Here is a 72,089-nt window from a genome sequence, read left to right as displayed (position 1 = left end):
AATGACCAAGAAAACAGAGCATGAAGAATGAAAACCAAAAAAGAAAAGAAAAAACAATGAAGGCCACATTTCGTGTTTCTTTCAAGGGGCTTAGGTTGGCGGGAGGAGCATAAGCAAATTCAAACAAGCGAAGGCAACCAAAGTCCTCACATAACACACAGTAAATAGGAAAAAACAGACTTACAGTCCCAAACCAAGACTATGGAATTCCAAAGAAAGAAATCAACAATAACAATTATGTGAGCAATCTAATATTAATGCAAACAAATATATGGCCTCTGTCATTCAATCTCCAGACATCCAGATGAGATTCAAAATCTAGCAAAGATTCATACGTAACTAAAGGATAATGGGAATGGAAAAGGAGTCTACAACAAATGTACCTGGTAAAGCCCTTCTTCCAGCAGGAAAATCCCCACTCGTGTGTGGTCTCAAATCTCTTCCTTTGCTTTTCACGCTTCCTTCCTCCTCTTCTGAAAACCGTCCAAGAAGTATATATTTCCCAGCCTCCTTCCTCCCTGTTTCTGTCTTTTCCCACAAATCATTACCCACTCCCACTGTGCATCACTTAGCAAGTGTGTCATCTTCACCCACCACCATGGGCGAGCTACTGACGTCCGCCACACGTCCATGCATGGAGCCTCCCGAGAGATGTCCCCCACCCTCACCGAAAATGCTCCTCGACTCCTTAATGAAAGCAAGCAAAACAATAATAATAAAAAAACTAAAAACCTTTGGTTTGTAAAACAAAATGGGGTCTACAATTACCCTAAAAAGTAAGTGCATCCAAATCATGTTCTCATATTTAATAGATTGTTTGTGTCGATAGACCTACAATGGTTTTTTACACCTAAGAGTTTGTAAGCGGCTTTTCCAAACTACATCATGTCATTTGTGTGATTGGATTTATATTTGCATAGAATTAATCAACCTTAAATCATAATAGAACATATATGGGAAATAATAGAAAGAATCTCAAAATAGATTATAACTCTTGATTTAATTTTTGCTTTGACTACTTATTCACCTCCCCTTCTAAGTAGTTTTATAGATCAAGATAAGTTTTTTCAAGAAGAAGAATCTAAATTAATGATTAAATTTGCAACTTTATTATTTTTATAATACAAGTTAATAAATATGTATTTCTTTTTTTTTCCTTTTTTTTTTATTTCTCTTTTAACAATTTTTAGTTTATTAAAGCATAAAAGTATTCTCAATCTTAGAGTATAAAGTCTAGGGCTAACTAATATAATTATATTGATTTAATATGATAATATTTATCATAAGTTATTAAAAAGTATTCAAGTGCAATTATTAAATACATCCTAATAGAGCTATATCTTTTGCAACCAAAATTTTCCAATTTCATATACCGATAATTAAAAATATAGACATATTATTGGAGTTCCATTTTTTTTTTCCATTTTGTAAAACAATATTTTTTAAAATTTAAAACAAGAATTTAAAATTAGTATTTTAAAATTAACTATGTTGAAAACTAGGAGGAATTAAAACTAATAGAAGTCTTAAAACTTTAGCCTATGTTTGGTTCCAGAAAGTTTAAAGGAAAACGTAAAGAAAATAAAATAAAATGGAAAGGTAGAATAAAAGAAAAAGTGAAAATAAAAAATAAAAAATAGATTTAAAGTAAATAAATTATATTTATATATTATTCTAAACTTTTTTCACTGATTTAACTATTCTATATATAAATTAAATAATTTAAAAATATATAAATTTCTTAATAATTTTAATTATATTTAACTTGTTTTCACATTTTCTATTGTAAAACTAAATATGAGTAAATAGCTTTTCTTACCATTTTATTGCGGTACATAAACCAACAGAACACCCTTTAAGAGCCGGCGTGACCCCTTTAGGGGAATGAAGACAGCTATGTTTACTGGGAAAAAAAAATGAAGAAAATGTAGGGAAAACTAATAAAAAAATTAAAGTTAATAAATTATTTTTATATATTATTTAAATTTATTTTATATCTTTATATAAAGATTAAATAATTTAAATATATCTAAGATTCTAATAAATTTTAATTATATTTAATTTCTTTCATTTTTTTTCTAATAAAATTAAATATAAGATCTTTTCCAAGCATTTTTCCTATATATTTTACTCTCAAAACGAAAATTGTTTAAAAAATATTTAACAAACATGGCCAACCAAACATGAATGATTCTATTGCAATTTTCAAGAAAGAAGAATAGTCATAAGTTAAGTATTTACATGTATAAACCTTGAGCCCATACTTGAAGGCTTAAGTATATTGAATAAAGAATCATACCCATTTTTGATTGGTAGTGGAGAATAGTGGAGTCAATTTCTACATATTTCCTTTGCTTTAACTCTGGGGCAGGGTGTCGGTGGAATTAGGGTTACTTGTATGACCACTTCATCTTATGGCCTCCTTAGTCTCCACATTCCTAAACCTTCTAGTAAGGTTTGGTCACCTAACACTTATTTTGGGTCACATTTTTTTCTCTCTCCCCGCACTCCACTCAATTCCACAAACCCCCCATTCAAGAAATTTCTAGGTTATTTCCTCCAAAAGAAGAGTAGCAAATTTCCATCTCTTTTTCCAAATTAATGAATTTATAAAATATGTTAATTAAAATTGAAAACAGAATCACGCCATGAATGATCGAATTGTCTGACTACACCATGTGGCTGATCCATTTGTACTGGGCTGGCCCAGAAGATGAGTCCAAGGCTCACCCATTTTCCAGCTGGACCTTTTGTTTAACTCTCCTTTATTCGTATTCGTCGTAGTCATCAATTCAGGGTTCTGGAAGTATTAGTATTTGGGAATTTGTTTGAGAAAATCTAAGATAAATTAGAATATTAGAAAATCCAAGCGCTTTAGCTGAATATATATATATATATATATATATATATATATATATGGTTTTGGGCCTATGAAAAGCCCAGCCCATGAGCTCATTGGAGTAAAAGACCTCATTTGGACACGGGGGGATTCAAACAAAAATCCAACAAATTTATAAATGAAGCTTTCTACTTAAGAAGGGCAAAATTCCAAATTTATTTTTAAGGAAAAAAAATCTAAATAAAGTGGTCTGGATCAAAAGTAAATAATGAAAAAAATATGTATATTTCAAAAATAAATATTATTTTTTTAGAATTAATTGGTTAAAAATGATGAAATAAATTTCTTATTTATAAATTTTTTTTTTTTTATGTTTTTGTTTTAAAAGTAAACCATTTTTTATATTAGCGCATTTTACCATTCAAGCATTTATACGTAGGTATTAAAAGAAATTGTTATTTTTATAGGAAAAGAATTGAAGATTTTTTGTTAAAATGGGGAGTTGAAAACAATTTTTACTTATTTTCTAAAAATTATATTCTATTTCATTTTGTTTTTAAAAATTATTTTCAAAGAATAATGATCAAACAGTGTAAAATTTTAAAATTCGATTTTCTATTTTTAAGAAAAAAACTGTTTTAAAATCACACGATTAAACAGACATTAAACAAATCATTTCTTTTTTTTTTTTCATTTTTAAAAATGGAGAATGGTATATAACTACAACATAAAACAAAAAATAAATAATAAATAGAAAATAGAGATTTCCTTTCAAGCATTAATATGTGATAAAAATTTATCACCAACCCGATATTATAAATGCATCTTCATTCAATGGTCTAGATTTACCTTCATTCAATGGTCTAGATTTTATTATACGCGTTTAATGATTCATATACGAGTTGAATGGGTGTCAATTTTATGCCTCACATTTTCTTTCATTATTTTATTATTTTAATCGAGAAATTAATTATATTTACCAACTAGAATAATTCTATAGTTTTTTTAAAATCAATGAAGTGCCTCCTTAACCACAACATTGACCCTTTCTGGGGTCCCCGTCCGCCCGTCCCTTTTACCTACAAATAAAATTATTTTTTTTAATATAAGCAAACGTACCTGCGCCGGCTGAAAAGACATAAAGAAAAAGCACAATTAAAAAAAAAAAAAAGAAATTTGCCAACCACCTCTAATTGTCTTTCGCAAACAAGAAACCCTAATTTCCTCATAATCATTAAAGATCAAGTTGACTCTACCCAGCAACTTTTAACATCGGACCACTCCGTTGACATTTGACGGATATTTTTTTGGATACATATCTTTTTTAAAGCTAAATTTAAAATTCTTAGTCTTCTTTCACCTTTTGCTTTTACAATTTGCTGGAATGAAATGGTAAGAAAGAATGAAAGAATGGCCCAAATTTGAAATTTAAAACTGCAAGTTGGGGATAAGGTTGTTGGCATTTAACGAACCGTTTGTTCTTGTTCTTCTTGGGGTCACGTGACTTTCTCCCAATGCCTCCACCACCAACCAACGCATCACTTTATGGGAGGGAAATTTTCAATTTTGGTATGATTTTTGGGCTGCTCTTCCCCTTTTTTTTTTTTTCAATGGGGGGCTCTTATTTAGCGACCCACATGCATTAAAGTCAATAAATAATATTCTAACTTTTTTTTAGGTCATGAGTCATGACACATTCTTCTGGGTTTCTGGGGCTTAGGCTCTTTTCTCTTTCGCATCAAATATCAATGCTTTACATTTTTTAATCTATCATAATTTATCAACTCTCTTTGTAACTTGTTTTTAAAAATGATATTCCATTAACTTAGAAAATACTTTTGCAAACTGTAATGAAAAATAAAATCATTTTTATAATTTGTTTTACAAATAAATTATTTTTCTTTTTAACAAATTTGAGGTGCTTTTAATTTTTCTTTTTATAGAATATCTTAAGTAACTATTGAAAAAAAAGAGTATATACTTTAAAATGTTTTAATTGTATATAAGAGTACATTTGTTAATAATTTTAAAAAATGTTTTGACTTAAAAAAATGTTTTTTTTTCTAAAAGGAATTAGAAGTATGTTTGACCGTGTAGTTGAAAAACAATTTTTTGTTTTTAAAAATAAAAAATTGTTTTTAAAATTTTTTTGTCATTGTTCTTTGAAAATAATTTTTAAATAAAATGAAATAGAGAATAATTTTTAGAAAATAGGTATAAGTTGTGTTTCACTTTCACCGGATTTTAAAAATAAAAGGAAAAAAATGGGTCATGTTTGATCATATTTTTCGAAACTTGTTTTAAAAAATTATTTTTAAGTTAAACGGTATGTGTTTGACAAAATATACTAAACACTTTTAAAAATTTTAAAAATCACTTGTAATATTTTTTTGAAGTGCGTTTGGGAGTCATTCTAAAAAGCATTTTTAACATTTACAACATTTGAATAATAAAAATTTTCAAATATTAGAAATATTAAAAAACGTTTCTTAAAATTACTATCAAAAGGTATAAAACACTTTTAAAAAAAATATTTTATTTTTTTAATAAAAAACACGGTGAAACCAACTTTAAATATATAATATTTATATAAATTATTAGTTAAGAAAACTATTTTTTATATTTGAATTTTTTTTATAAAAAAATAATAATAATTCTTAAACATATTGCAACATGCAAACAGCATTTACATGGAAGTGGTATCTCATTTAGGCGTGGTTTGAGTTGAATTTAATTTAAAATGGCACACTGAAAATAAAAAATTATGATGTCAGGGATGATAAATCTGTATATTATTAATTTGTATAATATTTCTAAAATCAGTGTTGAGTATATTATTTTGCTTTGTATTTTGATGATAGTGAAAAGATTGCCATCATACACGTTCTATGAGAGGGACTTGCCAGAAATATCATAGGATTTGGGGACTTTTGTGGGGGTGGGGGGGGAACCAAAGCCTTTTTTTGATTGCGAATGAGTCGAAATTCTAATTGGATCAGATTCTGGTTCATACCTAACATCCAAGGAAGACTTTAGACTAGAATTTAGATTTTTTGTAATAATAATAATAATAAACAATTTTTTTTACCATTAATATTTTAATCTTCCATGGAATAATATTTTCATCTAGTAGCTTCCTAATAACTAATTTTGAATCTCCTTCTATCTTGATAATTTCTTATCTTTTATATATATATATAAATTATCAAACCTTTTTTTAAGCCGTCTCCCATGAAATTCATTTAAAATAGGTTACAAAATTTCTTTAATATACCCTTAAGTTATGTTTGGGTTTTAAAAAATATTAAAAGAAATAAATTTCTCATATTTGATTTTATCATAGAAAAATATAAAAGAAAATCATATATAATTAAAATTAATATGAATTTTATATTTTTTAAAAAAATTATTTAACGTTCTATAATAAATTTAAATAAGTGAAATAAATTTAGAATAGTATATAAAAATAATTTATTAATTTTAAATATATTTTGTTTTTCCTTTTTTTTTTTCTACTTTTACTCTTTATTTTTTTTCCTCACATTTTTTATCAAACTTTTCAGACCAAACATATCTTTAATATTTGGATTATGGTACCTCTACCCAACTTGTAGATGCATATGTTGAATTTTTTTAGGGCATGTCTGCTTTTTATTGAAATTTATATATTTTAAAATTATTTAATTTTTATATGATAAATTTAAATAAGTAAAATAAATTTAAAGAAATACATAAAAATAATTTATTAACTTTAAATCTATTTTTTATTTTCATTATTTTTTTTTCTATTTTCACTTTTTTTTTTCTTATACTTGTCCTCAGACTTTCCAGAACCAAGCCTACGATTATGATACCTATACCAATTTTTCCCCGACCATATGCATATGTTGAAAAGTTTAGGTCATGTTTGCTTTTGTTTTCAATAAAGAATTTCAAATTAAATGAAAATACTAAGCAAATGAATAATAGATAAATAACTCTTTTGTATTCATCTAATATTCAACTAGCCAAAAAAAAAAAAACATAACAAGTTGAAAGTAAAATTTAAATAATAGACAAACAATATTTCTTCTTTTTTTTTCAAAACTATTAACAATTTACATAATCAAATATATTTTGACAATTTTTTATTTTGACAAAAATTGGAATAAATTTATCCTATCAAACAAGTTTTCAAACCAAAACTTTCAACAACTACTTTTTTTTTTTTTTGTCAAAAATTTATTTTTGCAGGAGACTCACATGGAGGCGGTCCAAAATTCAAGCAATTAATGATGCTTGGGTATGGCCTTTCCGCATGCAATCAAAATTTTAAGCTATGTTTGTTTTCGGAAAATTTTGAAGAAAACATGGAGAAAATAAAATAAAAAGATAAAAGTATAAAGAAAATAAAAAATAAATTTAAAATTAATAAATTATTTATATATAGATTTTAAAATTTATTTCATTTATTTTTCCTCTTCTAAGATGAAATCATTTTAAAAAATATAAAATTTTAGCTAATATTAATTATGTTTTATTTTCTTTCCAAAAAATAAAATCAAACATAAAAAATAAATTTTCTAGGAATTTTTTTCTATTCTTAATACTTTTCGAACCAAACATATCTTTATTATAACCTTTAATAATAATATCCTTTGACTAAATAATTAAAACTCATTCTAATTTTAGTATATGTTTTAAGTGTTGTAATATTCTTATTTATTATCGTGTTTAAATTATTTATTAGAAATTTGAGAATAAGAATACTTTTACTACAATTCTGATTTTATTTTTTAAATATTATGTTGAAATTTATTATATTTTTATTTTTATTTTTGTATACTAAAAACATCCTTTAGCACGTTTGGAAAATAGAATAGAAAATTTTTATGGATATTCCATTCTATTTTTTATTTACTAATGCATTTTATTATACTTAGAATTGAAAATAGGAATTAAAATTTCATTATCTGGAAAATCAAAACTCGCTTTTAATTAAAACGAATTTTGATTTATTTTTTTAACTTTAGTGCATAATATTATTTAATTTTCAAAAAATAAAAAACATACCAAAATCTTGAACATAGCCTTTTGTAATTTTTTGACAACAAGAGAAAAATGTGTTTCCATTCACTTATATGAAAAAAAAAAATCATAAAATAGGAACTCAAGTTTATAAAGTACAAATTTTAAGTCGTTATCTAAAAATAATTAATAATTTATGTATTTTTTAGTCAAAGGTAGTACATTTGACCTCCCATCATCTTGATGAGTGCATGAAATTTGAATTATTTTTAAAGATTCTTATTTAATAATTATTTTTATACGAGTATATGAAAACATTTTTTTTCTTATTTTTATTAAAGACTATTTTATAATAATGAAAAATAAAAATTATTTTTAAAAAATATGTAAAAACAAGAAAAAAAAATTCCCAATAAATTCTATTAAAAAAATTATTTTGAATAACAGTTTTTAAAAATATTCCCCAACGGTGGGTCTACTTTCACTTTCACTTGGATAGTTGAAACAAACACCTGGTTGGGTGGAGTTGAACCAGAACCACAGGTAGAAGTAGAAGGAAATTAACAATAAGTAGAAGACGACCTGACGAGGATCTGGAATCATGGAAAAAGACATCCTAAAAACACATTTTAAGTGGGGGGAAATGAGCGGCATCTCACATGGAACTCCTCTTTCAAACAGTGGAGTATGGCATCAAGGCATGTGATGTTTGGAAAATGGCAAACAGCCCCTTTGTTTTTTCATCCTTGGCATTTTACTTCCAAAATCAAAACCCTAATAAATTATTTGCTTTCTCAGTTGGGAACTTGGGATAGGAATCATTCCCATTTTCACTTGGAAGGGCCACCATCAAATCACAATTTCAGTATCATACATGAAAATTAGGTTTGATCATTTTCCATATCGACCCATTATTTGGAAGCCCCATACTTTTTTTTTTCTTTTTTTTTTCCTATGAATCACAAAAAAATACTTTGAATTATTTTCATAATTAAATTTAAATATAGCAGTTAATTAAAAAATTAACTGACACCTAATATTAGGCAAGTGCCAAAGAGCAATTAATTGTGGTTTTTGAAAATAAAATAAAATTAAAGGGCACCATGGGGATGCTATTTGCAAGTTTCTATTCCTCACATATAGAATTCAATAGTCCATCTTTTTAATTACAATGTTTTGAAAATCGGATTGGACCGACGGATTCAATCGATCAAACTATCAACTAATGGTCTTTCCAATCCGATTTCTCTTTTTGAACCATTCATCTATTTCCTCTTTTTGAAATAAACTATATTTATATAACCTATGTAGTTTATTTCAAAATGAGGAAGTAGATGACGGTTCAAAAAGGGGAATTAGACTAGAAAGGTCACTTATATATAACATAATATGTGTTTTTTTTTTTTCCTATTTTTAATATATTTTTATATTTAAATATTATATATATTTTGTTTAACAAAATTTAAAATATTTAATAAATTTATATAAAATTATTTTAAATTTTAATAAAATATAAATTATATATTTGTGATATTACATGTTTGACCATAATTTAACCACCCCAACCAATGAGCCATTAACCAATAACTTTTCGAATTCAACGTTCAATTCGATTATGAAAATATTACTTTATTATATATGATTTTAGTGGAATATATTAGTATGTTTAATTACCCAATACCAAATAATAATAATAATAATAATAAAAGATCATTGAAAACTTAGATTTAAAAATTTAACCTTTTATCCTATTTTTAGCATCATTTTGATAAAAATATCCTTATTTTTTTTCTTGTAAAATTAACACTTTCTTTTAAAAGTGCATATAAATATTTAAAATGAAAAATGACATTTATTTAACAAATATATATTACTTTTTAAGTAAAAATATGAAAAATATTAAATTAACCAATATAAGGAATATTTCATCTTTTTAACCCATTAATTCATAATTCAATGAATTTCCTTTTTTTTTTTTTTTAGTAAATAGTCTTTAGGTTATTTTCTCTCATGACCTTCAATTAATTTATTAAGCCCCCACCAAAATACCAAAAAAAGAAAAAAGAAAAAAAAAGTCAAGCATTTAAGTAACCCAAATGATGTTTTCAACTACTAATGTTAAGGGTTGATACATTCAACCATGAATGACTTCACTTATTGATGAATTTATAGGCTGCCTCAACCACTACTATTACTTTTTCTAGGAATTTTTGGTCAATACCCCTAATTATGAATTTTTGATACATTTTTCCCCATTTCCTATTGTTTTGAATCGTTTGTCCATCTCTTTCATTTATTCCAATTTGGAAAATTAGTTAACTTCAAAAAATTTCAACAACCACAGACACTTTTTCAACACTCTTGTACACATTTCGGGGGCTTTTCTCCTCTTTGGGCGATCCTGTCGATTGCTTGTACATGACCACTTCCACCTTCCATTCTAAGTTTGACCTTTCAAATATTTTGAAATAAAAAGTGCATCATTTTTTAAGAATATATATATTTTTTTTAAATAGAGCAGTAGAAAATTATTTCCAAATCAAATAGGAAAAAACAACTTTGGCCCACATATTAAGTTTTGAAATTATCTTTTATTAATTTTAAAATTTATATTAATTTTTATTGGTATTTTGAATTGACATAAATTTGAAAATATTTTTTTAACCACTATTAAATCTCAAATTATTTCTATGACTATCATTTGTTACAAATATTTTTTTTTAAATGATAAAAAAACAAATCATATGATATTTATTATTTTTCTTTTAATGGGTGTAAAAAGGAAAAAAAAAATTAAATTGGACTCTAAACCCATGACCCCATTTTATTTTAGAAGAGTGATCAATTCCAAGTTTTGAAGGATATTAAAAAATTTTGATAATATTTTAAATTTCCATTTACTTTCATTATCATTTGAAAATTACAAAAAAAAAAAAAAAAACACAAACAAAATTGAAATTCTCTTTTCAAAGACAACTAGTTCTTTGGGCTTCTCTAATTGGTCAAAGCACATGTTTGAGGACATCAATCTCCGGGTCTTGATCTCAAATTCATATTCAAATGGTTCATTCCCTGGAAATCAATACTGTTTTCCAATATTTAAAAACAACTACCAATTTTGTATTGTAATTAAGAGTGGGGCAGCCCTTCATTATTCAACATAAGTTGTTAGATAATTAATAATAATTTAATGGGAAAAGGAAATAAATGAAAGATGAAGCAGCCAAAGAAATTGATTCTGCCTTGGTTGGCTACCAAAAATCTTTCTTCTGCTTGACCCCATTTTCATAAATTTCAAAGTCCAAATCCCAAATTTAAATCTTTGTCATAAAAATTCCACATAATTTAAACCTTGGTTTCTAGTGGTATTTCAATACTTGAATATATCACAATCTTTTATTTTTTTAATCACATATTTTTTTATATTGTTCATATTATAAAAAATTATGATATATGGTGCATTGAAAAGCATGTTTTCTCCACAAATAGAAAGTCAATGGCTTAAATTATTATGATTTTATTTTTTTAAGGGGGCATGTGCCCCTCCTGGGCCCTGACCGACTCCCACATTTGAATCAAAGATGTAGATGAGTTGGATCAAGCAAGTTTATCCAAAAATAAATAAATAAATGGAAATATATCATGTAGTGGAATGCAGAGACCATAGCATTTTAATATGTTATATATTTTAAATTTTGGAAAGATTTGAGCATAGGTTCATTGGAAACATGTTTGTTTTTGTTTCTCTATTCAATGTACTCATTTTATTATTATAGAAAAAATAATAATGTATTCAATTAATTATGACAAATTTTACAATATTTATTTATCTTTAATTTGGCTTTCGATGATTTGAACACGTTTCTATGAAAATGAATATTAATACTTGTTATTGGATAAGCCTAAGAATCTTCTTTCTTTTTATCACGGCCTTTTTGGTAGTTTTTATGATCAAGATGATTAGAATCACCCACAAAACAATTTATATTTGGACTATATTTAATTAATTGAATATAGTATGAGATAAGATGAAAAATAAGATAATATATCTTATCCCATATTTGATTAGTAATAGAATAGGATAAGTTATCTTATAATTTTTCTTATCTTATATTCAATCAAATATGATATAGGATAAGTGTTATGATATATTGTTTGATCTCTTTTTTATATCTCTTCTATATGGAATATGTTAAATCCTAAGTTAACATACAGGACACACATATATATAAATTATTTTCATATATTAAATAACATAATATAACAAAATTTTAAATATTTTGATAATGAATATTGTTTATGACAAGAAAATTTTGATTTTTTAAATAGAAAATATTTGAATGAAATATAATTTTATTTAAAACATTGAGAAAGAATATATATTTCAGTTTCATTTTATTTTTTTATTTTACAAACTAAATATAAATATGATATAACATATCTCATTGAATATGCTACCTTAATATATCGAGTCCATCATATTTAATATCCAACAGTATCATATCATAGGACATACATATTCTATCCTATTTATACCACCAACCAAACGTAGCCTTAATGATTAAGTTAAAGAATGGAGGAGAATAAAGTAGAAAACAGAAGTGAGAAAGAGATTTGATAAAGCCTCTACTTAGTTTTACTATACCCGAGAGAATATGTCATGTTTACATTCACGGATAAGAAAGAATCATTTCACTATAACATAAAGAAAATTATAGAGGACATAAATTAAATACAACTAGTAGGTTCTTAAAATATCTCATGTTTCCTCTCTCCTTATATCTACACCCTGTATCATGAGCTCTCTCACTCCATCCGACTCTATTAAGCGTCTCTCATTCTTTCTCACATATTCGTCTTGTATAATTTTACAAAATCATCTCCATCTCATAACTTTTTTCCCTCTTGACATAGAATAGTTATAGAGATATTCCTAATATTTTTTTCTTATTCTATAAAGAAATTTAAAATTACAATGGCATATGAATATAGAAAATATTCTATGTTCTTTATAAACATGAATCTATACTAATTAGGATTTTGAAGAATTTTTCAATAAGTTTTTCATGTTTTTTCTCACTTGTGATCTCACCTACCAATGTATAAGTTGTTGAGAATCAAAGTTAAATAGTTATGGTTGGGGTTCTAATTGTTCTAACCATGATTTGGGAGTTATAATCATAATTAATAGATTAATGTACAAAATTATGTTCTTCTAATGCTTTATGTTTTGTTAGACTAGGGTTAAACTGATTTGTCTTACTAATATGGGTCAAGCTAAGGCAAGCATGATTTTGGGTCAAACACCTCTATTTCTTATTACAATATCTATCATTAATAAAAGATAACAAAAAAAAAATGATGTATAGAGAAGATTGTAGTTTAATTTGTTTTAATATACCTCATATTACACACAGAACATCAATCATACAAATTGTTTGTATCTATGGTTTGCAAAGTTTGAAATTTATTTCTTTTATTAATACTAACCTTAAGAAGCATTTAAACACTGATAGGATGTTTGAGTGTCCCTTAGGAGGACATTTGAATGTACCTATCAAGACGTTTACATACACTTATATTTTTCATCTTTCTTCAAATTTTTTTTCTAGATTTTCATTCCAATTATTTTTCTATTAGATTGAAAATAGGGAGTCTACTATTTGATCCTAGTTGCAGTGAAAACATGTGCCAACTTTTAATTTTTTTTACTTTCTATGGTGTTTTAGGACATACATTAGGTTTGAATGCTCCCAAATCCTTTTTCAAGTTGATAAAGAGTTCCTTGAAGACCAAGCATCTTCCACCCGATGACTCTTCCTTTATATCCTAGCATTATAAGAAGTGTGAGCTTCTCTTTCACCTTGAGATGATGGTTGCTAGGGGTTTTTTTAGGAGAATAGAAGATAAAAAGTTATCTAACTTTAAACCCTAATAAAATTTATATAGACCATCAAGATTCTTTTTCCAATCCTTGTGTTTCAAATCTACCTATATGATGATCAACTGGCATACTTTAAAAATCCCCTAAGGCCAACAAGGTAACACTTAGAGGGGGGGGGGGGGGGGGGGGGGGTGAATGGGTGTATTTTAAAAAATTATAATATAAGGATTAAAAATGATACCTAATTTTTATCCTGTGAGTAGTCAGGGTATATCAATTCTTTATTTTGTAGGAAATTCAAACAATATAATCAAAAGATATAAACAATGAGGCATAGATATTTTTATGTGGAAAACCCTCACACTAACTATAGAGATAAAAAATCACAAGGTGTAAAACTGCTAATCTAAATCCACTATATGAATCAAGTTACTAGATTTACTTGGTCGTTTTACCTTAAAGATTTACTCTCTAATATACTTACAATTTGATCCATGTCCACGACATAGTAACCTCTGATTGTTCAAGTGAATACACTTCAGCCTTACGAAGGGATGAAGGTTTTTAACCTAAGATTCAAAAATCAAATCCTTAAATGAGAGGTCGGAGATGGTGTGACACGTTAAGCTTTCTCTATAGGAGACATTTTTTGAAATCTCTCTAATATCTATATGATCTTTTTCCAATCTTTATACGATCTCTAACCCTTAAGGGGTTTTAATGAGGTATTTATAGGAACAAATCTCAAAGATGTTTGGTTTTATAAGACTTCTAAATCAGATTTGTGTGAAAAAATCTTAGCTAAAAATTCATGACCTCTTAAGCCCACTTAGGTGTCTTGAGCGCTTCAGGTGCTTGAACATTGTGGAGCGCTTTAGCAGTCCAACGCTTGAGTGCTACTCCCAGCTCGAGCATCCCCTGTTTTTCAAAAAACTTTATAAAAATTAGGTTTAACTTCAAAACAATTACCAAATCTCTTTGTACCTCATAAGATCCTAACTTGTCACAAGCCAAACCTTTTTAAATGTACCTGTGACTTTTCAGTTGAAAGAACAACAACTCTTGATCTTCAATGGAGAGCAAGTCACTAGCTAAAAAAACCTTTATGACCATACATTAAAATGAACAAAATTGCTAACACACAAATTAGACTCAATGTCCTAACAATCTCCTCCTTTGGCAATTTTGTGACAAAAATTTGTTACATAAACTCACCTGAACTCTTATAACAGAGTTTACATAAACGCTCAATTTAAAATAAACTAAGGGATTGTTTTTCACAAACTTGTAATACTAATACTCCAACCTTGTAACCTAAAAACATACAGAAAACTATACAAAAAGTAGAGCAATGAGTGGAATAAGATATAATCAAAACAACAAAATAGGATGATTAGAGATTTTGTTTGATGCGTTGTGAAAACATGAAAGAGGAATGGATCCCTATAGAGACACCAAGGTACAAAGCAAAACTTGAGAGGAATATATATGCATGCAAATCAACCAAATATCATAGAAGCTTGATAAGACACAATAGATTGATAACAATGCCTAGAGGTCTATCACCAAACATGACATATGTAGTGAAAATCATGGGAAAAAGCTTTTGTGACTTAGAATAGTTTTAAAGAGATAGACAATTCAAATAGAAATATCTTGTAGGAAACATCCATGTTAGGTATCTCTCTTAAACTTCTAAGTTACGTTTTCAAAAGTTGATTTGGTTTTCTCTAATGTCTCATATTTAATTTCCTCCAATATTTCAATTAATTTCCCTTTAGAATTAAATGAATAAAAAATGAATTAAATAATTCAAAAATAATATTAACTCCCATTTTTCAAGAAATTTTTCTTAATTATCTTTTCTCAAATAATTATTAGAAATATGTTTATGCTCCCCTTATGATTATGCTTCCCCTATTTAAGTGAATCAAATATGGTAAATGATCTTCCTCTTTTTGTCACAAAAATGGCAAAGCATATGAATAGGAAAGCACACAAGAGAGAAAAATAAAGTAACATCATGAGTGAGTGTATAACAAAAACATGATTCTGGATACATAAGATATACAATAAAAGAACAAATCCAGATCAAGAATACATAAAAATAACCAAACTAAGCATTTAAAGGAGTTGGAGAAGGGGCAAAGCTTGAGACACCTTGAGAGTGGATCCATGATATGATATAGTCGAGTTGACCCCGAATCTCACAATGCTAAAAATCATGTGAGTCCATCTGCTAATGAAGTTGGGCCATTCCAAAGTCTCTCGAGCAGTTGGTTCAATAAAAGAAGATGCCTCGTGTGTAACAGATGAGCTCACCCTCCTTTGCTACTGCCTTCTAAGTTGCCTACTGTACTGCATCTTGAGCGCCATGGTGAGCTAGGGATGCCATCAGTCCATAAATGTGGTTATAGTGCTTGGCCCAAGAGCTCCCATCCAATAGGTATGGGAGGATTGAATCCTCAATGTTGGGTCTATCTCAAAACTAACACCTTCCAGGATACATGAGATGATGAGGGTGAAAAAAATGCCACTTTCTTAATAAGAAGGATCGTAAAGAGGAGTCATCGCATCCATAATCACCTTACTAATATTGAACTGTTTTCTAGAGAGTGTAACATGAATAGATCGAGCAAACGATCAACTAATCTGGGTACAATGGTTGGAATGGTAGAAACGAATAGGTAAAAAAGGTAGCAAGCAACCATGTTGGCATAGAGAAGCCAACAATCAGAATATATGAAGGTAGAAGGCAAGAAGCGCCATACATGAAGGTAGAGATGGCATCAAACTCCCTTTTGGTGAAAGCCTACACCTTTGAAGAGAAAGAAAGAAGGCAAGACTCAAGTTGCGGCATGCCAAGAACACATCAAATGGAATGAGAGAAGAAAGGGATGAACTGGTTGTACCTAGTCACTTGAAAAATGACTCCGGTGATAACATAATGCATGTTTGTATAGCACATGCAAACAAGATAGGGGTAGTAAGTCCCTTGAAAAGAGAACAACATCTCCCACCCTCACTCTCTAATGATAGCAATGAGATGAGGGTCCTAGAAGGCTCGAAGATCAACCAGATGATTGATCTCAACACGTTTATCACAAAAGAAGGTGTAGTAGCGGTCTCGTGCCTCCTAACAATGGAAGATCTGTTGATCAAAAGGAACTACAATGTGATGCCCTGGATGGGCTTAGGTGATCTAGGAGGGATCACCTCTTGTTGACAACAATGACTCGCCATATTAAGCAATAGAATATTAAAGGACACAAAAAAGTGAGAAAAACGGATAAAACTATGAATGAAAACTAAACCACTAGGAATGCTAAAAACAAAGTGCAGAACAATACTATGCTAACTAAAATTGAAATACGAAATGAACTAACCTTAAATGAAAAAAAAGCGGAACCTAGAGTGCTTGAAATAACTTGAAAATGTGAAATTGTGCAAAGGACACATGGAATGACTTTAAATAGCCAAAATGAGTGCTCGATGCATATTAGTGCTTTAGTGTCATGAATATTGGAAGCGGTGCTGGATATGACTTAGAACGCTTGAGTAGTCTAATCGCTTGAAGCGACATTGGATATAACTTACAGTGCTTAAATGCTAGCAATGTTAGATGGAGTACTCGAGCCTTGATAACAATGCTTAAGAACTTAAAGTCTCGGATCAATATAATGAAAAAAATAAAATAAACCCAAGGGAACTAGGAAACTAAACAAACTTAATTAGAAACCAAATGATATAACAAAGTTTAAACATAAACACAAACCAAACACCTTAGGCGGATCATCATGTTCAAGAACTCTCAAGATTAGTTTAAATAATAATAAATCAAGTGAGTTTTCTAGTTATTATACATCAATCTATCAAGAATGGGGTTTCAAGTTCCAAGGTCAAAGTTAATCATAATTTTAGTTTTGAAACTCAATGCATAACCATCAATGTATAAAAAGGCCAACATAGAAACATGAGTTCAAGGGAATACAACTTACTATCTAGTTGTGCATTTTGAAATTGATCACTTAGAAAAGACAGTCATGTCTTTGTTCCAATTAAAGTACAAATCGAGTCAACTTGATCTAAGATCACCATTTTTTTTTTTTTTTTGATATCATTTTTTTTCTTTACTTTTTCTTTTCTTTTTCTTTTTCTCTTGGAAGTGGGGGCATTGGACACCATGATTTCTATTGATTTTTCATTTTATTTTCATTCATGGTTGCCTTTGTATCCATTTTTGGGGTGTTTCCAAATGTTTTAAGTGAGTAGCATACATTTAAAAGCAAGAATCTTGGAGAGAGTATGTGAGTTATGTCTAACCAATGATTCAAGAATTTGGCATGGACTCACTTTGGGAAACAATTATAATAATATTAGTCAAATAAGACAAGTGGATAATAAGATTTGAGCATGACAAGGGGTCCTTCCTAAGTGAACAAAGTCTACTTTATGATTTAAACTTAAGAACTGTCCCTTTTGGTTAAACACAAGATATCTAAGAATCAATCCACATCAAGTGGTTTAGATATGGTATATTTCTCTAGGTCACATCAATAGTGGATACTTTAGTGGTTTCCCAAGTGAGGGTGTGATTATGGCTTTAAAAAAAACCTAGCGAGTTGGGTGTCAAACCTCAGAGAAGGGATCTTGGAATGCAAGTGAGATAGAAAGATTAAGAAAATAAATGAAATTGGTAATACAAAATAACGCTTTCTTGAATTCTTGCTTTGGGCAAAGAAGTGGTTGGACAGTTATTAAGTGAAAAAAATAAGAAGTGGTTAATAACCTTAACTAACTTGTAACTAACAATTGAGGAAATGAAAATCCTTAGGCTCTCTTCCTTACCTTGGGATAATCCTTGTTATTAATATACTATCCTTGTAGTACTTAAGGCTTAATCAAGTCGTCCCAAGTCAAAATGCTTTTACCATTAAGTGTTTGGGATACCTTATTAAGATTTATAATCCCCAATTGTCAAATATTGAAATGAGGTGATTTATAATAAATGAATCAAGTTCTCTTTATGGGTTACTTTGAATTAAAAACAATTGTTAATGAAAGGATACATTCCAATAGAAGAACGGGAAGCCTTAGGGCATCATTTCCCCGACCTAAATACCTACTCAGTAGACATTGAATTGAAATTAACTTGAAAGAATAAAATAGAAATCAAGAAATTGAATATCAAACATTAAATCAAATCTAAAATTGCAATGATCAATGACAATAAAAATATTCAATTATACATTAAATAAAACCAATTCAAGACAAAGAAAATAAATGAAAGCAAGAACAATAAAATAAAGAAAATCTAACAACGAAAGTGTATCCAAGATCTCCTCTTCCCAAGTTTAACTCCAAGAACATGCAAGAACTCCCCATCAAGGGAAAAAATTCGAACCCCCTTCAACAATTGTTCATTTCTCTTTTTATATCCTTTCCAAGCAAGCCCTAAGTTCTATCATTTGAAAACTTTTCCCATGCAAAGACAAGGGCTCAAGAATGGACTAGAATTGGTCCCCCACTTTGGATAAACTCATTCCTCCTTTTTAAGACAATTAAAAAACCTCTCATGTGCTGCAATTGTATAAGTTTTAAGGCCAAAAGGGCGGCTTCAAGTGGTAAGACCCTTATAGGGACCTTGGTAGTACCTTCATGTGTTGAAAAAACATTCATGTTTCTCAAATTTATTCCTCAGGCAAACAACCTCCAAAAATTTTGAAAATTGGTCAAATTTAAGTTTAGAAAGTCAAAAATCAAGAAAAAATTATTTGAGTTTAATTAGGCATGCCTAGCCCTTTCAACTACCTCAAAATTTTACTGGTCGTATAGGATCAATACCTAAGAACTCATTGCAATTTTGATTTTCCAGCTAAATTCGCCCTTCATTCTCACATCTGGGATGTCCCATGAGGATATCAATATCTCATTATTCAAGAAATATAATTACAAACATAAAAAAACTCAAAGAAAACATAAAAAAAGTTGGGCATACACAAGATGACCTAAAATTACCTAGTTGAAGTGTATTTTTTATGATATACTCAAGCTTAAAATACGACACTTAGCTTTATTTTTATGCAAAATATGACATTAATTAGGAGTTAGGGCTCTCTCTTCTCTCTAGATGGTGGAAAACAAAAATGATAGAAACCTTGACCCCGATGGAGTATTTATAAGGATCATAACTAGGCTTAAGTGTCTTGAGCCCACATAGGCTTAGGTCACTTAATTTAGCCCAAATTGGGTCCTAATTGATTAATTAACCTCAAGGGATATCTAATTAATCAATTAGCTCAATCCATATATATCATTCACTAACCCATGTGCAATCTTATGTAATTACCAAAATGTCTTTATACACATAAGTGAACCAAAAGTCAATTCAACCCTTGTAAATTGTTCTAACATGGTATATGAGCTCAAACATGGACCACTAAGACCCATAAGATATTATTGACTTCCTCATAATCCAATTATGAAGTTTATTCAACATCTTATGACAGAGATTCAACATCTCATTACAGATAATCAATTGTACTCCAATATCTTATGTAAATGATAATGAGACACAATGTGTTTGGGTTCATGACCAACTATTCATTGAGTTCAATCTCCCTATGAACTAGTGTATGAAGTCTAACAAGGAGAAAACTATTAGTCTTTCAAGATTACCTCTACTATCATTGAGTTACAAATCCTCATATTATGTAGATCAACTAATATACTTAAGCTCACAAAGAGCTTATGTTGAGTTCCACTTAAGGAACTATTATGACCATAGTTTATATGAAAACACATTCTTAGGATTACCCAAGGGGACACTCTGTCTCAATCTTATAAGATATTGTAGTGTCTCTATTAAAAATACTTATTGCTATCGACTTCCATTAACAGTGACCCAACCCATAGAGAACATATTATCACTTTAGGATCTCACCCATAAGTCTAAGTTACTACTAAATTGGCACAACTCAATATTCTCTCAAGGTTGAAAGACAATATAAGGAAGTAGTTTAGTGAAGTCAAGACAACTTGATAGTCTTCTGTCATAACTCACTATAGGACTTGTCTAATGTGTAACCATACACACTAGTGCACTTGCCATGTGAAACCCATCCCGATGGACAAAACCAACCATCCTTTCAAGTAGGAGGTAGTGTACTACAATTTTTAATGGATCGCCTAAGTCCATAAATCGACTATGAACAAATCATCTATTTCCAAGGAACTCATGACTTAGATCTTCTATACAACTCCTAATGTACCCAAGTTATAAACAATGCAAGAGACACTAAACAAGAATACATAAAGCACAATGCATGGAATAAAGATAGATAAAAGTGAAACTAGAATATCATTAAATAAATAATGAATCCTAAATTTGTTACATTATGTCATGCTTTTAAGGGTTCTATACTAATAGGAATGAAGTAATACGAATTCCCTACAATTGGTTATCAGGTAGTTATGACTTCACTAAGTTGATATACTATATTATTTCTCAACCTTAAGAGAATTTTGAGCTTCTATAAAAATTTGCAATGGCTTTGACTTATAAGTGAATTCCTAAAGTGATCATATATTCCTAATGAATTGGGTTAATGATGATAAAAGTTGATAGTAATAAGTATTCTCAATGGAAGTGTTATGATATCTCGTGAGCTGTGAGATAGTGTAGCCTCTTAGGTAATCCAATGACATGCTATAATGAAACTTGTGGCCATAACAATTCATTAAGTGAAATTTGACATATGCTCTTATCAGTAATCTTGAGAGGCTAATATATTTCACCTTGTTAGATTAGAAAGACCAATTTGTAGGGAGACTATATACAATGGATAGAACACATACTCAAGTTCTATCTCATTGTAATAAACATAGGGTATTGGAGTACAATTGACTCGTAATAGTAGGATGTTTGAAAAAGCCAATGTTGTCCTAAGGGTGATCAATTGATTTTTCTGATTTGTAGAATCAAAACACAATTTATAACCTAATTCACTATGCTAGAGTAGTTTGTACCCGATTAAAAGTGGTTTTAGTACAAACTACTGTAGTATAGTGGTTTTTAGGTGTCGTCCACTAAAATGGATTGTTCTTGGTAATTAAGGCTTGAATGAGAGGAGAAAAAACGATTGTGATCAAGTGAAATTGATTTGAAAATTCATGGTGAAAAATCAATTTAACAATGGTCTCAAATTGAGAAGAACAATGAAATGTAAAATAGAAGAAAATTAATAGGAAATGAAATTCTCAGAGTTAGGATTTTCTAGAAAACAATTTCGATGGTGAATAGATGTTGAGATCTAATTTTCATCAAGTTATATTGAAAACCTAAATTCTCATCTAAACCAAATTTGGATGTAGTTTTAGGTTTAGATCTAATTTCTCTTCAAATTAAGTTATTTAATCCAAGAGATCAATTCAAATTATATATTCAATTCATCTTAAATTATCTTCCAATGATTCACACAATACAACTATTCAATTTAATCAAATTTAGCTTTAAGAATTTAATGACTCTACCTAGTTTGTATTGTGGTAATCATCCAAGATAATTTGAAGAGAAAAATCCCCAAAATTCAATTAATCAATCAATTAGATCAAATTAACTTTGTAATTAAAGTTCATTTCTTTAATTCACCATAGATCTTGCCTCTAGATCCTCCTTTCTCTGAGAAAAATGAGATTCAACCACTCATGCTTGGAGATTTGGTCTCACAAGGCATGTTTGGCTAGTGAGAAAATGAATGAAAATAGAGAATTCTATTGAGAGAGAAAATCTAAAATTTTCTACAATTAGAAGTGTCTAAAAAAAGTTTTTTTTTTATGAGAAAATCAAGTTTCTATTTATAGGCCAAGGTCAAGTGGACACTTGGCATCATCTAAGAGATTTTCCAAAAGCTTCTTCATCAAGCAATCTGGAGTTTAATAATAAAAGGGTCATTTTTCAAAAGCTCATGCAATTTCACATGATTGTGCGAAATCAAAAATGCAATAGTAGTAATTTACATATTCTTAGAGCAATTCGCATGACTGTGCGAAATTTTCCCATGATCATGCGAAATAGAAATATTAAATTTTTAAGCTTTCTTTTGTCATTTATTTCATTTCCTTCTTCTTTTTCTACTTCAACTACCTCCAAATCAACTCAAATCCCAGTTCAAACTTATTGCATTACTTCTTTCATTATGTATTTGGATCATTATCAACATTATTTGTTCTCTTCAATTTGATTCATCTCTTTTGTCACCAATTTATCAAATTTATACCTTGAAATTACTCCAAAACTTCATAAAACTTGTTAGTAACTCTTGCAAGGGCAACAACATGTTAATCAAGTGTTTTAGGCATAATTACTACTCAAAAGATGTGAAACTCGTGAGAATTATTATCTAAAATATGCTCTTTTTGAGTAGTAATCAATGGGTCCCAATGGTCCCCACTTGAACTCATATATCTTGATGGTACGGTTTATGAGGGTTGGATTGGTTCTTGATTCACTTATGTGAGTAAGAGTGTTTCGATAAATACTCAAGGTTACATAAGGGTTAATGAACAATATATCTAGATTAGGCTAATTAAGACTTTTTTTGGACTAGATTAAGTGACTTAAGCCCAAGATGAGTTCAAGTCACTTAAGCCCAATGGGAAACCTATAAATTCCCCTTGAGGGGTCAAAGTTTTAGACTTTTGCCTCTTCCATTATCTCCCACACTTTCAGAGAGAGAACTCTAACCTCCAACCTCTTGGGATTTCCACCATCTCAATGCCTAGATTCAAGGATGAGTCATCCAATGGAATCTTAGTGGGTTCATGAGACTTTCAATGACTACCACACATTTGAAAACATTATTTATCACAAAAAATCAATCTAGAAACATCTAGATCTTGGTAAGCACTTCTAATTTATAAATCTAGATTTTGTTTTTGTTTTAAATGTTATTTTACTTCAATTGCTAGGATTTAGATAACCCCAAGAAGTTTTTGCATGCACCTAACGAGATACATGGTTGGAGCAGAGTGATATGGAGTCCCTAAACTTCTTTCTTTCCTAAGAAGAAAAAAAAGATATTCATTCAAAAAATGAACAAAGTTTAAAGGCTTCATCAAATAGTTATCAATAGGAAAATGAAGATGATTATGAAGAAATCCTTCATCCTATCAGAAATTCAAAGTAATTTATGATTACCTTTAATAAATGTTCCATCAAAAGTAAGATTTGGCTCAAACTATAATGGCCTTTAAGAAAAGTTTTACCAAAAGTAAGATTCACTTCAACTTCTAAGACAAAAGTCAAGTCATCTCTACCTTTAAGTCAGAAGTTCTATAGATCTTCACTAAAAGAAATATTCATCTCAGTTTTTAAGACAAAAGTCAAAAGAGTTGCAGTAAAAAAAAAAAATTTACTATTCATTATTCATGTCACGAGAAAAATTGCAATTCAATTCACATGTTTCTTAAGATTTGTATTTAAAGATTTTTGCCCTCAATCTGAAGGTAAAGGTTTTTCTCGTCCATTTCTTCATTAACTTTTAATCCTTCTTTGTCTCTATCCTCCCTGAATATGAGAAAAAGAATTCTCTTTCTAAGTCATCTTATAAGTTATTTCTCCATGTAAGATATTTCTTTAAGATATGAAGATGTTTTCATATCAGGTTTTAATGTTCATGTTTTCCTATTTTATGTTTTTTTTTTTAATTTTGAATTTTAGCATAATTTACTTTTCATTATTTACTCACATTATCCCAAGTGGTTTCCTAGTGCTTTAAAAACTAAAGGATTCTTTAGGTTGCTCTAAAGAGCTCTAAATTTTCTTAAAGGACTGAAAACTTAATTTAGAGAGCTAGGTTGCTAGAGGCTATAGTTTTATGAATCTTGCAAAAACTCACGATTGAGGAAATCAAGGACTAAATTGTTTTCTCCTTAAATATAATCAATTTGAAAATAAAAATATATAAAATAGTTTTCTATCTAGCAAAAATATTCTTTAGAAACTATATTCTTAACATTTTTTGTAAAACTAATTTTGTTGATTTGCAATCAACATGTACTAAAAAAATTTTGGTTTAAAAGGTCATCTTGAAATTTTAAGTTACATAAAATAGTGCTTAAAATCTCTTTTTTGATACTACAATAATCAAGTTGGGCTTGGTTCCAAGTCCATAGGTGAACTTTACTAATCTTTCTTTGTCACCATTGTTTGCTTAAAAATCCATTCATTACATATTTTTGAAGTATCAATCTCAACAATATTAAAGGTTATAAAGCCAACTAAGTTAAGGCATGACAAGGTCTTAACTTTGGTTTTAATAAATTTAATAATTTTGGTATTATCCTCATTCTATGGAAGTGGATCCTTCTTAAGTCTTTGACTTAATGGTGCACAAATCTAACTTAAATCTTTGATAAAATTTGAAACATAATTGAGACTTCCTAAGAAAAGTTGTAATTGTTGCTTATCCTTAATCTCATTAGAAAACTTATCAACAAATTGAATTGATCTTTGAATAGGAGTTATAGTTCCTTTATAGATATGATGAGCCAAAAACTTAATCTTAGTTTGGAAAAGATTCATTTTAGAGGTCGATATATGTAAACTATTTTCCTTGACAGTTTGAATGAACTTATTGAGGTGCTTCAAATGTTCTTCTATGGATGAAGAGAAAAGTAAAACATCATCAATATAAATAAAGAGAAATTTTGTCTTATTCATTATATTTTGGAATTCTAAAGGTGCATGGTTAAGTCTAAATGGTATTACATTCCATTAAGAATTTCCAAAAGATATGTTGAAAGTTGTTTTATATATATCTTTTTCAACGCTTTGGATTTGCCAAATCCTAACTTTATATTAAACTTAGAGAAATTTTAGACTTAATCTTTGAAGATGGTCTTTCTTTATAATAGGATACCTAATCCATCTTTATACTTCATTAAGGGATCTGTAATTGATTACAAGTCTTAGGCTCCTTTTTCTAGTTTTGCATGTTTTTAAACATGAAAGGCAAAATAGTTCCGAGGGAATTTAGATTTTTTATTAATTTTTTATCAAGAAGTACTTGAATTTCTCGTTTAGAAAATGAACTTCTTATTCATTTGAATTGGTCCTGTCTTTGTGAGAATGTCCTTTTCTCTAAATTTTGGGTTATAGGATAATTCCACCTCATGCTTATTCCTATGCCAAAATGCAGTAGGGAATTTTGAATAGACTTCTTTAATCAATTTTTCTCTAAATCTTTGGATGGTTTCTTAAATCTTCTTAATATTTAATTGATCTTCAATTCTCTTATAACTAATTTATTTGATTAAAAATTTAATATGGTTATCCTTAACTTTAATTCTTTTGAAAATGATTGTAGATCTTAATTCATTCATATTTCTTTTATCTGAAGGATAAGCAAATTAAAAAAGGATCTCCTCATTTAGGAGTTATGTTCTTATAACTTGGGTGTCTACTCTAGTGGTTAGACACAAATTTTAAATTTTAGTCTCATTTTAACATAATTTTTGTTAAAACTATGTCTTTATATCATCTAAATTCAAGATTAAAACAAACTTAATAAAGGGTTGTTGGATGCATATCCATTTATTACAAATATGTGTTTTAGACAATTTGTAATTAATCTTAAAGCGCTAACAATTTGTAATTCTAAAATCAACTCTTGCTCTTTAGTGATAACATTTATGATTTAAAGTGATAGTCATAGAATACATTCTTCCTAATCATTAGAACTTTAACTTAATGGTAAAATATTTCATGACAAAATTTATCTTTCATAGTATGAGATTTATATTTAGTAATGAAATTTTAATCGTAGATAAAAAAAAAATATCACTAACTCTTACATTTGTTGTTGTGCGTATTAATGAAGAATTTGATGTTTAATGGTAGAAACAAAAGCATATATATCAAGTATAAATATATCACAAAAGATGTTGAAATTGAGTTCAAATTTGATAGGTGAGAACATTAAATTCTAGATATCTTATGAAACCACTCAAAGCTAATATATTCAAAAAATTGAAGATAATGCTTTTATAATCACTTTAAGTTTGGTTTAAGGGAGATTATTGAAAATATTAATTCATTATTAAATTACGAAAGTAATTAGGATTATAAGGAATCTTATCTATTTCAAGTTCTTTTAAAAATTTTATTTAGACTATGTTTGTTTCTTAAAAAAAATATGAAAGAAAATGTAAGGGAAAGAAAATAAATATAACATTTGAAAGAAAACAAAAAATAAAGGAAAATAAAAAATATATTCAAAATGAATTAATTTTTTATGTTTTTTAAAATTTGTTTCACTTATTTTCTTTTACTATATAAAAATTAAATAATTTAAAATATATATAACTTTTAAGAAATTTTCATTATATTTAATTTTCTTTTATATTTTTTTATAGGAAAATCAAAAAAGAGAAAATAATTTTTTTATCATTTTTTTTCATTTCTTGGTATTTTTGGAACCAAACATAGCACGATCCGTATTCATTATTAATATGATTATACAATGAATAAATAAAATTTTAACTTATAGGATATTATTATTTCCCAACAAGTAGATGTCGACAATGCAGAAGAATAGACTTTGATTTGTTTAAAAAATAGGATTGATAATTGTACACAAAGCATCAATAATAGAATCAAGGAGAACTCAATTTGCAGACGAAATGAGTTGTGCGTGTGACATCCACGTGTTAATTGAGGTGGGAGGAAGCTGCCATCTGTCGCCCCCTTCGACGCCATCACTTAATCATTGTACCTTGCTTTCAAATTGTAGTCATTAAGGTGTAATTTGAAAATTATTTTTTTTATCCTTCATAAGAGAAAATAGTTGTTTTTTAAAATAAATTTCAAATAAATTTTTTCTTATAAAATATTTTGAATAATCATTGAAACTATAGAAAAAAAATTATTTTTATTTTCTATATATAAATATATACTCCCGGGAATTCCTCATAGAAATCAATTTTTTAAAAATATTTTCCAAAAACATAACAAAAATATTTTTATTTTTATTATTTTAAAACTCTTTTCAAAATCATTCCCCGGGCCTCAATCATTTGATGGACTTCCAATCCATCTTTGGTCCTTCCTGGATGATGTATGTTAAAGGAATGCCTCTCGAGAGCATGCCAAATGCTCATTGAAAAACAGATTGAAATGTCATGTTTGTTTGTTATATTTTCTATATATATATTGAAAATGAAAAAAAAAAAAAAGGAAGGATATTTTATTTTCAATTTTGGCTTGTGAAAGAAATATTTTAAGATTTTTTTAAAATAATTTTATTTTCCAAAACCCTTTAAAACTGTACTACCAATTCAATTTTTTTTCTCCTAAAACACAAAACAACTCTCTTTTTATTTTATTTTATTATACAACACTTTCAAAACAAATTATAATTTTAAAAATAAAAACACTAAGGGTTGTTTGGGAAGTATTTTCAAAAATAGTTTTAAAAAATAATTTTTAAGAACAAGTTTTAAAAATTATCCCCTAATATTTTGTAGAATAAAAGTCCAATTTGAAACTTAAAATATTTTATCCCATAATTATATATTGATATAATTATTTTTTAAATAAAATTTAAAAAATAAGTAAAAATTATATAAAATAAAGGATTAATTGATTAAAAAGATCCCAACAAATTTGTAAAATTAACCTTCCTCATTGTTGAACTTGAAAGTAATTCATTTTTTACATAAATAAATTTCAACTTTTTTATTATTTACATGTTTGTTTAAAAAAAAATGTTACTTTTACAAGAAAAATATGAGAGATTTTTGTCAAAAATAGGTATTTTTTATATTAAAAAAATGAAATGGTTAGTTTTTTTAAAATGAGGAAAATTTTATCCCTTTTAATACGATATCCCTAAAATAAAACACATTATTTTTTGTTTTTAATGATAAAAAAAAAAGACTTTGATTGTTAAACGTGTTGTTGTAATTTTTTTTTTTGGAGAACCTGAAACTATTTTTGAAAAGCCAAACAGCCCTTAAAAACACAAATTTATATCGATTAATTCAAAAACACTAAATTTTTTTAATGTGCAAAATTTTAAACTTTTGAGTCTTTTGAATGAATTTAAAAATTTGAAATTGCAGTGAGGACAAAAATGTAAGTTGGAACTACACCTTTGATGAGGCAATTATTGTTTCAACAGTTCTCCTGCATCTTGCCAATGAGAATCTGCCACGTCAAAAAAGAAGGGTTGTTTGGTAATTGGACCACATTGCATCAGCTGACATGAAAGCACTACCCTCTTCCGTCTTCTCCATGACGTGGCTGCAGTTCCAATTATAGAGTATTACTCTGAATTTTGCATTTTATTTATAATCCTACTTTTTTTAATACGATTTTCATAAAAAAAATTAAATAAATAAAAAATTAAAATTTTTTTTATTAAAGATAAAATTAATATATTTCATTTCTATATATAATTTTTAAATTTTAATAAAAAAAGAAATGATTACAAAATGGACACGTGTATTTTAATATTCTAATATTAATTTTTTGGACATTTTTTAATTGCAGTTTATAATTAAATTTCAAAATATTTTCACAACCTCAAATACATACTCTATACTTTTTCAAGCATAAAAAATATTAAATATCCTTTCAATGAACCATAATTTTAACCATTAATAGAACAATAAAATATTAAAAATACAAAAGTGGGTCCACTTTTAAAAACAATACAAAAACCAAAAAAAAATAAATTAAATTTAATACTCACAAGTGGATCACAAACAGTCAGATTCAGATTTGTCTTACAGATTTGATGCACTCTAAGTTTAAATTTAAATTAAAAAAAAATTAGAAATAGAATATTAATAAGGATGATGGAGCGCCCTTAATAGAAAGTGGAGGCGCCCATATCAGAAATATGGCCTCTTTTTGAAATATAATCACCGTCAAAGGACTCAAAAATAAAAAAGAGTCAAAAGAATTTTACTTTTATTAAATAATATATTCCTTGCAATTAATAGTAAATACCTTGTCTCCGTCGTATGTATGAGTACGACAAAGCCGTCTTTACGGTGTTGAAAGTCAAGACACTCAACGAGACTTCCGGGCACACGTCTTTCGTTTTTTATTTCATGCCGTTCTACTTTTCTATATTTCTACTTTACTGCCTGTTGCTTACACGCTTTTCTAATTTCACCCCTGATTTTTGGTAGACCCTCATGAAAAATAATTATAATAAGTTACCCCTAGACATAAATTAAGAGTACGTTTGTTTTTTTAATTTTTTTATTGAAGTAATTTATTTTCATATTTTAAATTATTTATTTTTTATGATTTATTATAATTTTTGTATTAAATAAAAAAAGTCAAAATATTTAATTTTTTTAAATAAAAAAGTAATATGATTTTTTTAATACTTAATAAAAATAAAATATTATAAAAACAGAGAACTTAATACTTAATATTATTAAATATTAAGTTTTATTTAGTTAAGTAAAAAAAAACCACCTAATACACCAATAAATATATATGAGTAAATTAAATAAGATTTAAATAGTTGGATTTGAAATTAAGTGTCACATATTTTAAACATGTATTAATACACGTATTTGTTACATACAAGTAACCATTTTATTAAAAAATCTGACATGGTCTTGGATTTAATCATCGTTGTTTCTAAATTTTCAATTAAAAACATGATGAGAAATCACTAATTCGATTGAATTTTTAGATTTATTTATCATTGTGTTTCGAGTTTTAGACAATATTAGATCATTTAAGATTGCTTAATTATAACAATATATACCTTTTTCACAAGGGAAAAATTTATAGATTTTGTGATGAAGGATTAATGTAATTGAAATAATTAGGAATCATTAATGATTTTGAACAATTTAATGTGATTGTATTGGTATGGAATTTGTACTAGAAAATTGGTCAAGACTAAAGTGAGATTATATATTGGAAAATAATAAAAAAAAATGATTTTGAATTTTTATTTATTTATTTATTATTTTAATAAGTGCATGCCACGCATCAAGTCGAGCGGCCGGTCGTTCCTTTGGGTTGTTCGGTTCTGCGTGCTTTGAATTTGGTTACAAATTCTTTAAGAAAAAGAAAACTATGTGAAAAAAAAAAATGTATATATATATTTCATGGGCCGTTGAAGTTACCAAATATTTTTGGGATTGATCTATTATTTGGTTAGTGAGCCGGATATTATTTTTAAATTAATAAAAACTCATAAATGATAAAAGGAAAAGGTAAGAAAAAAAAATGGAAGAGAAAATATTAAAATATTATCTTTAAAAAAGTGGAAAAGTTTGATGGTTTTTATGAGTAAATGGTGGGTTCTTTCTTGGATTCAATTAGAACCCAAATTGAATTACAAAGTGATTAATTTTTGCTAGGGTTGTAACGGGTTGATTAGATTGATTGAGTTTCAGTTAATTAAAATTAAACTTAGATATATTTTTTTAAAAAGATATAATTATAATTTGTTCTTTTAAAAAAAATCTAAAAAAATAATAAACATTATAAAAATATTAAATCATATTCTAGATTAAAGTTGTTTGACCTTAACTCAAGATCAATTCAAATTAAATTTGAGTTGAGAAAACTTAAGTTAAGCTCAACTTGGATATTGAAATTGTTTGTTAGAACCCATTTAAATATTAGACCAGACACGAATTAAATCAAACTAACCTACCTAAGTTGTATCCTTAATTCCCATATATATTTTTTTTCATTTTATAAAATTAAATTGCCAAATTTCAAAAATCCCAAACTTTCACCAACTTTTTTCATATTTTATGTGATTGCCCAAACCTTTTTCAAGTGGATTCTTTTATTATTTTTTTAATATTTTTAAAAATCTTAATTAAATAAAAATATGCTTTATTTATCTCATTTGAGAAAAATAATATCCCATGTTAAAAACTTGACTCAAATATTTTTAAAAGCTGTATATTATTAAACATACGTCATGAATTAAATTACAAATACAATGAACTTCAACATTAAAAAATATTAAAAATTCCTTAAATTATTATTTAAAAATCTTAACATTCATGCACTTATCTTCCGTCCTTTAGGGTATAACCTAAGAAGACTAATGTTACATTTAAGAATTAATTTTTTTTTATTAATGTATATATTTTGGGAACATATTTGGATATGGTTTAGATATTTTTATATTTGTATATTTATATTCAACACATTATTATTAATGATATAGGAGCCATTGACTTTCCATAAAAATAAAAGTGGGGTATAACGTAATAATGAAAAGAAGAGGGGTAGGAGTGCAAAGTTTAGAAAGCCATTAACAAATATCCATTCTTACAGGGGTAGATCCATCATCCATGCGTATCGGGATGCTAAATCTACCGAAAATCTTTTCTTTGAAAAATATTAGCAATGTAAAAAAAAAAATTCAAAAAATTCAAAAAAAGAAAAAAACAAAGAAAAATTTAAAAAAATTGAAGACAGTGGGGTCCAGTTGAAAGCCTCTTTGCTTCTTCCTTCTTCTCCTGCCTCTATTCATTCATTCATTCATTTGCTTCAATCTGAGTAAATTGGGGTTGTGTACATGACTTCAGCTCAAATTCATTCCTTTCCACACCGACAGACTCTTTCCTCCATTCCTTGCTTTCTACACAGAGGAAATCAAAATCCCACCACTGGTTTTCTGCAGATGCTTCAGATTGGTTTGAGGGTCACCACCACCACCACCACCACCACCACCATAACCCTTGTTTCTTTGCTCGCTTCCTTAGTAAGTTATGCCTTATTTTATTTTATTTTATTTTTTGAAATAAATCCTTTCCATTTTTTTTTTTTTTTGGGGTTTTGCGTGTATGGTTTTGTTGATTTGCTTAGAGCTTGAAAAGGTATTTTTTTTTTCTTTTTTTTTTTTTTGTGTGTTTAAATCCTTGCAGTGTTTGCATTCAATCATTCCTTATTTTTCGGTCACTGGGCTTTATTCACTTTCCATTTATTTCTGGAGGTGATGATTTCCCAAGATTTTCTTTGAATTATTTTTTTTCCAATATTTCTGCCTTTAATTTCTTGGGAAGTTTGGGTTATTTTCATCGGTTGTATTTGCTTTTTGATTGAATTGTTGGATTTTTTTTTCTTGAAGAGAGACGGTATTCGAGACTATGAGTATTTTGTTGTTTGGTTTGCTGAGAAACTTTGAGAAAAGAGAAGTGATAAAAAAAGAAAAGTCTGAACCTTTATTCTTGGTCGGTTTTATCCGAAGAGAAGTCTCCATTCAACTTAGCATATTTGGGTCGAGGTTTCCACTCTTCAGGAATAAAAGTAGAAAAAAAAAAAACGTAATTATTTTCATTTTCTTTTCTTATTTTCACTTTTCTCTGCAACCAAACAGAGGTCTTTTGTTTTTGTTTGATTCATGTGTTTCTGTTCATATCTGTTCGTTTAGAAGATATGGGTCTTCGTTAAAATCTGATGTTTTATACTCTGGATGACAAGTGTTTGATTTAATACTTGGCTGCAGTCCGGATATATCTATCCCTTTTATCATATGATCTGTGTGCATTTTTCTTTGCAAAGTTTTAGACTCTTTTACTGAAAGGTCTAGGCTTTGGGGGCTTGTGTTTATACAGTGTGAGATTTCTTATTTATGAAATGGATGAAAGAAAGATTATTGTTTGCGGTTTTTTTGGTTCATCCTTTGAGTTATTGTATAATCAAAAAGGAGTATTTGCTTTCCCTACAAATTAATTCAGCATTTTGCTTGTTTTAGGATTTTTTTTCTATTTGTTCTGAGTTTTGGAAGTGTTTTATGTGTTAGTGTTTGATTAATTCTTACTAGGAAATGGATTTTTGATGAAATAAAGGATTATTGATCAGGTATCCTGGGATTCTCGATTCCTTTGAATTATAATATAGTAACAAGGAGAATTATGATCCTTTGAAATGTTTTGTTTTCGAGGATTTCTTGGCTTCAAGCGGATCTTGATGTGAAAAGGACTTCCAATAAAGTGAATGATTTTGGTTTGGTTTATATTTTAATTTCCTTTCTTCTCAAATAACCAGGCTATCACGGTCGGACCTCATTCAGAATAGACTATTTTGCGGGAGTTTTGTTGGTATCAGATGAGTAATATGTGTCATGTTTGTGATGCAAAGTTGACAAATTCGAGGGAGGACAAGGATAAACACAAGAATGAGAATTCACTAAAATTAAATGGAGATCCCATTAGTTCTTGTAAATTGTGTGGGCAGAAGCACCATCAAGAAGCATTAAAATGGGATGATTTGAGTTCTTATCCTTCACGGATATCAAGTCCACCAATTTCATTGACAAGCAGTGATAGTACCGTCTCAAGCTGCAGTAAATCCCTCCTCTTCTTGTTATTCTTTTATGTGTTTTGAATTTTTGGTTGAATAGAATCAATGGATTAGTCCTCTGCTATGCATATAACTATCATCATAATAACCTTCTTCTCCTTTCCACCTTTTCAGGTGAATTTTCAGTTGATATAAATTCATATGGAAGGTATTTTTGTTAGCCCCCACTTGTGGGAAAAAAGCTATTTTGAGTTATGTGCAATATTTTTCTTGTAAGTGCTAGCTTAACCCTTTTTTTTCCTTTTCTTTTGATTCTTGTTAGGGTTAATCAAGATGAAAGTACTGCAGAAAGCAGAACTGAGGATGCTAGTTCTAGTCTAAATGGACATTTGCAGAACTCAAACATGGCAACTCAAGCAGATGGAATTGATAGATCCAACACACTAATAGAAAACAGCCTTAAGAATAATGGACACATGGGAAGAGATGTGGAAATCAGCGGAACTAATGATGGTCAAGAAGGAAGAGATACTGGTGTTTTTAAAACTAATGGATTCTCCAAAGTAGGAACTGATATTTCTTATGATAATGAGAAGGATGCCATAATTTGGGAACCCCCGGAACCAGAGGATGACATGGAGTGTAGCATGGCTAATAGTGATGACGACGATGAGTTTGGTGATGGTACGAAATGGGGAGAGCCAAGTTCCTTGTGTAGCTTTGGAGAAGAAGGCAGCGGGAGCTACAAGTTTAGGGATGAAAAACAAAAGGCAATGGAAGAGGTTATAAATGGGAAGTTCAAGACTCTCGTGAATCAACTTCTTAAATCTGTGGGTGTTGCCTCTTCAGGGAAAGATGGTGAAAGCTGGGTGGATATAGTTACTTCTTTATCATGGGAAGCTGCTTCATTTGTGAAACCTGATGCCATTGAGGGTAAAGCAATGGATCCGGATGGCTATGTGAAGGTGAAATGCATTGCAGCTGGTTCTCGCAACCAAAGGTAATGTTCTCAAACTGATATTCTTGTTCCTCTTTCACCCTCACTCTAAAAAAGAAAATACCTTGTTTGCTTCCTGTCCGAAAATTGTTCTTGGACAACATAAAATGGAAAACAGTTCAATTACTAGTGGCATTTTTTTAAAACTCATGTTTGGAAAATACTGGGAAGGTTTCTTTCATGCTACAATAAGTCAATTAGTTTTCTTAGAATACAAGAGAACATGGAGAAAACACATAGAGGACAATAAGTTGATGTTTAGTATTTTGTTATAGAAAACCTATTTCGAGAAATTTTTTTCAGAGAATAGGACTAAACATGCTCAATTTTTCTTGGATTTAGGGCTATCTAATGTTAATAAGGAGGCAGGTGGTTTTCTTCAACATTAATGATGTTTATCACTAGAAGAATTTTGATTGTGCATTTTCATGAAGTCATTTTTCTTTAGAAAATTCATTGGTATAAAATGTGTTACCGGCATGTAAACTCTGTTTAAGGAGTAGAGAAGAAAGGAAATAAGTTGATGATAAAGGAGTTACTTAGAGGGTGTTTGATAAAATGGCAAATCAAATAATGAATATTTATGTGTTGAATTTTGTAGAAGTGGAAACCTATTGTTACCATTCAGAATTTAAGTGATGAACTCAATTAAAATAAGGTTTAGAAAAAAAAGAAAAGAAAACTGTTTACTCATAAATTTGTCCCCCCCCAACACCACCACCCCACCCAAATAAATAAATAAAGTGTTGGGTATATGATGTTGAGGAATATTACTTTCTTGGGTTATTGAAAATGTCATAAAAGAGTTAAACTGCTTTTTTAAAATTCAAAAATCAAGTTAAGAAATATGCATATGCAAAATATAAGTGAAATTTTGTTTAGATGCAGACTTTCCTTGTGGTTTATTAGTTTGAAAAAACATGATTGGAAAAAACTCTTTTTCACTAACCAAATGGGGAATCAACATTTTTATCTCTGGAGTTATAATCAGGAAAATTCATTTTCATAATACGTAGATGTATTTTTCACAACCAAAAAAAAAAAAAAAAGGTAGATAACAGAATTGCAGATTGGTTGCTAATAAACTTCATTGTAAAAGAAATCTGTTTTAGAGAAGAGGGTTAAAATGGAGTTTAAATGATAAAATTTTAAAACCATGTTTTGTTTTAAATGTTTGGTACAGTCTCTATGACACAATGGATAACTGGCTTTTAAGTGGACTTTATTTTATGTGGTATCTGGTTTCTGTTATTGAACAAGGTCAATTATTGAGATCCTCTTAATTCTTTTCATTTTTCACCAGATCATTTGGTTACCAAACAACACCTTAGATACCATCTTTTTTCTTCTGTAGGCTCTTTTAAGGAGGACAGAAGAACTAGGATGATATAGTGGGAATTACCATCTTGGTGCTTAGCCAAAATAGTGTGCATGTATCTTAATGTAGTGCTTAAATGGGGCCTTTATTTTCCTTTCTTTTCATGTGCTTTCTTCAATTTCAAACAAAAGATGGTTTTCAAGCCTTATTTTCTCTCATTTTTCTCCTTCTTATTTAAAGTAACACACTGTGAAAACTGTTAAACCCTGATATCTTATTTTTCACATTTTTTTTTATTTAGTGTAAAAAAAATATAACGGATCTTAAAATAAAAGCATCATGTAAATGTTAGCTGGGAAATGTGGGAAAACCTGAAATTGATGTTTGGTTTTGCAGTCAAGTAATTAAAGGACTGGTCTTTAAAAAGCATGCTGCTCATAAGCACATGCAGACAAGGTACAAGAACCCTCGACTATTGTTGATTCAGGGCATGCTTGGTCATTCTTCAAGTGGGTTATCATCATTTAATTCAATGGATCAGGTAAAATGGTTGGCATGTGTTTGTTATTGATCTCTGGGACATATGAAAATATATTTTCTGATCATTTGATAATGAACAGGAGAAGGGTAATCTGAATTCTGTTCGTGAGATGATAGATGTGTGTCGCCCGAATGTAGTTTTAGTGGAGAAAACTGTTTCTCGTGATGTGCAAGAGACTTTTCTTGAAAAAGGAGTGACACTAGTCTTTGATATGAAGCTCCATCGCTTGGAACGAGTTGCTCGCTGTACTGGTTCACCAATAATGTCCCCTGGAACTTTAATGAGCCAAAAGCTGAAACATTGTGATTCCTTTCATTTTGAAAAATTTGTGGAGGAACATGCTAGTGTGGGTGAAGGTGGAAAAAAGCCAAGTAAGACCTTGATGTTCATTGAGGGCTGTCCTACACGGCAAGGTTGTACGGTGAGTATCCTCTTTTCATGTTAGTCTTATTTCATGATATTCTAGAAGTTTTAATTTACAAGGTTCATTGTGGGCTGTCCTACACAGCAATGTTGCACTTGAATGCTGGATTTTGTGCTTGAACAGTTGTAAAACGTCATAAATTTCTCTTTCAAGGACATACTCCAAACAAAAGGCCTCTTCCTACAATGAATAGCTCCATTTGATGTTTTACTTATAATTTTTTTTTCCAGCATTTAGTGGTAACCTTTAATGATCTTTAATTGATGTATTATATTTCTACCAAGTCATATACATAGGTCTCGAAGTATGGGGTAAAAGCTTCCACTAGTGTCTTGCGGGTACTCTTTTCTCCTCCTCTTCTTCTTCCCATTCCCTTTTTCCTCCTTTAAATGTATAGTTGTTCTATTCTTGCCATATTAGGATTTCTTCCATCTCCATTGTGGAAAGCCTACCTCCATCAAAATGTTAAATTGTACCATAAGTATGATCAAAATGCTAAATTGTACGGTAAGAGTGCCTACTGCCAACAAAATATACCAAATTGGACTGTCCCTTTAAAATTGGTACATTCTGTGATAGATCACCTGGAAAATAAACAGTCACTTGCATAAGTACTTGCAAATTGGATAGCACATAGTAAAACCGGTTTGGAAAAACACTATTGGCTAATTTATGACAATTAATGTGAACATTATATACAAGAAAAAGGTAAGATGAGGAATCCTCCCCTTAAAAAGAGAAAAGAAGAAGAAAAGGAATAGAATGCAAAACTGAAAAAAAAAAGAAAAAAAGTTCAAATCATTTAAACCTGCAAAACTGTCAGATAGGGTTTCAAGAAAAATCTCACTAAACTGAGCTCCCTTCTTAGTATTTCAAGCGACTTGTCCTAATGAAAGGATATTATAGAATTCCTCTCAAGATTCTGGATTCTCATATTATCATGATCGAAGGTGCTTTAGGATTCCCCCATAGTCCCATTAGAAAGAGAAAAAAAGAATAATACTTGAAGAATCTCCTTTCACAAAAATATTAGAGATCCACAAGGAAGAAGGTGCCCCAGGCTCTTTGCCTTTATGGCAAGCCCAAAACACCAGGTTTAGAATAAGCTCATATGCCAACAGCCAATTGGCCTGGGTTCTCTAGAGAATGCTCATCAAAATTGAGCTTGAGAAACAGCACAGATGGAGAAGTTTATTTAGCACTAGTCTGCTCTTTACTCTTGTTTCTCTGGCAAGTAGCCTCCCAGTCCTTGACAATGTTGCTCAAATGATATTAGCTAATACCTTGGAAACCAGGAGCTACAAAATAGGAGAAGTATCATGTCTGGCTGTATGGGCACAGGCACAAAACCTGTTCATTTTCAAAGCCTGGGGGAAAGCTTTGTTCTAGGCCATGAGAGGCTGTCTCTATGATGCTTTAACTTAATTGTTGTAGAGGCACAGGGCTTCAATGGTGACCCTTCTGATGCAACGAAAAAAGGAATCAGTTTGTTCCTCATACTTTTTATTTTGTATGCTCCTGTGATGCAATTTCTCATTCACTTTGACCATGCCTTACTGTTCCTTTGCGTTTCCCTGGCCATTTAATCTATAACTTCCTGTTTTCCTTTTTGGCACTTTATGAGATGGTTTTCCTTTGGTCTTATGATATTTCAGATATCTGCATGACACAATCCTTCTTCTTTGTGTATATTGGGTCTGTAGGACCACACTGGTATTGGGTGGTATATAGAGTTTTCTTATATGTGTGTATTATAATTCTTTTATTTTTTATTTTTTGCCACAAGTTTTCATGGCAGCTGCTCCTTGTGAAGTGTTCCCTTTATTTATTTGATTAATAATTCATATAATCTTGATGTTGCAGATTTTACTGAAAGGAACTCACAGTGAGGAATTGAAGAGGGTTAAATGTGTTATGCAGTGTGCAGTTGTTATGGCATATCATTTAGTTTTAGAGACTTCTTTCCTTGTTGATCAAAAAGCAATGATCTCTACTATTCCTTTTGATGGGTTAGCAAATCTAGCGCCAACTAATACACGATTCCCTGTTGTTGGCTCTGGTAATTCAAGCGCCTCTTGTCTTGAGGAGCCTATTGCCAAAGATGATGCATTATGCTTGAGTGATGTTCCTGTTTCAAATGGATTCCTTGAAGGAGTGTCCACCCTAAATTTGGAATTAGAAGGTGATTCTTCATTATCTTATGAGCCATATAACCCAGTTGTTCTTTCGGGGTTATCGTCTCTTTCAGCCTCCATAAAGAAAGTTATAGGGGACAATTTCCCTATTGTATCCTCAACTCCTTATCACTCGCTATCTTCATACTTTGGCTTAAATGGAAAGGAACACCACAATAAGATCATGACGTCAGTTCCAGTTTTGAAATCTCCAGAGGCATTTGAAAATTGTGATATTGAAGCAAAAAGTGGTTCTGATGAAGAGAAGTCACATGATAGCGAAAGACCACTGTCACCCTTGGCTTGCTCTGATGTTCCTTTGAATGACGTAAAATCTGGTGGCAAAAATGAAGACCAAATGCAAAGTAAGGATGACATTAGCACAGTTTTGGACTCCCAGAGCATTTTGGTTCTGATGTCTAGTCGGAATGCATCAAAAGGGAGGATTTGTGAGCAAAGCCATTTTTCTCATATCAAGTTCTACAGGAACTTCGATGTTCCCCTTGGGAAATTTTTGCAAGATAATTTACTCAATCAGGTTTCTGAGTCTCCATTTATTAGGATGTTTTAAGTTATTATTATTCTGTCACTTGGGCCTGTCAAGATTACTGAAGGTTGCTTGAGTCATTTCATTTTTCTAGTTTCAGTGTGATGACTTAAATAACACTCAGCTCTATGACATGGCATGGTGTGATTTGTTTTCTAGTTTCTTTGCATTAACTTGAAGTTTGCACTGATAGAAACTGCTGCACTATGCAGAAGCATCAATGCCCCACATGTGGTGAACTGCCAGAAGCTCATTTTTACTACTATGCACATTGCAATAAGCAGCTTACCATACAAGTTAAACAACTTCCCACCAAGTCATGTTTGCCTGGGGAAGCAGAAGGAAAACTTTGGATGTGGAGTCGCTGCGGTAAATGTAAACCTGAAAATGGAATCACACAATGTACAAAAAGAGTGTTGATATCCACTGCTGCTCGTGGGTTGTCCTTCGGAAAGTTTTTGGAGCTCAGTTTTTCACAGCTGTCTTCACCCAGTAGGGTATCAAGCTGTGGGCATTTTTTTCACAGGGACTTCCTCTACTTTTTTGGGTATGATTTGTAGTGTAAATATGCTAGTTGTCATTTAGTATTACTCTTTTGCCCATTATGATGAAAGGGATATTAATTCCAGAATTGGGCTGGGTTTCCACGTTCTACAAGAGGAAATATTTTCTGGATTGGTTAAAAATCATGTTATTGGCATTGAAATGGATTAAAAACAAATCCAATCCGATTTTATTGAATTTTTTAAAAGAAAGGAAGAGGGGGAGACAGGGTCAAAAAGTGTTGGGCTTGGGGAAACATGTCCCAGGTTGAGTGCCATTTCACCCTTTTGAACCTGCTGCTTGAGTGCACCAAGTAATTCAACTTGAGAGAACTGTTGCAAACAAATGAACACTTTTGGCACTTGCTCTTCCTTCCTATTGTTATCGTAACCTGCAAACGACATCCTTAAGGTTTTGTACATCCTAATGATCCATGGTATCTTCATGCATTGTCCAGGTTAGGTCCCATGGTTGCAGTGCTCAGATATTCTCCTGTCTCAACTTATGCTGTAGCTGTACCTCCTCATAAGCTGGAATTCAGTAATTCAATTAGACAAGAATCTCTCAAGAAGGAAATGGAGAATGTATGTTGCCTTTTTAATTTGCCTGCACCACATGGTTATATACTTTTGTCCAATGTTGAATGTTAAATTCTTAGCTGCTCTTTTATTTCTTCATTTCAATTAGAAGTAATATTTTTCTCCTTTTATTAAGGTCTACATGAAAGCGATATCACTGTTCACAGAGGTTGCTAACGCTTTGAAGAAGATAGCATCTCGGTTTGCAGGCTCTACTCTGAATCTTGGTGGCTCATTGAAAGAATTTTCTGATGTTGAAGAGATGTTAAGCCAGGAGAGATATGAATTTGAGGTTAGTTTTTTTTTTCCTTGTAGTTGTTTTTGATATCTTATGACTTTTAGAATCATTGTGGCAGAGATCCATCACTCTTGTGAATGCAGTTGTCTCCTATAAATTTCTCTCTACCTAATTTTGTCTGTTTTCTGTGGAAAGATATTATTTGCCACATGGGTGGATGTTTTTCCATGTATTTAATTGTGCATGCATGCATGTTATTGTCATTACTGTTAAGATTGGTGTATGTAGCCATGGTTTGAAATTAATATATTATTAGCTATTTCTGCATTATCAAATTGGCACTCATTTTCTAATACGAGGGAAAAGTTAGGTTCTTATCATTATGTGATATGATATCATGTAAATTCTTGCACTACTCTGGGGGTTTAATGTCATGTCCTCAACTTTAAGCAAAAATATACTGTTGGCTCTGGAGTGTTAGGATTAAAACACCCTAATCCTATTTTAAAAAACAAGAATAAACTAATGCAAAAAATTAAAGCACAAGAACACATGGGATTTATAGTGGTTCACTCTCAATGTGAGGGTTACGTCCATTTGTAGCCGCTATAGATTTTAACTATGATCAAATGGAGATTGCAAAATAATCACAAAACGCCTCGCACCCTCTAGGTTTTCTCTCTACCTTTCTCTATCTCTCTTAATACATTGATCTAACCAGTCGACTACCCTAAAGATGACATAATTAGGGTAATCAAATTACATATGTAAAATCTCCAAAATATCCCAACTTAAAATACCCTTTACATACAGAATTCTGTCCTTGGGCAGTTGCCCTCTTCAACCCCCACGTTGACCTTACCGCAAAGGTTGATCCGTGTGCTGTCTTTGCCTAGGGTCAATCTATGCAAGGGCAATCACCGTTAGGATAATAATTAGGCTCCACACATCTTAACATGGAGCTCCCCTTCCATGTTTCATTTTTGCACTTTTGCTCATGCCCTCATCTTCTAACTTCAAGGAGACAAGGTTTGCCACGTACAATTCCATCAACCATGAGCTAAAGTTTGATTTCCTTTTGTTTTTTTCTTTTCTTTTTCTCTCTGATTGGTGGAATTTCAGGTCAACATTCAAAAAGCTATTGTTAGGAATGGGAAGCCAGAGCAGGCCATTTATAAACTTCTCAGCTTGAACAGATTACTCTGGGAGCTTCAACTTGAATCATGCTTATGGGATCGGCGTTTGCATACACTACTCTCGCCTGATTCTTCAGTGGTTGGCACTAGTGCCACTCATAAAGCAATTCAAGGGCTTCTGAAGAAGGATGGCATTGCTGGTAATGGAATCCTGCGGGCAGAAAATATTTTGGATACTGGCGATAAAGGTTTCTATAATAATGGCAATGTGAAAACAAAGTTGGAGACAAGAGATCAGGGAAATGAGTTGTCAATCAGGGAAATCCCTGTTGAGGGTCCTGTTGAAATGTCTAGAGAACAAGCTGATCCATTCAATTCATCAACTGTGGCTGTGGATACTGAGGGGTCAACTTTGGGGAATTTACACACATATGGATCAGTCTCAGAGAGACCTGTTTTCTCTGACCATGTTCATTCTGGTGATGAAAGTTGCAAAGGAGAGACACTTCCATCCTTGGATCATTTAGAAGCTGTTAGAATCATTCCTATTACCGGAGGACTTGGACACAATGATTCTTTTGGTGGTCTAGATGCATCTCAAAGGGGTTCATCTCATCCATTGGCATGCAACTTGGAGAAGGCAAAAGGATGGATCTGGTCTCCATTTCCAGAAATTAGGAGGGATTGCATGAAGGATCTCCAGGGAGGTTACTTGCCCAAATTTGAATCTATTAGTAGCTACACACCAGAATATTTACCCTCAGCTTATCAACTGATCATTGAGGAGGGCTCAAGGCTGCATATCCCTCTTGGTACTGATGATTATATTGTCTCAGACTATGAGGGTGAACTTTCAAGCATAATCTCTTGTGCCCTGGCCTTGTTGAAGGATGTACCTGTACCAGCAGAAGATTTTGATGAGGGTAGTAGGAGAGAGAGAGGATTGGCCTTTCGAGCATTGGAAAATTCACACAGCCTGAATCGAATTACGTCAATGCCTTCATCTCATTGGCATTCAAATGGTTCTGTGGATTCAGATGGAAGTGTTTCTTCCGAGGAGTCTCTCTTCTCCAGTTTTGATGGATTTAATTTGTTGGATTCTCTGGTTTCTTATGGTGCTATTCATCCTGAGGTCTCTCTTGGAGTTGCAAAATCACCTGGAAAGGGTAAATATTCAGTGGTTTGTTTATATGCCAACCAGTTCCGCAATCTTCGAGATCAGTGCTGTCCATCTGAGCTTGATTACATTGCCTCCCTCAGCCGATGTAGGAACTGGGATGCCAAAGGTGGGAAAAGTAAATCTTTCTTTGCTAAAACACTGGATGACAGGTTTATCATAAAGGAAATTAAGAAGACAGAATTCGAATCCTTTATGAAGTTTGCTCCTGATTATTTTGCTTACATGAATCACTCCTTCACATCGGGGAGCCAAACTTGCCTTGCCAAAATTCTTGGGATTTATCAGGTTTGTTGTTATACCTTTCTTACATTTAATGACTATACTTCCATTTTTCTTAGCATTTGAACTACTTTGCAGGTAATTATTAGACAGACAAAGAGTGGGAAAGAGATGAGACATGATCTGATGGTGATGGAGAATCTTACTTTCTGTAGAAGCATTACTCGCCAGTATGATCTCAAAGGTGCTTTACATGCTCGATACAATTCAGCTGCTGATGGTCCAGAAGATGTTCTCTTGGACCAGAACTTTGTTAATGACATGAACACCTCTCCTGTGTACGTTAATAGGAAAGCGAAGCGTGTCTTGCAGCGGGCAGTTTGGAATGACACAACTTTCCTCAATGTGAGTTTTCTGCTGACAGTTTCTATTAATAATTGTGGCAAGAGAAGTCCTAAAACATGCCTGAACTGTTAATTAAGTGCATATAGATTTTATCGCATATGGTTCAATCACCACAGTTTACTGTTAGATATCCCATGTGTTGAATTTTCTGAATTTTTAGAAGCAATAGTAGAGTGGCAGCTCACGTTTCCAGATTTACCCTGAACTCCAATCATCACCAATGGCTTATAATGTCCAAATCAATAATACGTCACTGGATTAGCTTCTGACAGTTCTGTGTTTTGATTAAACTTGCAGTCAATTAATGTCATGGATTATTCTCTACTGGTGGGAGTGGATACTCAGCGGCATGAGCTTGTTTGTGGCATTATTGATTATCTCAGGCAGTACACATGGGACAAGCAACTTGAGACATGGGTCAAGTCTTCCCTTGTTGTCCCTAAGAATGTTTTGCCAACCGTCATCTCTCCAAAAGAGTACAAAAAGAGATTCAGGAAGTTCATGTCTACATACTTTTTTAGTGTCCCAGATCACTGGTGCTCGCAAAGGTCTACCAATCCTTGTGAACTTTGTGGCATCAGAGAGGACGAGTCTTCTTCTCAATTGAAAGCCCAGAAGCAGGGGGAGCAAAATGGTTTTTCAGCTTGAGTCTTGTTCATTCAACTATTCAGTGTTTTTCTTTTGTCCTTTCCCAGCGTTTATTCATTTTTTTTCGAGTTAGTTTACAAATACTGTACATAGCTGGTCATCATAGTTTATATATAGCCCTGTTATTCTGCGGTTTTTAGCGAATTCCTGGGGATAGTTTCTTTTCAATAGGTCATATATCATGTCCAGGTTGAGTCATACATAATATAATTTTTGTAAAGCTTATCAAATGTAGAAAGCCCACAATGGTGAAGGACAGCTGTGATTATTTTGATCAATGAAATTTGCATTTATATGGTCATGTTCATCAATTCTGGGTTGGAATGTTGCCGGGATATTTGTTTTAACCTTAGGATTCGGTTTTGCTCGTTCTCTTGGTACTGAGATTGTCTGAAGGAATCATGCAACTTCAGGAAGACCATGGCTTGAAACATCTACTGAAGGGCTTGAACCTGACATTACAATATCACCTTCCTCAACTTCTATCATACTTGTTACGACATGTTTGATTTTCTGCTCTCTAAAATAAAAAACAGGTTTCTAATTAAAAAGATGCAGTTGATAAATTTTTTTAACTAAAAACAATGTTTTAAAAATTGTGTGAAATTGCTGTTTTTAAGTGGCTTTATAAAGTGTTTTGATAAATAATTGAAAACATGAAAAACATTTTTAGTAGTTTTGAATTGTACATAAAGTACAGGGATATGGTTTTTTATATTTCAGTTTCTTAAACAGTTGAAAATAATTGAAACCTGTTTTTAGCTCGAAAACTGTTTTCCAGAACATTGCCGAACATGCCTTTATCCCTATTATCCTTTGGGCACTTTGTTTGAATTGGAATTTAAACATTCTACCTTTTAACATGATGAGAGCTGTCTTGATTGCATGCCATGATCCTCCTGGAATGTGAACATAGGCAACCTCATTTCTGAAACCAAAAGCAAATGCAGGTGCAAGGAAAGTTTCCCTTTGGAATAGAAGGAAAAGGGGAAGAGCATTACTTGTTCCCTTCCTTTCAACAAAGAATCTCATGTTGCCTGCTCGTGATATAATATAAGCTATGATAACATTCCTCCTCCACCCCCATCGCTAGCTGGGGATGGATAACTCCCTCCAACAAGATCTGATAGAGAGTTATCTACCTGACAACGGCAGCTACTACTGCCTGGGAGACGATGGCACTGATGAATCCCATTTCATATACGTCCTCAATGCTATCCTCAGTGGCACTGCTAGGCTCAATGTCCTCTTGCCTACCGCCACCATCCTTGCCTTCACCATATTTGCTCCCCTCCTCACAAATGACGGCAAATGCCACACGCTCAACCGCTGGCTGATGGGTTTCTTCTTGGCCATCTCTGCAGCCTCTTGCATCTTCTTTTTGTTCACTGATAGCTTCAGAACTGCAAGGGGAAGGTTGTACTATGGCGTAGCCACACGCAATGGGATATGGACTTTCAATGGAGGCCGGAGGAAGCCTTGCGCGCCATCTGAGTATAGGTTGAGATGGATTGATCTCTTCCACGCATTGCTTTCATTGATTGCTTTTCTTACTTTTGCAGGCTCACACAATGATGTTTTGGAGTGTTATCATCTGGAAATGTCCAGAAAAGTGACCAACTCTGTTCCTTTGGTTGTTGGGTTTGTTATAAGTGTGTTGTTTGTGGTGTTTCCTTCTAAGAGAAGGGGAATTGGGTATCCCTTCTTGTTGCAGAAGGATGCTTTGTACACCAGAATTTGAGAGAGGTTTTGTGTTAAAGAAAACAGGAAGCCCTGCTAGTTTCCTCTGTACAATGTTCAGTTGAATAAGGTTTGCAAAGGAGAAAATATACCATATTATTACTACATTATGCTGAAACAAAAAACAATATGTCATGTTCTGATAAATAACCAGATAAATGAACCACTTATCAGCTACCATACTAGAAAAAAATGAAGACATGATTCAAGTACAAAGGCATCGAAGTGGAACTGATGCACCTGGTGGTTTTCTCTTCTCTCGAATAATAGCTTCCTTAATCATGGGCAGCTTCTGGTGAACCTTCTTCCATATGTGATTCACTGCACCATCAGGAGGGATAGGTCCAATACCAGCTGGGTGCCCATTATCATACTGGAAAATGGGCTGAACCCGTGCCATATTTTGACGAAATCTGTCCCTCTGCCCTTTAGAAAAGCTTCTAAGATGACTCACAAGCCAGTTTGGCAGCAAAGAGTCTCTAACTGCCACAAACACTGAAAATTCTGAATAATCCACCATCCCTTCAAATGGGAGTTCGATGTTATCACTGACAATGACAGGTATACAGAGGCTTTGGATCGCATCAAAAAGTCGGCAGGAAGTAGGGGTGTCCCCAGCAGGGTGCAAGCAGAACTCTGATGTTCTCATCCCTTTTATTGATTGCTCCCTACCAGTGGCATTAGGAAAGCCTTCTTCCATAATAACACCTTGCTCATTTACCAACAAGTCCCATAATTTTTCACGTACCAGGCCTCCCTGTTAATAGAAAATTTTAATGGTGTTACAACTTATGAGCATCATTCACAAAAATAAAAGGTAATTTGCACATGGATTTTCAACACAGCAAAAGAAAGGGTACTTTGGAATAAGATGGTTATCTTTCATTACATCATAAAAATGACAAAAGGAAAATCTTGACTTCTCAAAATAAGGGGTGTCAAAATAGCAGCAGATAAAATGTCAGAGACTGTCCTCTTTTACATATCCCTTTTGGATTCCAATATTTCAATAGGTGCCAAATCCAAGGTTTTTTGAATATTTGAAAAATTAGTTGAAACAAAAATTTTGTCCATGTCCTGGTTCCATAATCTTTTCATTATCCAAATCATAGTTTGGAATCCATCAAATATGGTGGGAACTGCATACTCAAGATCCTCCTTTGTATGTATGTGATGTAAGACAACCCTAGGATGGTTGCCTACACTCAAGGGTAGGTGGGCTAGGGTTTTATTTTTAGGGTGTAAGGAGAGGAATAAAGAATAAATTTTATGGTAGAGAAAATTATAAAATAAGAAATAGAGAGAAAGAAGAAACAATGAAGAAAAGATGAAAAAACCTTAAAGTCTCACTAAGGCCTTCTAGGAGTCTCACCTAGAAGAAAATCAATGGAGTCTCACCATTGAGGGTTGCAACCTTGCAATGAAGAAAATATAATATTATTCATCAATTCATCTCTTTGATTTACATTGATTAGCCTATTTATAGGCTTCTTTAAGAAATTCAAAGTCTACTAGGATTCTAATGACCTATTATGATTCTAATTCTAATTATAACATTCAAAGTCTACTAGGACTCTAATAACCTATCATGACTCAAATTCTAATTATATTATAACTCAATTAGCTAATCCTAATTAGACTCCAACAAATATTAATCCTAATTTAAGTCTAAGTAATATTAATCCTTCTTTAATTACAACTAATACTAATTCCCTTTCTTGATATATATTTTGAAGATTCATCCTCATCAGTATGTGTGATAAGCAAATAAAGAAAACTTGATATTGAACCTCTCCCTTTGTTATAAAGGCCTTCCTTTCATGCATATTGATCTCAAAACTTTTGCCCATGTCCTATTTACATAAACTTATCAAACTTGGAACCTCTGACATCCCCACCCCACACTACATCTTTTGAGCCTTACAATTTGGGTCAGCCTCAAGAGCATACTGTGGAGGTTGTATGTTAAAGAAATCTTACAGAGCAAGCATAGCAGTTAAGCTCCTGGTTAATGATCATAAATCCTTTTGGGAAAAGTACATTTTCATGTGCTCAATTGAAAATGTATGTAAAATGGGAATCTTTTCATATTTCAAACTATATCATATGATCCCAAAATATTTGTTGTTTTATGCACTTTTAGATTAAAGGTGGTACTGAGGTATTATCCTTTAATAATGTAGGTACTACCTTTGACTTTGGAATATATCAAATTTTGATTTTTTTTTTTAGAGGCGGCTCCTCTTTTCCATTTTTTTCTTTCAAAAGTTTGTACCAAAAACACATTTTTCCCAATTTTTTTGATAGTAAAAGGGTACTTATCCTATGCTATTATTTTCAATCATCTCCCATCTAAGACTCCTATGCTCACATCACATGCAAATGACTCCTCATCTTGTATATTATGCTGCAGAAGGAAGGTTCTAGACACTAATCCTAAATTACTCATAGAACTGCAGAGGCATCTGCTCAGCACCTTGGAACTTCTAGTAGAGAAGACCACAGAATTCTAGAAACTTCTGAAGTTATGTGGAATGCTTCAGAGTAACGTTGACTGTGGAATAGTATGGAATGCCTTATAACTAGATATAGCCAGGGGTATATCAAATGCTCCAAAGTTGTTTAAAGACTTGTACATAGTTGAACTTGTATAGAAGGCTCTAGAAAATCTCCAGGATCCCATTTTTTGGAATGTGTTAAGTGTGTCTATTATGAATAGGAAAGGCCTCACAGCCATAAAGCACAACAAAGAGTGGAAGAGCTCTGAGGCAAATTAAGGCTCTTACCCTTGTATTATGCAATACACGTGCATTCTTCAAGCTTCCAAGTGTTCCATTTCATGCATTTTTGCTCCTATACATTGATTAGCATTTGGTAAGGTGAGGCTAACTTAGCAGCCACACTTGAAGTTGTAAAAGTGACTCATAGGTGCTTGGGATATCCCAAGTGTGTGACACATATCTCAGATTATATGAATCACCAAAATCAATAAAATAATACAAATTAGTTGTTCAAATCTTTCACACTTTAACACAAAAGAAAATATATTTTTTGGGTAAAAATTTTAAAACTTTGATTGTTTCTTTACTTTAAGGGAAAAAAAATCTAGTGGATGTGTTATGCAAAATACATTGTTAGTTAGCCAACATCCTTTTCTCCAATATGTTCTACCTATTAACTTCAAAATTTTTTAGTGCAATATATTTACTCTCTAAGTTATTATTTTTTAGTTTCACTCTTACTGCTTTACTTGATTTTGTAAGGATTTTATTTTCTGTATTTTCTTAAGTTACAGTTTTCTTCTCTCACCAATACACATGCATACATACACAGACACACTCTGATAAAAAAAACATACATACATGTCACACACACTGACACAGATATATGAATCTGTATTATATAAACACACCATCCTTTATTTTTCATATATGATCTTAAAATGATCTCCATTTGATCCTCCTCAATCCACTTCTTAATAGGTACCTATCAATAACCTAACTCCAACAATCTTGATATCAAGCGAGTGCAAATCATCTAAGTAAACAAAAAGATCATGCTACAATCAATAGAAAAACTGTAAGTAATTGATAACTACATTAAAATAATTCTCCATAGAAATTTTGCACTGACCCGGTGCCTATGTTTAGCCCCTTTAAAGTAAAGAAGAGTCTGACGTATCTGGTTTTCTGATAAATGCAGCCTAGGAAGTAGATGGGTGTATGGCACAATTACATCTTTAAGCAACGAAACTTGTGTGTGTTGTATCATTTCTGACAAGCTGTTATTGGATGCTTTTGAGTCGAGCTTGTACCATCCTCCAAAATCAACCACTAGAAGGATAGCTGGAGCAATCTCAGCCTTGACATGCCACATTGCAACAGGGTCTGCCAAAGAATGCCTCAAGTTTTAAGATTACCTGACAATCCACAAACTAAATCATAAGCTGCTAAAGCATCTTCTAATTTTTTTTCTTAATTAACATTTTTGGTAGCCAGTAACAAAGGAGCATGACTATATTTTCACCTTATTGGTAAAAAATGTAACACCAAATGAAATAGAGCATTGTAGAATAAATAAGATCATGGTTTTGTAAATATTCTCAACTTGACTTTCATAATTGCCGAGAGATAAAAGAGGAATTGAAGTGTGAGTCATTGGAGAAGATTGTTCTTTTCTATCAAAAACTGCCATATACATATTATAGACATAAACAAATAAGATAAGTCTAAAAAAGGTTGGAAAAGTTCAACCAAAAGTGATATGTTTCTAATATTAATATTAGGGAATTTTAACTGAAGTCAAGGAAACTGATTCAACCATTGCAGACAACTTCCAATAAAAATTTGAAATATAAGATGTGCTTTAAAGCAACTTGATATTGCTTGAGAGTTTGATGATTAAACAATTCATTCACTTCAAAATTCAAGAGAAATCACAGAAACAACTGCAATTTGTGAAATTAAATGATTCCTTCAAAGATTTATGTATATTCAAGAATAACAATTTACCAGTTCTATTTATCGGTTTTTACCGAGGCACCAAGCATTGGAATTTAAGAGAATCCCAAACACATGGAAATTGCCCAAAGAAATTCAGTTAAGTTTCTCAACAGAACATGCCAAAAAAGTGATAGGAATAACTTAAAATCAAACAGCTTCAATGCTCATCAAAGATGTGATGGCTCCTTTTTCTTCAAATCCTCTGCCAATCCCTCATGCACCTATAGAGAGAAAACTTAGGCTTCTAAACTCAGCTATCTGCTCTTCTAAGCAGCTAGACAGTCAATTTATGAAGCATGGTCATAGCTAAACTAGAAAAGGATGCCTTTACAAGCAATTTCAAAACTAATCAGAGGAGGAGTCACATTGTGAGTTTATCATATAAGGAGTGAACTACTTAAGCAAAATAGTTTGAAAAAATGTTTTGTTGGATAGACTTGAGTGCATTGAACTAGTTGATAACAACGCGTTCTCTCAAGATAAAGACATCCGCCATTGGAGAATTTGGTCAAGAAATTCCATTCAAACACAAGAAACAATAGGGTAAAAATGAAAAGCCCCAAATGATAACCCTAGGGAACAACACTGGAGTCCTCTCACCCACAATCCAATCATAGTACAGTACATGATTTATTTTCTTGTCCCATCTTTACCCAGAAGTTTCTTAGTATCTTCTACATATCTGAAACATCCAATCTTAAAATCCAAAAAATGGATAGGAAGTAAGTGAACATGGAAAAGGGCTTCTAAATTATAATCATAATTAGCTTCCCCTATTTGAACAAATAATTGTTCTTCCAGGCACCAATCTGGTCAACTCTATCATCTTCTCCAAAACTGATCCAGCTTCCGTTCATGCATTTAAAAAATGAAAAGAACAGTATAACCATCCACTAAGTGATTCATCTCCAAACTTTTCACTTGAGATCTACTATACATGTTTTGAGGAGAACACCCATAGACATATATGATGCATCAACCTCAAAATCAATCTGAAACACTTGCTAAAATAAGGAAAATTTAAAGGAGAAAAAAAAAATGGAAAATCGTCCGCACAACAACAGAATGAAGTATTAACTGCAGAACTTTGGCCAAAAACATAGGCAACCCATCACAAAATCAATCACTAAAATTGAACAAATTTAACACAAGAAACTCATGACCCACATAGAAAATCGATGAAAAGCAACACTAATCAACAAATCAAAAAAGGAATTCGAAAACAAATCACCATTACCAGTAAGAACAAACACATGATCTCGCCCACCAGATCGCTTCCAAGCCTCGGTCCCCCTGACAAACTCCATCACCTGCCTCTGCCTCTCATAATCCTCATTCCCCTCCTTTTTCCTAAACACCCCTTTGCCCACACCCAACTGTATCTCAGCACTAATCGTAGCAAAAAAAGGCACAAAGACAACATCAGCTTCATTCACATCAAAAACCCGCTTCGCAAAAGACCCATATCTCAACTTTTCAGGGGTCATCAGATCCCCCATTATCCAGTACTCTGCACTGTACTGTTTGATCAGTGGATTCTCGGGATACGGCGGGAATTTGAGAGGTTTCCCCATTTGGGTCCTTCTAATTTCTCTATCCGCTTCGCTCCCAAGCCTTGAATCGGATTGCAGAGACCAGTAGGTGTCGAGGAGGCCGTAGTTGAGGGATCTGGGGAGGTCTGCAACGTAGACTTTGATGGAGGCTTGGGGGGTTGTCTGGGAGATGAGAGATTGAGATGAAATGGATTTGGACTGGTTAGCAGTGGTGAAGAGGAAAAACAGAGAGACTGAAAGAATGGAGATGAGAGTGAAGAGGAAGAGAGAAGAGACTGAGCAGAGAGATGGGTGGAGGGTTGAGGTGAAGCTGGTGGCCTTCAGAGCCATCGTTGCAGTTAATTTCTTCCCTGCTCACTCCTATTCTCCACTCCCTGGAAGAAAAATGGGCAACTACGTTGGTTTTAATACTAGTAAATTTGTCACCAGCATATATATTATAAAATATGATTTGAGTATGATTTTGAATGTAGTCAAAGCATGAAAAATATGGTTAAAATCTTGTTTTATATGATCAAACATATAAATAATTAATATCTTGTTTTATTTTTTAAATTTCAAATTATCAAAAAATTATTAAAATCAATTATTAATAATTAAATTAGATTTAGGTGGTACTGGAATTAACAGTGAGAGAAAGGGTTGTTTCACTATAGAGCTTCGAGATAGAGCAAATGCTAGATATCTAAATTTAATACTTAAAATAATTTTTATTTTAAGTTATGATATTAAATTATTTTACCATATATGCTTAATTTACTTAATGATAATTTAAATTAAGTTATTAAATTATTTTAAATCATTACATCGATTTACCAAACACTCTCTAATAAATTACCTAAATCATCTATCTTATTTCTTGTTAATAAATAAATAATTAACTTTCTAAAGATTTCACTAAAATATTATCGAATATTGATACAAGACCATCCTCGTAAAGGGACACCTCAACTCCGATATTCATGTAAAAGAAAAGTAGAAAACTAAAGAGGTGTTTGGTAAAACTTAATATTTATTACTTTAAGTTAAGTTGACTTTAAATTAAATTATACTTAACTTGTTAACTTAAAACTTATTACTTAATTCTGATTTTAAGTATTAAAGTTGTTTGATAAAATTAATTTCAAACATATTTTAAATTATCAAATTGACATATTTATTTTTATAAATTATAACTAAGATAAAGGAGGTTGAATAATAATAGAGGTCGTGGAGTAGCAAAAGAGATCTTGAAAGTAACTAGGGCAAATGATGATAAAAAAGTAAAATGAAAATATGGATTTAAGAATAAGTTAATTGTTTTTACTATATATATATAAAAGATATAATTTATGATAATCAACTATAATATTCATAATTTAAATATACATTTAGAGGATGTATTCAATGACATAAAAAAAATAAACAATGATATATGTATCAACATTGATAATTTTATTTATAAATTTATATTTATTTTTGTATTTAAATATTATGTAAAATACACTATATTTAAAATAATTTATTTATAATTATTTTATTCTAATTAATTTATATGTATTATGAGATATTTATAATATAATTACATAAGTGTAGGATTTACATTGTTGAATCTTAGATATAATGTTAGTTTGTAATATAAATACATATATAAAACATGCACGATATGACAACAACAGCAAGGTTAGCTTAATGGTGCGGCGAGGCCATCCCACGTCGGCCGGCAACAAGATATATATACAAAGTGCTGGAAAGTGGAAAGTATCCAATGTGTCTAGCGGGCTGGGCACAAAAGATACTGTGAATGCGTGCAGGATGTCCCTTGGGCCGGTCCATGGAAGCCCAATTCAAAATTTCAAAAACCATTCCAAATGTCGATGACGTGGCTAAATTCGCAAACTAATAATAGAAAGTAATTATATTTCTTATCAACCAATCCAAAGCTTTCTGTTTTTTGAAAAAAAATAATCTCTAATCACGTATGCAAGGAAATCCAATAGTTTAGAAATAGAGAATAAAATTTCCTTTTATTGTCCAACGGTAACCTACGTGTAACGATCCGATATCTTCTCTTATCTGCTTTCAAGCTTTACTTTCCACCGGTTTTAGAAACCAAACCAAACCAGGAGAATCTTCAACATGTCTCACCAATAAGGAAACTTGAAAGCTCAATCGGTTACTAATTCTCATTCGTGTCTATCTATAAATATTTGGATATATCAAAACCCTCTCATACAAAATTGTAGTTCGGCTACTCTCACCCACAATGAAGTCCAACACCCTTTTGTGCGATTTGTCCTTTTACGGTCTCCATTCCATATCTGAAGCCATTGGGATCATGGAAATCCACATCAAACACCGATATCAGCGGGTAGTAGGCACAGACACGAGGGAAGGGGAGGAGATGCTGGCAGAGGATGTTGTGAGTCCCAAAGTCGTCAGAGTGTTTGGAGTGCCGGTGCAAGTGCTTCATCTGCCCCTACTGCGCCAACTCTATGTATCAGACGTTCTGGCCAGCTTGGAACTTGGGAGCACCGTCTTCAAATACCTGATACCCAGAACAACCTCGTTTATGGAGGAGGTGGTAGAGAGGAGTGGGGGCCATGGATTTTGGATGGTGGTGGAGGTGGATGTAAGGACAATTGATAGAGAGGATGTTGTTGAGTTGAGGGAGATGGAGGGTGGAGATGAAGATGATTACGGTGATGGTGATGAAGATGAAGACGAAGACTGTGTTAGGCTTGCTGTTGATTAGATCCGATTCAGTGGTCGAGTCATTGTTCCCATGTATTCTGGAGTGGTTCAAAATTAATTGCAAGAAAGACTTACTCGATGAACTCATTTAATTTTGTTCTTTCTTTCTGATTTAGTTTTATTGTATTAATTAGGTTTTATTTTGTCGAGTCATTGTTAAATGATAAATATGTTTAGGTTTTTATAAATATTTCTACTTGTTTGAATACAGTGCCATTTAGGATTTTGCCTCTTATATATATAATTTATAATTTCTTTTAAAAATTAATATATATATATATATATATATATATATATATATATATATATATATGGTTATAATTTTTTTTTAAATTAAGGTTATGTTTGATTCAAGAAAATTGAGAAAAAGAAAATAAATAAAAAATTTAAATTAATAAATTATTTTTATATATTATTTCATTTATTTAAGCCCTTCTATATAAAGATAAATAATTAAAAACTAAACAAATTTTTAATTAAATTTAATTATATTTAATTTTCTATCATATTTTTTATATGGTAAAAAAATAATCTTCTCTTTTGATTTGAGAATAATAAAAAATGGAAAGTGTTCAATTGGAACATGAAAATGTGATTGAATTGGTCCTAATTACTCTTTGGGACGGAGTGGAAGAGAGGAGGAGATTCTGGAACGAGGAAAAATGTCCAATGATTTCAAAAAAATTGAACAAGGAGCTGTATGAGGTGGAAATCTCATTTATGGTTTTAAAGAGTGCCGGTAAAGGTGACTTATCTATCAACTTTTCTACTATTACCCCTAAAAAACCAAACTTTGAGTAAAGTTGTCAGAGTACGATTAACCTTTGGATTTGAAATTATTGCTTATATATCGGATATTGGCCATAATTCACAAGAACAATCTGTAGTCTTTTAGTAAGAGGGGAAAGAGTTAAGGATTTACTTGGTGTGAGATATCACATTGTTTGAAGAACTCTAGACACTGTCGAAGTAAAGGATATTTCTTATTGGAACAAACATAATGCAGGGTTGTAAGTATATTTAAGATTGATGTAATTAATTTAAAAAAAAAGAAAAGAAAAAAGAAAATGAATAATTGGTAAGAGCCGTGGGAAGTGGAGGCAGCAAATCAACATGAAAATGGTGGAAGGCAAGAATAATAGAAAATGGAAACAAAGTGGAGTGAGAGGGGCACTGAAAGCAGCAGCAGCAATTATAGAAGGGAATGCGATTAGCCAAAATATGAACAAAGTTTCACATTGGATTTCAGAGACAGAGGCTCAAACTCTTCTTGTACAGAGAAGAAGCTGGGGATCCAGTTGCACCCAAAACAAAGCAGCTAGCTATATTTCATACTTGCTACTAGTAAAATACTAATGCTCCATCACTACCTCCTCGAAATTCCAGTCCCTCACAATGTCCCTTCTCACTGCACAGCTTCGGACCAGCCTTGGCGACCCTGGAATGCCGCTACTTCTTGGGATGGATGGGTGTGGTGTCACTTTGGATGACCGTATGATCGAGGAGTTTGTTGTTGGGGCTGGAACGAAGGTACTGAAAAAAATTATCAGCAAGGGGATAAACTCAAAGTCTAATAAGAAATATTAATATAGTTTCATGAATGAAATATTTTCAATTATACTTACAGATAGGAGATATAACATATACTCTTTTTATAAAATTTTTGAGTTAAACATGCTAATACATTTAAACAATTCAACCAAACATTCTCATATATATCAAAATAATTTCATATCCATTTCAAATCAAATATATTTCAATTGTTTTTATTCTGATTATCAATAACAAATAGTGCTCAGTTAAGTGAGACTTTACAAATGGGTGACCTCTAACCAAACATTATTAGTATTAGTAACCTCTAACCAAACCCTTAGAGGTTTAGTTATAAACAATGTAAAAGTCAATGATTACATCCCGTTGACAAGAATTAAAAAGTAAACTATTATATCCTATTGATAAAGACCAAACAAATTAGACTCAATCTTTATTTTATTTATTTCAACTTACAAAAGTAGAATATCTCCATATGTTTCGTTATAAACAAAATAAATGTTATAACACATTTTCCATGCAAAAATATATTTGATCCATACTTAAAAGCAAAAATAACAATTACTCATTTCAAATAATATTATATATATATATATATATATATATATATAATTATTTTCTTTTACAAAATCTGTATTAATTTCTCATACCTCAATGAAAGTTCTCAGAAACCTTGGAGAGAAATAAGTTTGAAAAATCTACTCTTCATCAAACATAACATAAAAAAATAACTATTATTACTATTATTTTATTTATTAACTTAAAACTAAATGTTATTATTTTATTTGTTATCAAATTTAATATCCAACCAGCCCATTACTCACTTATCTTCAAGACTTCAACACATACAAAAACCTATAAAAGGAAACTAGGTTTCATCCACTGTTATTATCAATGTTTTAAAAACCGGACCGGATCGGCCGGTCTGACCGGTCCAACCGTCGACCGGTCACCATTCCGGTCCGATCCGATCATTTGGACCGGATGGGAATCGAACCGGCGGTTCAATCGGTGAATCGGCCGGTTCCAAGGGAATCGGTCAATTCAAATAATTTTAATTAAAAAAAAAAAACAAAATAAAAACATTACCCTCTCATTGTAAGCATGAAAGGAAGGATTCCATGTTGGGCCTGTCTTATGACACAGCCCACATGCCCTCTCCAATTGCTGTGGGCTTTTTTTTGAGGCCACAAGACCATGCCAAGCCAATGCTGAGGATGGCTTTTATAGGAGTCATTTGACTCCTTGTTCCTCTCACTTTCCCATGTGGGATTGCTAAATATCAATGAAAAAAACATAACAAAACTCCAAGAGGATTTGAACCTTGGACCAATCTTTTACCATGGTCCACCTAAGGCACCACTCGGCTACATGCGTTTAATTAACAAATATGCCAAACAAAACAATATATATTAGATTTTAAATTTTTTAAAAATATTAAATAAAAATAATATAATATTTTTAAAAATTATGAAATTAGTTTAAATTTTCATTTTTTTATATATTCACATTTAAATATTATACATATTTCATTTAATAAAATTTAAAATATTAATATGATTTAATTTGATAATATCAAAGATATAAAATAATATTATTGATGTTTAATTTATTCATATATATTTTAAAATTTTTATAATTATTTGTAATTTTAATAATATATAAATTATATATTTATGACGTCACCGGTTCAATAGCGGTTCGATAGCGGTTCGACCGTCGGTTCGACCAGTGAACCGTGAACCGGTAACTTTTCCGGTTCGATCACCGGTCCGATTCTAAAAACATTGGTTATTATATCCATACATACATACAATATATATATATATATATATTCCAATGCTTTCCTTCAGTGCACACGCGATCTTTTATTTTTTATTTTTTATTTATATATATTCCTCCAATGCTTTCCTATAACATAGTATTATATATATATTTGTTTTTCCAATGTCTTCTTCTAGTGCACACACGTCCTCCTTTATTTGTATTTATTTATTTTTTGCATTCCTTTCTTTACCTCAAACTATTGCTTTCCTTTTACACTTCAAGAAACCCGTAAACCCTATATTTTCTAGCCATCATTATGCACAAGAACTATAAACCTATTATTATTATTATTTTTATCATTATTTTACACTTACAGAAATCGGTAAACCCAATTTTTATTTCTCAAAATTGCTACCCCAAGGTACGCTGCTTCTAATATTTTATATGTATATAAATTATAACACACTTCCAGCGTCTAAAAGTCACGATTCCATTTTTTTTTTTTTTTTTCTTTTTTCATCTAAAAACTTATAATTTTCAAATTTCTAGAATTTCCCAATTTCCAGAATTTCCTAATTTCCAACAATAAATCAAACTATAATCTTAAGTTTTCAATATTTTGATTTTTTTAAAATTAAAATAAATTAGCCCTAATTTAAATTGAAATCTTCAAAAGAATATCTAATGTGTTCAAAACTAACTAATGAATCTAATATATTATTCTAGGGCTAGAATCTTACCTGAAAAAATTTGAACTTTAAACTCTATATTTCCAAACCTTCAGCCTTACATTCTTCAATTCTATTATTTTTGGTTAATAGAGTTTTTTGAATAGAGAAGACAAAAAGAAAATCTAATTTATAACTAAGACTATTAATTAAAAAAGACCATTTTACCCTTAATGAGTTTAATTAATTAATTAATTAATACTTTACTATTTTACCCTTAAAGTTAATTTGAGGTGTTATAGTAGAGATGCTGGTAGAAGATGTTGTGAGTCTTGAAGTCGTGGGAGTGTTTGGAGTGCCGATGCATGTATTTCATTTACCCTAATTGTGCCAACTCTATGTATCTAACGTTCTCACCAGTTTAAACCTTGGGAGCACCATCTTCAAATATGTAACACCCAAAACAACATCGTTTGTGGAGGAGGTGGTGGAGAGGAGTGGAGGCGATGGGTTTTGGATGGTGGTGGAGCTGGAAGTGTGCACAGTTGATAGAGAGGATGGTGTTGATTTGAGAGAGATTGGAAGGTGGAGATGAAGATGATTATGGTGATGGTGATGAATATGAAGACGACGATAGGCTTGCAAGTTATTAGATTCTATTTTGTGGTGGAGTCATTTAATTTTTTTCTTTCTTTTTTAGTTTTGTTGTTTTAATTAGGTTTTATTTCGTCGAGTCATTTGTTCCCTATGTAATTCGGATTGGTTCATCATTAATTCCTAGCCAGACTTCGTTATGGATTCATTTAAATTTTTTCTTTCTTTTTTAGTTTTGTTGTGTTAATTAAATTTTATTTTATTTTTAAATTTTCTTTTATGAAAAAGGAGTGGTAAATATTTGTAGATTTTTGTAAACATTTTTATCTGTTTAATTTCATTGGTATTTAGGATTTTTCCAATTATATATATAATTCCATTTAGTTATATTGAAGAACATTATTCATCTACTGGTGTTAAGTAATGCAATTAGTTATATTTTCTGTTTATGCTTAGCTGTAAGAAATATTCCTTTGTATCAGGCCTTGCCACATGTATTATGGTTTGTTTTAGATTTTCTCTATTGTAATACTCCTTTTCAATGCTATATAAATTCAGTCCAGACTCATTTTGCGTGAGTGCTGGAAATTCAGAATATTCCTTGTTTCTATTCTCTTTGTTTTCTCTGTTTTGTCTTTTATTCCTTGCCTGCAATTCAATATTGGTATTAGAGCCAAATATGTCTAGCACAACTTCTTCTTTGACAACCTAACTGCAAATCCCTAAAATTTTAACCCAACTCCAACCTCTAGTCTGAACATTTCCCAAACCAATTACCCATCTCTCTCTTAGCCTTTAACTATCAAACTTGATGAAATGAATCTGCTACTCTGGAAAAATCAGCTTTTGAATGTGATCATAGCCAAGGGGTTGGAAGATTTCATTGAGGGAGAGACACCTATACCAGCCAAATTCTTTGATGATACCCAACTGTAGATCAACCCACTCTTCATACAATGGGAATGAATGAATAAACTTGTCATGAGCTAGATCTATTCTTCCTTAACTCCTACCATGGTGGGAAGAATTGTAGAATACAAGATTGCTCATGAAATATGGAGAGCTCTAAACAAAGTCTATCATTTTCATTCAATTGTTACTGTGCTAGGGCTGAACTCTCAACTTTAAAAGATCAAAAGGGAAAGTATTACCATTTCTAAGTATCTTGCTCATATTAAGGAAGTCTTTGATAAATTCTACTATGGGTGAGCCATTATTTTACAGGGATAAACTAATGTATACTCTGAATGGATTGACTGAGGAATATGATGGATTTGTGATCTCCATCTATAATATATCTGATAAGCCTTCTTTAGAAGAGGTTCATAGTCTTCTTTACACTTATGAATATCGGTTGGAACAAAGGAATACTGCATAACAACTTCATTTTCCCCAAGTTAACCTCACTACTTATCCCGACCAAAACAAATTTCACAAAAATCAACAACCAAAATTTCCCAAATACCTACAAAGTTCATATTCATCTTTTTCAAACAAGCCTATTAATCTTTATCAATCATTTCGTCCAAGCTCCCAACCTAGCATTCTTTGAAAACCTCAAGGAAAACCACAATCATCTTCCATATGGTTTTAGAAACAAGGAACTGGAAATTTTGGACCAAAGTCATAGTGTCAAATTTGTGGGAAGTTTGGTCGTAGTGCCTTTAATTGTTATCATTGAGCCAACTTAAATTGCCAACCACAATTTCCAAATTCTCAATCCAAGTCTCAACTTTCAAATCCCATAGTTGCAATGCTCACCACTTCAACATCTCCTACTATACCCTCTAATAACTATGATACTCCTTAGTAAATGGATTCTAGAGCAACACATCACTTTACACCAAAGTTTGGCAATTTGACAGATCCATGTGTGTTTATTGATGAGGAGCAAACTATGGTGGGCAATGGTAAGTCAATTGGAATTTCACATATTGGTAATGCTATGATTTCTAGTCCTGTGAAACCAATTCATTTAAAACATGTCTTGCACACTACTCCAATCTCAAAACAACTCATTAGTGTCACTAAGCTCTGTTTTAATAATCAAACTTTTGTTGAATTCTATCCATCTCATTTTCTTGTGAAGGATCAAGCTTTGAGGAGGTTACTTCTTTAGGGAATACTTGAAGATGGACTCTACAAAGTTTCATCATTAGTCACTACTTTCCGATCCCTTGCTGTATTCTCTTCATCAACTTCACCTTTAGTTCTTACTACTCAACTATCCTTCAACCGTGCTTAAGCCTTCATCACTCAGCACAATAATATCGTATTGTGGCACAATAGACTAGGACACCCTGCTTCTAATGTAGTTACTCAAGTTATGAGGAGCTATAATTTGAAATTTTCTAAATCTTTTGATTTTGGTTCCTCTTGTCAATTAGCTAAGAGACATAGATTGCACTTTGTACTTTCAGAATCGAAAGCAATGAAACCTTTTGATTTGGTTCACTCTGATCTTTGGGCTCCTTCCCTTATCCTATCTGTCACTGTTGTTCGTTATTTCCTTTTTTTGTCGATGATTACTCTCGTTTTACTTGTTTTTATTTGTTAAAAAACAAAGATGTAGTTTTTTTCCTACTTTCTAAAATTCAAAAATCTAATTGAAAACCAATTTAACACAATTATTAAGGCCTTGCACATTGATTAGGGTGGTGAATTTTGCCTACTTAAGTATTTTCTTGAAAATCTTGGTATTCATCATCATTGTCCTTGCCCTTATACTCCCCAACAAAATGGGTAAGTTGAGTGCAAAAATCGCCATGTTGTTGAAGTTGGTTTGTCCATGTTGGCCCATTCTTGTGTTCCAATTTCCTATTGGTCATATGCATTCTAATATGCTATGTACTTAATCAACAGGTTACCTACTGTTGTCCTGAATAAAAATACCCATTTTGACTTGCTTCATGATTAATATTCTTCTTATTCTTCATTTTGGGTGTTTGGTTGCTACTGCTTCCAATTTTAAGACATTTGAATCAACATAAACTTCAATTTTGCTCCACTGAATGTGTATTTCTTGGTTTAGTCCTCACTATAAAGCTTATTTGTGTTTAAATAGACAAACAAGTCAGATTTATGTCTCTCGCTATGTGGTTTTCAATAAGTTCTCTTTTCCTTTATCTTCTTCTCTCTCCTCTCCTTCATTTCCTCCTCCTTCATCTATGTTCACTCCTAATTTCCTCATTTCCCTTTCCTTTCCTTCTTCAACCACTCCACATCCCATTTTTGTCTTACCTTTTTTTTTTCTTTTTCATTTTCTTCTACTTCCCTTCATTCATCTACCTTCCCATTGTCTTCTTCCTCACTTTCTTCTCCTTTCACACCTCTCTCTCCCCATTTCTCAAAGGACACTCATCCCACTACTTCAGTACATCCAATTCCATTTGCTGTACCTACTGACTTTCCAGAGTCTATTCTCCAGCACCTCCCACATCCCACTAACACTCATTCCATGATGACTAGATCCAAGGCTAGGGTTTATAATAAAAAACTATTGTGGTAGCACTTGATTCCCCTATTAATCTTGCCATTTTTGAGCTTGTATATTTTCACTAAGCAATCAAACATGTTGACTGACAAAAGACTATGATTGCATAATATGAGGCTCTCATTAGAAACGATACTTAAACATTGATGTCTTTACCACTTGGTCACAAAGTAATTGGCTGCAAGTGGGTCTTTAAGGTCAAGCTCAAATCGAATGGCTCATTTGAAAGATACAAAGCCCAGTTAGTTACTAAAGGTTTTCAACAAACACTTGGCTTGGATTATTTTGAAACCTTTAGCCCAGTTGTTAAACCCACTACTATACAAATTGTTTTAAGTTTAGCTATTTTTTTTAGTGGCCCATCAAACAATTGGATGTCCATAATGCATTCTTAAATGGTGACCTATTAGAAACTATTTTCATGGAACAACCCCTGGTTTTGTCAGTGCTACTAATCCGACCTATGTTTGCAAGTTGAATAAGGCTTTATATGGCCTCAAACAAAATCCTCGTGCGTGGTATACAAAGCTTAGTACTTATCTGCTACATTGTGGTTTCCAAGGCTCTAAATTTGATACTTCAGTGTTATTCTCCAACAAGGGCTCCTCCATTATTATTTTGTTGATTTATGTGGATGATATTATTATCACAGGTAGCCACTCTGTCTTGGTGAACTCCTTGATTGACCAACTATCATAGGTAGTTACTCTGTATTGGTGAACTCCTTGATTGATTGACTCCATAATCAATTTGCTCTCAAGGATTTGGGGTTTCTCTCTTATTTTTTGGGTATTTAAGTTACTCATACTCAATCATCCTTTCATCTATGTCATCACAAGCACAATATTTCTCTCCTTCATCGAGCTCAAATGTTGACTAAAAGCATATTTCTCCTATTAGCACCTCATTATCTTTGTCTTTGTATGATGGTGAGCCTTTTTTGGATCCATCTTTGTATCGCAACATTGTGGGGGCTCTACAGTATTGTACCATCACCCGACCTGAGATTAGTTTTTCTATCAACAAGGTCTTCTAATTCATGCACTCTCCGACCATAACTCATTGGCAAGCTGTTAAGAGGATTCTTTGCTATCTCAAGACTACCATTTCCCATGGCGTTTCTCTTCAATCATCCACTGATCTCTCGCTCACTTGTTATACTGATGCTAATTAAGCTGGTTGCCCAGATGATCGAAAAAGTACAAGTGGCCATTGTTGTTTCCTTAGCCCTAATTTGATTTCCTAGTCCTGTACTAAACAAAAGGTTGTTTCTCGATTAAGTACTACCAAATCCGAATACAGAGGTCTTGCCAATGCCACTTCAAAACTTATTTAGATTCAAACATTCCTCATCGAATTGCACATTCCGTTCTTCACTCTCCCAATCCTCTTTTGTGACAATCTTAGCACCACCCATGTTGGGGCTCATTCTATTTTGCATGCTCGTATGAAACCAATGTTTTAACAACCGGATTAGACCGATCGGTGACCTTTCCAGTCTGATTCCCCCTTTTAGGTCGGCTATCAATTGGACCGGTGTTGAATTGCTTGAGCTGATGGTTGAACCATCATACTGCTTGAGCCGAACCGATAGTTGAACCGTTGAACCGCTTGGGCCGGACGGTTCTGGGAAAACTGAATGATTCAACACCTCCAATTTTTTTTTTTTTTTTGGCTAAGTAGGCTACTCCTTCACAACCCAACATTAATTGCTTACTTTTTTTTTTTTGACAAAATGGGCTATATTCTCTCCGCGACCCAACATTAAATGACCACCCCCATCTTGCAAAATGGGCCTTCTACCTAAGTACTAAGCCATAAGGCCCACCAACCACTTGGCTCAACCACCTGACTTTAGTTAGTTGGGGAAGAGGTTTATAAAGCACTTTATTTTTCCTCTTACTTCCGATGTGGGATAAGGTAAAGGGATTTAAAAGCAAAAATCAATTCCTATAGGCTGCAACAAGAGGGTTTGAACCACAGACCACAAGCTCATAACGACATAACCACTCCATTGTGTCGTGTCTTTGTTTGTGTTAATATCTAACAGAAAATAACTACATAGGCTATTTCAAAAAATAATATATATATATATATATATCACATATATTTTTTTTTCATTTTCAATTTGTTTTCATATTTAAATACAATTTTTTTTTTTTTTTGTTTTTAACCATTTTGAATATATTTTCATATTTAAATATTGTATATATTTTGTTTAATAAATTTAAACCATTAATACATTTATATAAAAATGAATTAATAATATTATAAATATTATTTAATTTTTAATTATATATTTTAAATATTTTATAATTATTTTTAATTTTAATAAAATATAAAATATATATTTATGACGTTACCGGTTCAACCACCGGTCCAACCAATGAACTGTGAACCGATAACTTTTTTGGTTCAATATCCGGTCCGGTTTTAAAAACATTGTATGAAACAGAGTGAAGTCGATTAGCATTTCATTCGAGATTGTGTGCTCCATAAATCCTTATTGGTCAAATTTACACCTTTTGAAGAGCAACTCGTAGATATCCTAACCAAGCTACTGCCTGCACCTCACTTTCAAAGTCTATGAAACAAGCTGACTGTGCTTCACAACCCTCTCAACTTACTAGGGGATGTTAAGTATTGTAATTAGTTCTATTTTATGCTTATGCTTAACTATACGAAATATTGTTTTGCCATGTGTATGGTTTGTTTTAGATTTTCTCTATTGTAATGCTTATTTCCTATACTACATAAATTTCAGTCCTAGGCTCATTTTGTGTGAGTGTTGGAATTCTAGAATATTTCTTGTTTCTATTCTCTTTGTTTTTTTTGTTTTTTATTTTCTTCCTTGCTTGCAATTCAATTTACTGGCAACTAACAAGATAAAAAGGCAACTAGAAAAGGATGAATTAGGCTTTTGCATGCCATTACATATCTCTTTCACTCAATATACTCTTCTTTAACCATTTCATTCATTTTCTTATATTAGAAGGTCTGTTGACTGTCAAACTAGCAATAGGTGATGGGTTCAATATCATACTCAAACCAATCCAATCTTAAATAAGTAACTATGTAGTGATTTATTTTCCATGAAATGTTGAAGAGAACAACTTATGTTACACAGATAAATTCCCATTTCATACAAGAGATAACATGATCAGTATGGATATGGGATATGCATCCAAACACCTAATATCATATATGCACCTAACACAAGTGTCCAAAAGATGATAACAACATTTTCCAACTAAATTATATGTTTAGTCAGATCTAGCTAATATGTGTAGAGTTAATGAAGTACCCATGTGAATAGTTGTTTTACATGTTGATTTAGTGTTGGCCTAGAGTTCGTTAACACACTAGTGCCCCTAGGTTCTAAGAGTTAGGAATTAGACCAGTTTGGTACCTAAACCAACACTGAAACTGAAATGCATACCTATGTCTTCCTATTTGGCATAGACGAAAACTGCATATAGGCATCTCATGCAACATTTATTCCTTTAATAAGGTTTCATATTGTCGAGGCAATAAATGAATTAGGTCCATTTAATCATAGTTAAATTAATAGTCGTTAATACAATTATCTCCAATTGGCCAACATTAGGTCAAATAGAAAATCATATGTTGGATTCTTTTACTGTGTGGTTTCATCTTAGATACATAGTTCAACACTAGAAAGAAGTGATACACACAACCTAGATGCATGGTTTAACACCGGGAAGAAGAGATACACACTTTGACAACTACACAAACTATGGTGGAAGAAGTAATAATAAAAATAATTGGCCACACAACTGATTTTTGACCCCCTTATGAGTCTTTTCTCCATTCTCCACCAATGTTCTGCCTCACCTGCTAGCATAAAGTGGCAAAGGCCACCTTATGAGTTTTTTAGGAACCTAGAACATCAAAATGCTTCTCAAAGGAAGGAGGACCCATTTTCTTGAATATCTTAAATGAACCCTCAAAGGAAGCAAATGACAGACCCTATATATGCATTTCAACAGCTCGAGCCTACGTCTAAGTAACTTGAGCTTTAACCTCAACAACACAAGTTTGGTGCTCAACCAATCAAGCCTAAGTACCCAAAGATTGAGTTACCCCCTCAACAACCAAAAAAGGTACCTCTACTCTTTTTACTCTAGGGGGAAATCCTTATTTTCAATAGTCTTAGAGGGTACATTCTCCCTTGATGCTTGATTGTTACGGGAAGAAGTAGTTCGTCTTAGGGCCGTAATAACTTATTCATTGGATGATTTGAAAAGATTAGTAGTAACTCACTATGGAAGGAAACTAAAACTTCATAAAATAGGAAAGATTGTGTCACAACATCTAACCTATAATGTGTTATGTTTTTAATCATGAGGCAAATTTGAACAAAATTAATGTTTCATTATTATGTGAATCATGAAAATTCTATCTTGGAAAGATAGTTTTAGCTCTATGAATTCACTCGAGATTTCATGAACTTTGTTCTTTTTTATTATTTAGTAATTTTTGCATGTTTTACCTTTATATTAGATATATGAAATTGACAAGGTTAACCCTAGCATCTAGGCATTATGGTGTTATACAACTTCACGGGTTACCCACCCTGCCTTGACCTTATTAGGATGGGTATGGGAGTATAGTAATCAGGGATTGGATGGGTTAATCGGGTTTAGGTTGGGGTTAGGTTCTGTAATAACTCGCCCTGAATGTAGAATTTTACAATATACCAAAAAAAAAAAAAAAAAACTCATATAAATATTTCTCTTCATTTTCAGGGTTCCTCTCTAAATAACCTCTCTTTTTCTCAAACGTAGAGACATTCTTCTCTCTACTTTTCTTTTTCACTCTAGGCTTTTGTGGAGTCGATTTTTCTCACAAAAGATAGAGCTCATCTAAAATCACACCCACTACAATGGCTCTCAATCTCTTTACTGCCTTCATCTCCCCATTCCATAACCTTCCTCCTCAATCTCATTATACTATATCTCATAGAGTTTTCATGGCCTCCACTCTTCACTTCACCTCTATGTGAGTTTTTTCCCCATTCGTTTCTCATTGATTTGAAATCCTATGATACCCATTATTATAATTCCAAATTTATTTTTCTTGTTGGTTTTATTTCTTTTATGGTTTTTTTCTCGATTGCCAAATGAATCATTATATGATTTGTAATTTGAGTTTTTTTTTTGTAGCGGTGTTTATGGGTGTCATAAAAAATTGGTTTTTGGTGTTTGAATTAACATGGGTTGTTTCTGAGAAAACAAATGCTAAGTTTAGTTAAGAAAAACACCCAAAATGGGGGGGGGGGGGGGGGGGGGGGGTGAATTGGGTTTTTAAAATCTTTTCAATCACAACAAAAATAAACAAAATATAAGAAAAGTAAAGAGATAGAGTTTAGAGAATTCAAACTCGGGTTTATAGTGGTTCGACACTTTGTTGCCTACGTCTACTCTCCTCAACCTCCTAACCGAGTGAGGGTTTCACTAACTTGAAGCTTCAACCAAGCTTCCAATCTTCTTACACTTGGATTCCGACTCCAATGGGCTCTTACACAACCTCTTCAAGATTCAACCCTCTTGAAGGCTTTAACACTCAGATTGTTACAAGATATAATCACTCAACCTAGCTTAAAGATGGCTCAAATACAAGACAAAGCTAGGATGACAAACAAGAGTGCACTAATGGATATGCAAGTGGTGATTTAATGCACTTATGAAATAAATGAGAGCTTTTTGATCAAGAACAGGTAGGTGGGCTTTGAATTCAAGTGTTCTCTTATCAATAAATGAAGTGGAGCTCTCAATTTATAGGTTTCTAAGCTCAGGAGTCAAAAACAACAAAAGGCAACCTCGTCCAATTGAGCTAGGGGTCGACCGGTTCACTACCCGTTGGAGCATTTAATGCATGACAGGTTACCGTTGCCTCGACCGGACTTCGACCGGTAAAGGAATCACCTCGACCAGGAAGAGAAGGCTACTGGGAGAGAGAGAGAGAAGGTTTTTTACCTTTCTCGACTGGTCCTCGATCGGACGACCTCAACCAGTTGAGCATTTTTTGCCCCAAAAAACCTATTTTTTGATTCCTTTCTTTTCTAACACTTAGGCAAGGTCTTTAGGTAAATTATTAAGCCAATTTTGAAACATTTTGCCTAAGGTAAATTAGTTAAAAACTTGGGTTTTAATGAAATTAACATTTTAAAGAATAAACCGAGTTTTCTAAGATGCATGAAACGTATGAAAATCCTAAGTGCACTCAAGCATTCATCTTACATTAGTTTCCTATGGTTACAAGTCTTCCAAGCATCTCGATCTTGTATCCATTTGGTCCTTTGATGAATTTTTGAGTTTATACCTGAGATTCTTAAACATTAAACCAATTAGTTACTTAACCATGGTTTGTTATCATCAAAACCCGATTAGGAGAAACCTTGGGCTAACAGTTTCTATTTGATTTAAATGTTTCGATTATTGAGTTGAATCTTGTGGGTTCATTGTGATAAAAAATGGGTTTTTTTTTTTCCTTCAAATTGATTGCAATTTGTTGCATCTTAGGCTATAAGTTTCTTTTTAGGAGCTAGACTTCACTATGGATTTGAGATTTGCATTTGCCTAATAGGGCAGGACAAGAATGGGGATGAAATTATAGTTTTTGTTTGAAAACGGGAATGTGAATGCTTACCCTGCCCTAGCTCGGGTCTGGGACAAGAATGAGATAGAGATGCCCCATCCCAAACTCGCCTTGTTGCCATTCCTAGTTAGAGATTGATATTTGAGCCCTTAAGCAGAAGAACATAAGTATTCATGAGTTCTATTCACCTATGAAGGATCTCTAGGACCGATTAGCTTTCATGGAATCAATAGAGCTCGAGGCTTTTAGGCCTTATATTGGGCGTCGAAAGGAATAACGACTGGTTCAATTTTTTATGGTCCTTTATAGTGATTTTGAGGCACTACATGGGACCATTTTGTATTAAAACCCATTTCCCTTTGTTGATTCAATGGTCATTGAATTGTTAGCTAAAGAGATACATTTTAAGTCTTAGGTAGGAAAATAAATTATCTCCAGTCTTCATACATCTATTTAGTAGTACCTTTTAGGCCACCTTCCAACAATCTGAACAAGCCTTATTCAAGGTTGTAATGGATGAATATCGTAGCTAGTATAAACAGAATAGTCACTATAAGGCTCAATGTCCTTAGATCTTGAATAGAATAGTGAAACAACACTTTCTCAATAGTCTAAATAAAGTCAGTTTAATATTGGCCAACAACATTTTTATAAGCCTTCATAGTCTAATACCCCAACAGTTGTTCCTTCATCTAACTTGTTTGGATTTAAAGCCATACTATCCTCTCTAATCCCATGGTAGTTGCCCTTCCCAAATAGTTTTAGAAGTTCCTGGCCACACAAACATGTGTTATGTCTTCCTTTTCAGGTTCGTAAGCCCTTAGTTCTTCAAGTATGTCTTCCTCCATATAGATCTTAGACTCTAGAGCTTCTTACCATATGTCACTTGATTTAACATACCATATGGAAATAATAAAGAAGAGATGGGTTTTTTTGCTTCTTTATCTCCTACATCTTTTGTGTTTGTCATGACTACTGATGACACTCTTATGCCTTTAGCTGATATTGGTTTATTATTACACCTTATTTGTCTTTTTCTAATGTTTATCATATTCCAAATCCTACACTTAGTCGTCTATGTTGGTCAATTATGTGACTTTGATCACTCATTTTCCTTTTCCTTTACTTTTTGTTTTGTGCAAAATTGAGTCAATTCATAGGTAAGGGGCAATTATATATTTTGGGTGAACTAAAAGTACCAATAGTTGCAACCCCAAGTGTTGATTTGTTTTCCTTTCATTTAAGTCATTCTTCATTTAGTTTTTATTTATGACATTCTCATTTAGGACAAGTTTTGACTTCTCATTTAAAGTATTTAGTTTCTACAAAAACATTAGGAGATTTGCAAACATGAGATATTTCTAATTGTAGTAGTTGTAAACTAACAAAAAATTTTGCTTTACCTTTTAATATAAGTGTTTTCTCTTCTTCCACACCATTTGATTTAGTTCATTATGATATGTGGGGAACTTTCCTAATTTTTACAAAAGGAGGATCTCAATATTATGTTTCCTTCATTGATGAGCATACTTGTTATTATTGGGTTTATCTTATGACGCTTTGTTTTGATTTCTTGAGTATTTATAATACCTTTTAAGCCCTTGTCAAAACTCAACATTCTATTGTTATTAAGTGTTTTAGGTGTAATTTTGGTAAGAAATATACTTTCAATGTATTATGTGAATTACTTGTTTCACATGGAATTAGTCACCACACTTCTTGTGTTAACACTTCAGAAGAAAATGGTGTTACAAAGAGGAAACATAGGCATGTTGTTGAAAAAACTTATTTTCTTTTATTGTTTGCATGTGTTCCTACTGAATTCTTGGGGGAACCAGTTCTTCCTACAGTTCACTTAATTAATAAAATCCCTTCATCCTACAC

At 31.7% G+C, this 72,089-nt stretch overlaps 3 protein-coding genes across 3 annotated transcripts; 2 read left to right on the top strand and 1 right to left on the bottom strand.

Annotated features, from left to right (window-relative positions):
- The first annotated feature begins 32,273 nt into the window (after positions 1-32,273).
- LOC117909856 (putative 1-phosphatidylinositol-3-phosphate 5-kinase FAB1D) lies at positions 32,274-45,294 on the top strand. Its single transcript, XM_034823908.1, has 13 exons — positions 32,274-32,494; positions 33,781-34,078; positions 34,210-34,243; positions 34,358-35,035; positions 36,747-36,891; positions 36,971-37,312; positions 39,179-40,027; positions 40,249-40,583; positions 41,037-41,163; positions 41,294-41,449; positions 42,518-43,996; positions 44,069-44,335; positions 44,633-45,294. Exons 2-13 carry the CDS (start codon positions 33,841-33,843, stop codon positions 44,981-44,983), a joined length of 5,001 nt encoding a protein of 1,666 aa, XP_034679799.1. The 5' UTR covers positions 32,274-32,494; positions 33,781-33,840; the 3' UTR covers positions 44,984-45,294.
- Positions 45,295-46,082: 788 nt separating this feature from the next.
- On the top strand, positions 46,083-46,724 carry LOC117909851 (protein DMP7-like). The gene has a single exon (XM_034823899.1). The coding sequence runs from the start codon at positions 46,083-46,085 to the stop codon at positions 46,722-46,724; it is 642 nt and encodes a 213-aa protein (XP_034679790.1).
- A 76-nt stretch (positions 46,725-46,800) lies between these two features.
- Positions 46,801-53,157, bottom strand: LOC117909857 (probable arabinosyltransferase ARAD1). The gene is made up of 3 exons (XM_034823909.1): positions 52,463-53,157; positions 50,357-50,610; positions 46,801-47,480 (listed from the first exon to the last, which is right to left on the bottom strand). The coding sequence occupies exons 1-3, from the start codon at positions 53,106-53,108 to the stop codon at positions 46,929-46,931; spliced, it is 1,452 nt and encodes a 483-aa protein (XP_034679800.1). The 5' UTR covers positions 53,109-53,157; the 3' UTR covers positions 46,801-46,928.
- Between the last annotated feature and the right edge of the window lie 18,932 nt (positions 53,158-72,089).

This window comes from Vitis riparia, unplaced genomic scaffold (assembly GCF_004353265.1).
Source record: "Vitis riparia cultivar Riparia Gloire de Montpellier isolate 1030 unplaced genomic scaffold, EGFV_Vit.rip_1.0 scaffold437_pilon_pilon, whole genome shotgun sequence".
Classification (NCBI taxonomy): domain Eukaryota; kingdom Viridiplantae; phylum Streptophyta; class Magnoliopsida; order Vitales; family Vitaceae; genus Vitis; species Vitis riparia.
Note: the sequence above shows the minus strand (reverse complement) of the source record. Positions and strands in the feature narration are given on the sequence as shown.

Excerpts from the sequence above, each read along its gene's own strand:
- LOC117909857 (XM_034823909.1), bottom strand. The coding sequence starts at position 53,108 with ATGGCTCTGAAGGCCACCAGCTTCACCTCAACCCTCCACCCATCTCTC. Across the intron at positions 50,611-52,462 it reads TCATGTGTTTGTTCTTACTG|ACCCTGTTGCAATGTGGCAT; the intron begins GTAATGGTGATT and ends ATTCTTTGGCAG. Across the intron at positions 47,481-50,356 it reads GGGCTAAACATAGGCACCGG|GGAGGCCTGGTACGTGAAAA; the intron begins GTCAGTGCAAAA and ends TTCTATTAACAG.
- LOC117909851 (XM_034823899.1), top strand. The coding sequence starts at position 46,083 with ATGGATAACTCCCTCCAACAAGATCTGATAGAGAGTTATCTACCTGAC.
- LOC117909856 (XM_034823908.1), top strand. The coding sequence starts at position 33,841 with ATGAGTAATATGTGTCATGTTTGTGATGCAAAGTTGACAAATTCGAGG. Across the intron at positions 34,244-34,357 it reads GATATAAATTCATATGGAAG|GGTTAATCAAGATGAAAGTA; the intron begins GTATTTTTGTTA and ends GATTCTTGTTAG. Across the intron at positions 35,036-36,746 it reads GCTGGTTCTCGCAACCAAAG|TCAAGTAATTAAAGGACTGG; the intron begins GTAATGTTCTCA and ends TTGGTTTTGCAG.